The following is a 72,089-nucleotide window of genomic DNA, read 5'->3' as shown; positions in this document are numbered from 1 at the left end:
TATGGCCTATGACCTCTATGCGGCCATGTGTCACCCCCTGAGGTACATGGTCATCATGAATCCCCACCTCTGTGTTCTGCTGGTAAAATGTATTCACTATTGATAGACATCTCAAGAGTTTGTTAACAGAAGCTGCTGCAATGTGTTTGCATATTTAATTGTATTTGATTAGCTTGTGTGTATGTTTATTTACTCTCTTCCTCTTATTTTCATGGGGTCAACATATTTTCTCCTTTTTTATTTTAGATTCGGCTATATGACTCGCTTTGGCCTACAGAATGGGCAGAAGTGACTGGGTGCTGATTCTCAGCCCAGACCTTAAGAAGCCTTGTATGTTTCTGCTTGATCTCTGGAGCTTCTGCTATCAGCCTGAGAGGAATACGCCCAGCAGAGCCAAACCTCTCTAGCTAAACGCAGCCGAGATGAGACAAAAAGACCCTCAGATGCATGAGAAAACCTAGTCTCAATCAGTAGAGCTGCCCAGATGAGCTCAGCCTAGAACAACAGTCAGATGAGGGTAAATTATTGTTTCAAGTGATTGAATTTCAGAATGGTTCATTGCTGAGTACTTCACGGTAATAGCTACAACTTGCACGTCTATATGAAGGATATATTCCTAAACTAGAATTGTTGAGACAACGAATATTTCCCTAATTCAGTGCATTATAGATTTCATTCTTTATTGATGTTCTTAATAGATGTTTAATAATAAAATATAGCCTAAGTCATTAGGTATCTCCATTTATAGTTTCTATATTTGGAAATTCACCCAAGCATGACACCATCCTGAAAATGTTAATCTTAACAGTTTATTCTTACATTATTTGTTAATCCCATTTATCTGTATAAATTATAGACATAGATGTCTTATTTTTATAAGCACAAAGTTCAAGATAATATACTCTAATTCCTAGAATAATAAAGTCAAATACATAAATTCTGTATAAATAAATAAATAAATAAATACATTCTGTCTTAAAACCACTTCCTGAGGGTACTCTGGAAGGAGAATATGCTTGTTAAGGCTTCTCACTTCCCCAAGGAACTATCTATCCTCTCAGATCCTTAATGTACATAGCAGTGTACATAATAGGAAGTGTAGTTGTATCTCAGATACCAGAGAGTAAAATCTTGACCTGAGAGCTGCTCAATAGCCACAAAAATCACTTTGAAAACAACTTTATTTGCTTAAGTATAGCTGATCCACCCACTTCTCTAGACATTCTAAGTACCTGTAAAGAGCCTGAGAGAGTTGTGTGTATCTGGATCACATTGGTTTCCCAATTAATTGCCTGATATTGAATTGTTTGTTGTCATTATTTTATACTGAGAGATATTAAAATAAATTTCTCTGTGAAGGTCATTTTTGGACTTAAGTTGTTGGTATTGTTTAGTGTATAATACAGGCTTCTCTTTGAAATGTCATAGTAAACTCTTTTCCCATCCTACTGCAACACCATATATTCCTTTGCCTCAAATTTTAAACTATTTTAAATTCACTTGGTATTGTGTGCTACGTGTATTTTTGAAAGCCACTCTGACCCTTACAAGTACATAGCAAAGTACAAATGTGAATATAAATAAAAATCTGGTTGAAGTGTGATAAGGTGAGGCAAACATCAGGATGTCCTTTCTATATGACATTAAATTATGAGACAGAGATGGATTCTTCCACTAACACTTCATTCCTCTGCATAGCTATTAATTTAACTGCCTACTTGTTTTGGCATTAGGTTAACAAGAATGAATGCGTAGCACAGCTGCTCCCTGGTTCTCTGTTCCTCTTTAGAATATAAAGGAGAAAATACAGCCTGGAGAGCAGTTGCAGGGTGATATTCATAAGATCTATCAAGCAACTCCACTGATTCATGACATGTCATGGCCCTTAGGACACTAAAAATTATATAATGCACCCAGATTTTTATTGGGTAGAGAAAGAGGAAAATCTTGGACACAGCCATCACTCCAGTACAGCAGTTTAAATGATTGTCTTATTCTTTTAGACTCAAATGGTCTATACAGAGACCCCAAATCAGTATTTCCAAATCATACAGATATGTCACATATACCTCATAAGTGTTAAAAAAGGTAATGATTAAAAGTTCAGAACATTTAAAAAATACACAGATGTTTTTAATTATTGCTGTGAATTATTTTTGAGTACATATAATAATGAAAAACCTAGTATTTTTCTCTGTACAAAAATCTTCAAATGATTTGAACTATATATTTTTAAGATTTTGAGGTTATTCTTTGGCTTAACTTGCTTGAGTTAGCAATGTTTTTTTTTTTTTTTTTTTTTTTTTTTTCTGCATTGAGTCTTCGTTGCTGCGCAAGGGTTTTCTCTAGTTGCAGTGAGCAGGGTCTACTCTTCGTTGCGGTGCACAGGCATCTTATTGCGGCGCCTTCTCATGTTGCGGAGCATGGGCTCTAGGGGCACAGCCTTCAGTAGTTGTGGCTTAAGTTCCAAAAAATGAGGATATGTTAATAGAATAGTCATAATTCCCAGTGTGAAACTTGCATTTTAAAATATTGTGATAAATTGTATATTTCCAGAAAAATAAATAAAGAATTTAAAGCCATTTTTTTGAAGCAATAAAGACATTTATTTGCAGTTTATTTATATATTGGTTGATATATAGAATTATGAACTTATATATAAATAAACTTATAGAGTTCTTATTTTATGTCCAATACTGTTCTACACCCTGTACAAATATTGACTCATTTAATCCATATAACAACTTTATTAGGGAAATAGATATACCATTATCCCTATTTTATAAATGTGAAAACAGGTATTAAAGTTTAAGTAACTATAAATGAGCACTTAATTACAACAAAAGGAAGGAACATGGTTCTTTGAAATCACGTTAAAACAAATAAATAGAACCTGACCTAGACTGGGATGGTGATGAGGTTATCAACCAAGGCTGCTCTGGAGAAGTGATGCTTCTGTTGAGAGCTGTAGGCTAAGTAGAAAATAAACGGCTTCTTCTCAAAAGCTGGTTCAAAGAACCTGTTGTAATTAAGTGCTAATTTATATTTATTTTATTTGATAATGTGTTCTTTTCTAATTGTTTTATCACCAAAATCTAGCACATTGCAGGGACTCGATACATGATTTTTAACTTTATGAACGACTGAAATGATTCTTGCTGAATTCAAAGAGGTTGCTCTTTTCCATCGAATTTTTTTTTTCCTTCAAAACTGTGGGCTGAAAGGGGATACTTGAGTGCTTTTTATTTTATTTTGTCTTAAAATATATTATTACATAATTTCTTTTGTATATAGCCAATATTACATTTTAGAAAGATTCTTTCTATTGTCATTAATATGACTACTGGAATTGGGACTTATCTTCTTATCTGAGATAATTCTTATCTGCATGTCTTCTGAACCAAGGGGACAGACAGGTTTTGTCAATTATGTTTGAAATGCAGACATCTTTGGAAGCTAGAGACATGTCTTTCTCCAGATCAGAGGCAGACTTTTTTTTTCTGACCACGAATTTAAAGATAATGATTCTCTGTGGGCAAAGGTTTGGCAGTTTTAAAATTTTTTTAAAGATTAAGGGCTTCCTAATTTTGAGATTCCTTAGCTATGACAAAACCCTAACCCTTATGTATGTGGTGTTCATGTTGGCCTGCCTCTACATTACCCCACGGGACTTGGGAGGAGGGCAAAGGTAGCCAGTGTGGACATGAAGTTATTGTTGCTGTCTATGGCACAAGTAATAAACTGTTTAAACCCATTTGGGCTTGTTGTGTCCTTCCAAATCCATTCTATGGAACTGTGGCAAGCTGACCTAGCAACCGTAGTCATTGGTGTTATTTAGGGACTTGATAACTTTCTGCTGAAAGGTTTAAAATTATGAATATCTGTATATCTTTCAATCATGTTAAAAATATTGAGAAGTTTACAGGCTACCAAAGCATTAGCAAGCAAGATTTTAATGAAAGTGGGAACCCAGAATATTGTGCTAAGCAAAGGAATTATTTTTACTCCACTGGCTTTTGCCAAACTTGAAGAATTTGAGTTTAAATTTCTAGTCTATAATCAGGAAAGGAGAAAAGAGTGAGGAGGCAAAGCTGGTCTAGGTCTGCTGGAGGAAAGAATTCTTTGGTACCAAGAGTAGAGCTGGAAGAACTATAACTTCTTAGTATGTGTGAACCAGGAGGAAACCAACATCCTTTCAACACTTCCAAGTGCTACAAGAAAAGTTGCCTTTTCACTGAACAGAGTAAGGGACACAATCTTGTGAGACATTATAGCCACAAGATTGTCAATGATGACTTACAGGACAAATCACATCATCCAGGCTGCCCAAAATACCTTGAGATGTGAGTTTCATTTAAAGTGGGTGTGTTCCAAGGTGCCTTGCAGAAGCCAATGTCCATTCTGTCTGGAAGGAGGCCCACTGATTCTAGACCTCAAATAATTCCCAGAAATAATTGACCAAGGAAAAAGAATAGCTGACCATGAGCAAGAATTTAAAAACAAAATAAAACAAAACACTAGAAAGAGGAAATGAGCTGCAAAGACCTCAAATATCAGAGCCATCTGTCATGTATTATTAAATTATAATACTTAACATACTTAAAATAAGACAAGTTTGGAAATATCTTTAAGGTGCAGGAAACTACTAAAATGGACCAAACAGATTTGCGAAAACAAAAAGAATATTTAAGAAATAAAGGATAAAATAATTGTAAATAAAATTGAATAGCTAATGGATGTATTTCACATGTAATTAGATGAAACCATAGGAAAATTAGTTAACTACTAGACTGAAAAGAAAAAAAATTATCTAGAATGTAAAACAGAGGTAATAAGAGAAGGAAATCATAGAGATAAAAAGCCATGGAGTAGTAACATAAGAAAGTCCAACATAGGTCTAATTGGAGTTCTATAAGGATAGGAAATAGAAAAGCAGAAGATAAATAATATTGGAATAAATAATGTTTGGAATATTTCTGGAAATAAAAATACACTAATCCACAGATTCTAGGAGGAGCAATTAATCTGACAGCTTCTTGGTATCAGCAGTAGCAACAGTGGAAGCCAAAGAACAGTGATATATTCACTAAAAGAAAAGAAAATAAGTGCCTAGGATTCTACACTAAGTGAAAATAAATGTCTAGAATTAGGGTAAAGAAATGACATCTTAGAAAAACCAAAATCAGAAAAAATGTTCCCACCAACAGATCCTCATTAAAGGCAAATCTGAAAGTTGTATTTCAGGTAGAAGAGATTCCAGGGGAATCACTGGAGATTGTGAGAAGGAATGAATAATAAAATAAGTGGTAAATATGTAGTAAATATAAATGATCTTTAATCTTTTAAAAACAAATAATATTTTGTGAGGTTAAAAGGTATGAAATAGAATTAAACAATGTGTAAGTGAGGAAAAGTATTAGTTGAAGTCCTTGTATGATCAAAGAGGAGAATAAGTGTATTGATCAATTTTCAATATTGAGAAATTATATATGTGTGTTGCAATTTCTAGACTAAACTTAAAAGAGTAGAATAGAGGGCATACAGTCCAATAGAGTAAAGGAAAAAAAAAATAGAATGTGAGAAGAAATACTCAAATAAATTAAAAGAACAACAACCAAAAGGCAATAATGGAGAAAAGAAAAAAAAAATGAACTAAATTGAAAGTGTGAAATAAGATGGTAAATATAGATCTATATACATATATCTGTAAGTAAATTAAATGTGAATGAAAAAAATATTCCAAATGAAACTTAAAAAGAAAAAGGCTGCAAAAAAACCCCAAATTCCAATTATATACTATTTAAATGATCACATCCAAAATCTTAGAAATCAGAGAATTGAAAATAAAAAGGTGAAAAATAACAATTCCTTCTGGCATGACTATGTTAATATGACACAAAATACATTAAAAGCAAAAATCATTACCAGACACAACGAAGATAAAATATTCAGATTATTAGAAATATGTAACAATTGTTCCTTTACAGACATTATGACATCCTGAAAAAGCCCTTAACTGACAGAACCAATACCTTGTAAACTATTTAGGAGTCATGATTTCTAAATGAAAATGCATTCTTTCCATATAATATTTATTTATTAAAAATGTTTTTTCCGGGCTTCCCTGGTGGCACAGTGGTTGAGAGTCCTCCTTCCGATGCAGGGGACGCAGGTTCGTGCCCTGGTCCGGGAAGATCCCACATGCCTCTGAGCGGCTGGGTCCGTGAGCTATGGCCGCTGAACCTGTGCGTCCGGAGTCTGTGCTCTGCAACGGGAGAAGCCACAACAGTGAGAGGCCCGCGTACCGCAAAAAAAAAAAAAAAAAAAAAAAAAGTTTTTTCTTCCAGTTTTATTGAGATATAATTGGCATACTGCACTGTATATGTTTAAGGTGTACAGCATAATGATTTGACTTACAACGTCATGAAATGATTATCCCAATAAGTTAAATGAACATCCATCATCTCATAGAGATAATAAATAAAAGGAAAAGAAAAAATATTGTGATGAGAACTCTTGGGATTTCCTCTCTTAACAACTTTCTTATAGAACATACAGCAGTGCTAAATATATTTATCATGTTGTACATGACATCCGTAGTACTTATTTATCTTATAACTGTTTGTACTTTTGACTACCTTCACCCACTTCCCCCTCACCTCACCACCCTCACAAAGGCTTTCTATATAATGTTTACACTTTAAAACTTCCAAATATCTTCAGATATTTAATAATGTAAACATACAACATTAACATTTATAATGTAACATACATCATTAATCTTATTGTTAGAGAATATGATTAAAATACCTACTTAATTTTTAATTCACTGTTATTTATGGATATCAACCACAAAATTAACTGATAAGGTGTGATTAAAAAAAAGTCATGGATTGTTTTAGTTAGTATTTTGCTTTACAATTGCTGTAATGACTGGTCATGGCTTACTCTACTACTCTTATGCTGAGCTAACTCTTTTTAGACTAACTTCCCTTTCAATTTGTTATGAGTATTTTTTCCCCTTACTATGTGGTTGAATCTTAACTATTATGCTGCATTTATTTATACAAAAAATTTCAGTCAGTGGATTAAGTATCTGATAACAGATTGAGATATGGATTTGGGATTTTAAAAAAGTACTTTAGTTTTGGCAGTCTTTGAGATTTTGGGTGGGACCTCTCAGGACTATTACAGCTTGATCTGGAAAATGAAGGAACTAGAAGAGAAGATTGTTTTCATCAAGCCCAAGTTAAATAACCATAGTAATGGTGACATTGATGGTGATAATAACTATTTCTATTCTGACTTCTATGCCTGTTCCCAATACTACCATATACTGAGTTCAAATTTTTAAAAAATTATTTTTGATTTGTAAACATTTTAAACATATTCTAGATACCATATCTCTACCAGTTATATACTCTGAAACTATCTGTTTCTTCTGAGTAGACTGTCTTTTATGGGGTCATTTGTTAAATGAATAATTAATTTCAATATGATCAATTTTATTATTATTTTCTTTTAGAGTTTGTGCTTTTGTGTCTTGTTAAATGAAACTATATGAATGTTCTATCTTCCCATTTATTTACTACTTATTTTATAAAGTTTCTACTTATTTATTATTGAATACCCTCTATGACAATGACTGTGAAATCCCGTGTGCACAGAAAAGAGCAATCAACACCCATGCACTCTAGATGCTCATAGTATAATACAGAAACTAATGCAGATGTTAAAATAAAATAGGATACATGATACCTTTGAGGAGGATACATGAATTCTTATCCCAGTGACTTCTTTCTTTGGGTGTTTTAGTGATAGTGCACAGTCTAATTTCAAATACCATTTTGTTATTATGTAAAAGTTGCTGATATCAAGACAAACACGAGTCTGGACAAATGAGAAAGAGTTCGTGTAATAATAAGTTTGTATACTCTATCTAGTCTTTCCACGCCTGTTAGTTTTTCTTCCCCCCTTCTAAATTTCATATTTCACCATCCTGCTCTGGTACTTACACTAGCACGTAGTGGGACGTGCTCTACTTTGGTTCAGCCAACATACTGGTACTCACAGCTTTTTTTACCAGTAGTTTTGCAAAAATGTCTGCAGGTTATTTTGCTCAAAAGGAATAACAGATCCCTTAGGCTTTTTAGAAGAAGTTTTGTCTGCCTTTGCTTTCTAAAACGTCGCTGACAACTTGAAAATAAATAAACGGATAAAACGCTTTGGTTGAACTGATTGTAGTGATGGACAAGGTGCCTTCTCGGGGGAAGTATGGCCGCAGGCCGGCTGCGCTGAGAATGGATTTAATGTCTGGAACTTTATCTTACCTGAAGCTCTTGCTGCCTCTCGGCGTGAAGAGCGGATGATTATTTTCGTGGGAACTCTCAGCTGCTTTTCAGACCTCCTGCACATCTCACCGGTTTATACACACTCAGAGGAGGCATTCTGCCTGTGGTTGGATTAACCTCACTTTTTCTTGGATCTTTACGAGGAGGATGTCAAATTGGTCAAAGCTTCTTTGCGTGTATTTCTATTCCATCAATCTTTTGAAATGAAATTTCTTACACCTGTTTCTAGGGAGATTTCAGGAGGGAGTTTTCATTTCAAATGATTAATACATGCAGTGTCTTCCTCACTAACAACTAAGGCTAAAATTAACACATAGAAATACACCTTTAAGCTAAGTTTGCAGCAAGTTTGGGGGCAAAGTATAATGACCAAAATTTGCATATGTATCTTTGCTTATCAACTCATTTAATTTTCATATGTAAGAGAAAGTAAAAGATTTGAGGAGGAAGAACTATAACCACAATATAATAAAAAACAATTACTCAGTGCATCTATCACTACTGAAACTTAGGGCAACACATCAATTGACTAATCCAAAATATATATTTTCTTGGATATAATTATGTTAAGTGTCAAGTTTCTTACCCGGAATTAGTAAAATTAACTCTCAAAGTAAAATAGAATCCATTCCAAAGAGTGGTTCTGAGTAACAATTCCTTTAATAAATGTTTAATATTCATATAAACTTTGGATCATTAGTTTATGCTCAGTCTTGAACTTGATCTAAGACTTAAAACCTTGATCTTTTGTTTCATGAATATTTAATTGGACTGAACTCTTTTCCTTTTACAATGTGAGAGTGAAACATATTCTTTATTGCTAAAGTTACGCGTTGTGCTTGGCATTTTAATTTACTTTCTTAAACTTTTAAACCCAGGACCATTTCAATTCCAATGAGCATACTTTATCACACTTTTTCAGATGATTACATTTTCTCTTTGAAGTTTTTTTTTTTTTAATTCTTTGGAAGGCTGAGAACACTTCTCAACTATTTCTAGCTTACTAACATGACATTGAGGTCATACAGAAATCATTCTTTTATGGTATGGGGATTTTGGTTGGTAGGTGACTAACTATAGTTCAAAGAATGTTTCATCCTTCTACTAGAAATTATCAAATGTGGTCATCTTCATTTCTCTAACTGATTAATGGAATATGTGACTTATTCAGAATTAAGTGTGTTAATATATATTACTATACCTTGAAGAGAATTTAGTATAAATTACCTGCCATGGTTATGAAATTGTTTACACTTGTTTTGAGGGAGTTTTCATTTCAAATGATTAATACATGCAGTGTCTTCCTCACTAAAAATTAAGCTAAAAATAATACATACAAATACCCTTTTAAAATAAGTTTGCAGTAAGTTTGGAGCAAAGTAACTCTCCCTCACATGTGGTCTATCTTCATAAGGTGATGAGCTGGAGTGAGAAGCATTATGTTGGGCTGCTGTTTATATGTGGTGGAGAGAGGAGGAGGTGAATTTTTACAGTATACTTCTGTATATCCTGCATATACTATATATGTATATATATATATATATATATATATATATATATATGACATAAATCACAAAGAACCACACTGAAGTTACTGATTAAAAAGTAATCATTATTATTAATACCACTTAAATATGATGCTATGATTTTTTAAAGTATTTTATGACTTCCCAAGCATTTTCCTTTTCTCATTTGATTCTTATCAAAGAGTGATGAGTAAATGATGTTCCCATATATTTACTAAGTAATATAATCAGGATGAAAGAATATGTTTTCTGAAACCTAATCGACCATCTTGAAGCTATATTGCTGTTACATAAATTTCAGTGTTTTGCACATGTATTAAGAAAATCATTGCCTATATTTGGAACTTCATTTATTTAAATCAGATATTTCTATACTCACTTAAACATAGACTTTATCCAAGTATTACAGAATTTCCAAAATGGTGATCATCAGCCTGAACTGAACCTGGAAATGTCCTTTGTCTTTTTCATGCACTGTTTAATATGTTAAAATAGGGAACAAAATTATTTCCAGCTTCTCTTGAAAAGAGGGAATATTGGGCAAGAAAGATTCCAAGTCTCTGTGTGGAAATCATCAAATAGTGCTAAAGAGTTGCTGTCTCCTTAATATAAGATATTCTATTTTCAGTAACCCAATACTTTGTATCTTTCTGACACTGAGACACAATGTCACATGCAGAACTAAGAACAAAATATGTTGACACTATATTACCAGAAGTTTTTTCATGAGTCTCACTTTCCTCTTTTGTGTTATGAGTCCTGACTACTTTAGGCTATTGATTTGTGACTTTTATTGAGTCAAGTAATTCCTACTTTTGGGTTGTTTATAATGAGTTCTTACTGAAACTTCTTCACTGCTTATACATCCCTTAAATGATGCTGTTCCTATCAGGAAAAACAAATCGAATTGCATTGTAGAAGACTTTCTTTTCCCTCCACAAAATCTTCCTAAGAGACTTCTAATCTCAACTTTAGAGTGGAAAGTCTTACATCTCTATCTCTAGACCATCTTTCTCTTGATTTACTTTGATGTTTTGGTTTCTATATAACACTTCTTATTACACATTCTCATTTGAGTTTAGTGTAGATATCTCTTATTAAACTCAATTTTTCATACTATTACCAAGGTTTGATCTTCCTTCTATATTCCTCAACTCAGATTATGGCACTATCATACTCTAGCTATCAAAAAATAGAAACATTAATGTTTTTAATCTCTCATTCTTTTCAACTCCTAAGTCCTCAAAAGTAAACAGCTTATGTTCATTTGACCTCTGAAATTTACTTTTGACTTAAAATTTTGATTTAAAATACACTTACCACCAATGTATGTACTAGAAGCATACAGTATAATGGAAATAAGAAAATTTTCTTGACTTCCAAATACTCTTAATTATACCTATGAATAAAAAATTGCATTTTAATGTGACATGAAAAATGTGAAAATTATACAGAGGATGTCACAGGACTCATAAGAACGTCACCTAGATTATATGGAGTGGGCTGGTATGGGAACTGATGGTATTGCTTCAACTAAATGATGCTACAATTGAGTTCAGCAATAATAAATTTAGGGAATGGGAATTCCACGTATAGGGAATAACCTGAAGAGATAGAAGGGAAGGGTACATGTAGGAAAATTTAAAAACAGCATAGTTTGCTTGAGGATAAAGTTTAACATAGGAAGTATGGTATATAAGTTGGAGAAACAAATAGGAATTTCATTATGCAAGGCCTGGACTTTATCTTCTCAAGAGAGGATTTGAAAACACTTAGGCAAAGAAGTAATAAAGTCAGAGATGCAATTTAGTAAGAATATGGTTGAGTGATTTTACTTGGTACAAAGGCCCAAATGGAAGGAGTCCAATTAAGGAAATAATGCGACGGTTATGAAAATAACTTCTGAGGGAGTGAAATCAAGTGATTATAATAAGGACATAGAAAATTTAATCTGGTAAATATTTAGGAGTTAAAATCTGATAATCAAATCAAATGTAGGAGTGAGACAAAGAGACAAATAATAACTTTTTAGTTTTCTAGCTTTGGTGATTGAGTAGTTGGTGCTGTGGTTGACAATAGCAACAACAAATATGTATTGAACTGGAAAGGTGTTTGTGGTAACAGAAAAAGGCAGGTAGTTGTGTAATATGGGAGTAGGATTCTATTTTTTATAAAACATAAAACTCCTATAAGCATTCATAATTAATTAATATTAATAAATTCTTACAAAATTTTTAAGTGGAGAATTATAAGTAGAAATGCTGATTATTTGATATGAATATGGGTTATTCTTACTGGACCAGCTGAATGTGCTGAGTTTGAGAGCTTTATAAGAGCTCTAGAGCTATTTAGATGCTCAAGCCCTGCCATAAATATATGAGTCAATTTTCCACTGAACCAAATAAATATTTTTTATTCCTGTTGATAAAATCAGGTGTAATAATAATTATGATAAAATAATAGCCATATACTCACCATGTGCAGGTATTGTGGTAGGTTTGCTATATTCTTTATGATTCTCACAGCAACCACAAAACATTTTACAGGACCAGAAACTAAAGCTTAGAGAGGCTAAGTGTAAAATGTCAAATTTACACTGAGGTGCCTAAATTTAAAGCCAGTTCAGTCTGAACTCTTAAACACTACTTTATATATCGCACATATATGTAACATGATCGGCTACAATTAGGAATTAATCTTTCTTCACAAGGGGGAAGACACCTGAGCAATTTCACTTTCCTTTTAGTTTATTTGTAGGTGCTTAGAAAAAAAAAAAAGACTAATACAATATATAAGTACTATAATTTATTTTTGGTAGGTAACTCACATATGAGGCTTGTTTGGGCAGCTGCAAAATGAGTAGATCTCTGCAACCACTGGACAGAATATTTAGAGGTCTTAATAGGATTCAGTCACTATCCAGTCCAGATGGTCTCAAAAACACATTACTCTCTCAAGACTGTACCACTGAAATGGCTCCAAGTATGGGAACAGTGGGCCAAATGTACATTCCAAGTACAGGGGATGGGGTAAGGAAACTCTGACTGCCTGTGTCCAGTTTATGGGTCAACAAGCAGTCTTGTCCTCTCATTGACCTACTCTAAAAACACTTCATGCCTTGTGACCTGCTGTAACAATCTACATGCTCCGCCTCTTCTACAATGTGGCCTGAGTGGTCAGCAAAGTGGTTCATTAACATGCAGGTAGCTAGTTTGTTGGCTACCTGGCTGCACTGGAGGTGGGTACAATAGCAACAATATTGGCATTCGTAAGAGAAGGGCATGGAAGATTTACTGAGGGATTAGGATAATGATTTTTCTAATTACGAAAAGTAAGGTGATTTTATTTTACTTCCTACTTTATTCTTGTCTTCTGATGTTTTCCTGTGGTCCTAGAATTTCATCCTGATCTTTGTTGTTGCAATGTAAGAAAATAACCCTTCTTGGGAAAAAAGTGCCTAATACACAGGTAAGCATAATGTCTCACAAATATGAATGAGATATTTAGTAAATGTTTGCAAGTTAAATTTATATTAAGAACTGGCATATCAGACACTAGAAAATAAAATGCTTAAAATGTGATTTTATTTTCAAATATGGCTTTTAGTACAGAATCTATCTTAAGAGCATGCTAACCTCTTTCTCATGGAAGTGATAAAGTTGTCCTTTTAAAATTTAACATAAAAATTAAAAATATTATAAATATTCCCGAACTTTCTACATGCCATTATGTAGACTATATGACAAAGGTTCTATGTGGACTTGATCTAAGGAATGATTACTTATAATCATTAACATAAGTGAACAAAGAGCATGGCACAAGGATGACCCCAGCCTGGACTCCATTCAACAAAAAGGCAACAAAAATACATTTCAGTCAGTCTCATGAAGCTTCAGAATGCTCATACGATTTCACATTTGAAGTCAGTAAAGAACACAAAAGAAGAGAATAATAACAAGTAAATATTATAGCCATACTTATTTTGTCTTTTGCCTTTCACAAAACAAGCTGAAAGTGTAAATGCACCTTCAGTAATGAGATGTATTTTAACCATGAACAGAATATCCCAAATAATATGTAAGCTTCAAGGAGCCATTATATGTATATATATATATCCATATATATTAATGTGAGCATTTCTTCCAAATAATATTCCTTTAATGAATCTTTTTGTGACTCAAAATTACCTTTAAAAATATTATTAAATTACTGGTTTTCTATTTGATAATAGACAATCCAGTTTCACAATTTCTTAACAATAACACTTTTCTAAAATTAAAATTCTCCATATAATTATGAGTCATGGGCTTCCCTGGTGGCACAGTGGTTAAGAATTCTCCTGCCAATGCCCTGGTCCGGGAAGATCCAACATGCCACGGAGCAACTAAGCCTGTGAGCCACAACTACTGAGCCTGCACTCTAAAGTCTGTGAGCCATAACTACTGAGCCTGTGTGCCACAACTACTGAAGCCCACGCACCTAGAGCCCATGCTCCCAACAAGAGAAGCCACTGCAATAAGCCTATGCACCACAATGAAGAGTAGCCCCCGCTCGCTACAACCAGAGAAAAGCCCGCGTGCAGCAATGAAGACCCAATGCAGCCAAAAATAAAATAAAATAAAAAAATTTATTTTAAAAAATTATGAATCATTAGCTTGTATCAAATTAACTTTTCACCAAAAACAACTGTAGAGCGCAGATTTAAAAACAGAAAACAAACCAACCAACCGAAAAACCTTACTGATTGGAGGCATTCGAGAGTATCCAGGGCAGCCAGCAATTGTTAGGACAATATCCTAGTAAACGGAATACAGAAGATGAGCCCTGCTTTCCACAAATCTTCCCCTTGAGATATTGTTTATTGCTAAGTGGCTGAGGGCATAGAGACCAAGCAGAAAGGAAAAACTCGGAACTCTTGCCAGTCTTACAGAGCTAAGGAGACATAATAATATGAAGTACAAGTCTAACCAACCCTGTCTGAATTGGAAGGACCAAGACCCTCAAGAAACATAAAACACTGAGAAGTGTGTCTGATTTTCTAAGTTGACATTCACTGTAAAGCATTTGTCAATTTTGAACTGTTGTGGAATGAGAGACCAAGAAACCAAGACAGCTAAAACTATGAAGCTAAAAGCTTAAGCAGATATTTTGTCTGGTTTAACATGCTGGGAAAACAAAATTGGGAGTTTAGTCTGTCAAGGAGGAAGGGTCCAAGTAATTGACGCAGTACTTTATTTGAACCCCTTGAAAAGCTGCACCTGAAGAATAAGGACAAGGCAGAAATAGACCGTACCTCAAAGAGACTAAAACCCAGCTTCCTGGGGATTCCCTGGTGGTCCAGTGGTTAGGACTCAGCACTTTCAATGCTGAGGGCCAGCGTTCAATCTCTGGTTGGGGAGCTAAGATCCCACAAGCTGTGTGGTCAAAATAACCAAAGAAACAGCTTCCTATCATATTAAAAATTAAAATCCTGATTGGATCAAAATGATTTGTCCATATTCTAACTGCCAACTAGGGGGTAATTGAGGAGAGTAAAAATCTCTCTGAGAGAAGATAAAATCGCCAGAGCAGAGTTTTTCTAATATTTTATTCACAATGTCTGGAATTCAATTTAAAAAATTACCAGGCATATTAGGATCAAGGAAGAAATGACTGCAGACCAAAGAAAAAAACTGGTAATAAATACAGACCTACAACCAAATATTTTATTATCCTAGTCAGTCTAAAATATCACTCATTAATTTGTTCATGAAAACATTGATATAATACGAAATTTTATCAGAGAAATGAAATCTCTAAAAATAGTCAAATGGAAAATACAGTGACATTAAGATCTCAACATATGTTTAATTATAGATTAGACATAAGAAAAGGGATAAGTGAACTTGAAGAAAAGAAAGTAGAAAATATCTTTACTGAAACAGAAATAAGGAAGAAAAGAGGAAGAAAAATACAAAAGTTATTGTAAGAGATATATAGGTTATGGTGACAGCATTAATATACATTCAATTTGAATCACAGAAGAAGAGAGAAAGAATAGACAAAAACTGTATTTAAGTTGGTTCTAGTCAATTTTCCAAAACTGAATCAAGGCATAAAAACCACAGGTTCAAGAAGCTCTAGGAATTTAAAATGCCTAGGCATAGCTTAATGAAACTGCTAAATTTCAAAGATAAACTAAAAGTAGACAACGACAAAAGATTTATTATCATCAAATGGTTAACATTGAGACTGAGAACTGACCTTTTGAGAAGAGTAAGGCTGCAATTCAGAAAGTGATAGTATAGGGCTTCCCTGGTGGCGCAGTGGTTGAGAGTCCGCCTACCGATGCAGGGGACACGGGTCTGTGCTCCGGTCCGGGAGGATCCCACATGCCGCGGATCAGCTGGGCCTGTGAGCCATGGCCGCTGAACCTGTGCGTCCGGAGCCTGTGCTCCGCAACGGGAGAGGCCACAGCAGTGAGAGGCCCACGTACCGAAAAAAAAAAAAAAACACACACAAAACAGAAAGTAATAGTATAACTTCATTGTGCTAAAAGGAAACAAATGCCAGCATAGAATTCTATAGCCAGCAACAATTTCTTTACAAATGAAGGTGAAATAAAATATTTCAGACAAACAAAAATAAGATTTCATAGCCTGCAGATGTATACTACTTGAGAAGGAAAATGATCCCAGATGAAAACACAAGAATTGAAGAAATCAAGAGTAATGGGAAAGATAAGTAGATTGATAGATGTAAGAAACATAATAATATCATCTGTTGATTTTAAATATATGTAGAATTAAAAAAAAATGACCATAATAATGCAAAAGACAGGAGGGGAATAAAATAAAATGTTGAAGACTCTTGTGTATTCTGTTTAACTTATTTTGCTCTGATTGTTATCATCTTTTTTCTTTTCTGTTTGTGAGTTTAATTAGTTTTCTAGTTTGTGAAGGTGAGTTATGAGGTCACTGATTTGAGACGTTTCTTCTTTCTACTATATGCATTTAGTGCTGTAAATTTCTCTTTAAATTTGGGTGTATCCCAGAGATTTTATATATTGTGTTTTCATTTTCTTGTAGTTCAAAATAGATTCTAATTTCTATTTCGATTTCTTTTTTGACCCATTGGGTATTTTAAAATCCATTATTGTGTCTCCAATTATTTTTGAAACTGTGGTATTTATTAAAATCAAGCAATCATATATCCTTGTTTATGACGAAGAATAGTTAGACTTGGTTGACTTAGGTATATACATTTAACACATGATACAGAAATTAATAGATGGATAGATGAATAGATAAACAGTTGATTCTCATTATTTGCAATAGTTATGTTCTATAAAGTTGCTTCAAACAATGAATTAGTGCATTTCATTATTCCTGTGAGCACTTAAGCACAACATTTTATCTAACAATTTATATATAACATTGTTTTATGTGTGTCTCTGTTTAAAGTCATCTTATTTAATATATATTTTGATTCATTAACATTAAATTCACAGTACTATAAATCTTCCTTGAATGAACATACATATTTTCTTCAGAAGGCACATGACAGCTTTCTTGCACTTAGGAACATTAGACAACACTGCAATACTATGTTTGGGAGCATTTTAAATAGAGAAATCACCAATGAAAAAGAAAATGTGAAAAATGTGGTACTAAATCGACTGTGAAAAAGATACTTGTTTACAGTATGATAGCTGAAATAAGAGGGCAGAACATAGCCATGTTCCACTGTACCATGTCCGTAGTAACTAAAAAAGTGCTGCAAGTATTGATTTGAGGTTACAAATAAATTTTTGTGAGTAGACAAATTTGCAAATACTGAATCTCTGAATAATCAGGATCCACTGTATATGTGTTAGTGGTATCATTAAATTGAGTCTTGTGAAAGTTATATGGTTCAAACATGGAGGTGAAGAATTTAGGTCCCCTGTGAACTCTGAAACTGTCTATTGTGTCAGTAGGTACATTGACTGGAATCTTTGAGGATAGCAGACATTTTTTCTTGGATGACTTTTTGTGGTTTAACTTCCAGAATTCTGTACATCAACCCTCCCACCTTGCTCCACTCTAGGGTTTCTGGCCTACCTCTACTTTGACCATTTTGTACTCCTATAAACAAAAACAAAAATGCATTCCTCTTTTGTTCTTTCATAATATACTTTGAAATCATCAACAAAGTAAAAATGAGTTTCTTATTCCAGGAGGAAAAGAACAACTTAATCCTCCAACTCTCACAGGAAGTGAGTGATGATACTCTATCTTTCAATGCAATAAAAAAATAACCAAAAAGAAAACAGCTAGGTTTCCTTCCACATTTAAAAAGGATAAATATTTCTATCTTAAAACATATTTTTAAGGGCAAATTCTCAAAGTATATATGAGAGCAATACACACACACACACACACACACACACATATATATAAAATGTACAAAATTTTCAATTAAGAATTTTGGTAAGTGGGATATAACTTATAAATACTAGGTCAAATAGTAAAATGGTGAAATCCATAAAAGTCTGACTGAATGACTGTACTGTTTTTGTAATATATATAAAAAGTTTAGAGTCATATCTGAAAAAAGTTTGTTTCAAAAACCTTAAACATGGGTGTCATATTACAAAATCTTTAATTTGAATTGAGTTAAATTCTTCTTGTAATTCCAGATATACTTCCATTTTTGTACTGATGAGAATTTTTTTGGAAATATCATTTGATTGTTTGTAATTCCTAAATGCAAAATGATTTGACTTGCAAAACAAACTTCAAGACACACATGGTTAAATAACCATAGTTTTCTGGTTTTACAAAAGATAATAAGAACTATTTAGATTAAAATGTCAATAAATATTATATCCCCTGTTGCATAGATTTAAATGAAAAAGATGACTACAGTTTAAGAAAAATATTAACGATGTGGATAATTACTTTCCTTTGGAACTTATACTTTTTTGAAAAATCATTCAGTGCCATAGGACCACTCTACTTTATTTGGATTTGGACCATGGATGCATAATATTATAATGTGCAGGACTGGCTCAATATATATTCTTCCCCTTTTAAGGAAACTGAGTGACATTAAATTCATGATGTATGGACAAATTTCAGGCTCAACAGATATTCATTAATCTGTCAACATTTATCTTTCTTTTGGGGCATCCAAGAAATTTAAACCAGTAAAGCTTGCTGAGAGGGTGCTAAAATATATATTGGAAAAAAAGGGCCATGTCCTCCTAAAAGCAGGTTTAACATGGGCATTAGTATATTACTAAGTACAAACTGCACATCCCTGCATACCATATATTATTATCCAGGATATCTTTGGGAATTTATGACAATTAATTTTTTGCTCTCTTGACATACAAAAATGCTATAGGTATTCCCAATGTGTTTTTCCTACATATATCAAATGTTTTTGTTAATAAAGAAAATGCATGACTATGTGCACATGTACATATGAGTGAAAGGAAATCAAACATTTTGCCAAGAAGTAAAATCCTGCATTTTACATTTAAGAAACATACATTTTCCTTTATTGTTTATTATGTCATAGAGAAGAATCATTTTACTCTCACAGTTTACAAATAGCACTTAGTAGTAAGGGAGTGATTGATAAGTCAGAAAAGTTCCCAGCAATGACTTCCATTTTTTCAGCAATCAGTAGACAAGCATATAGATTTGTCAAGTGGAATGCTAAAGTACAATTTTAAATTGGGAGGTAGTGTTCTTAGCCATTATGATGAAGAGTTTTTTCTTTTTTCATTAGTTTTTAAGAGAGTTTTAGGACATTTAATTAGCTTAATTCATGCTCTCTAATGTACAAGAGAAAAATCTCTTAGATTTGCTTTTATTACTTGCATTTTATGTATTATAAAATAAATCCACATTTATTGTAGAACACTTTTGAAAATATGCATCAGAAAATGAAGCAAACTAAAGTCTTTTATAACCTCACTAACCCAAAATAATCCCTCTTAAAATTAGGAATATACAATTCCATTTTAGTTATATAAAAATACATATATTTATGGGGAGGGGAAGACAAAGAGAGAAAAAGAGTAAGGATGACACATATGTTATCTACAATTTTATTTTTTACAACTACATTGACTGACTATATTGTAGTTTATTTACATAATCCCACATTTCTTGTCAAATGGCTGTTTTCAATATTTAACTTTTGTCAACAGTGCACCATTGTATATTCCTGTAGCTAAACTTCGGTTACATCTGTAATTATTTCCCTTGGATTAATTTCTAGTAGTAAAGTGTAGATCATAAAGCAAAATATCTTTTAACTTTTTTTATAAATGTTGATACAAATTGCCAAATAGGCGAATAGATTCATTTTTCCAAATTGCTTTTACAGTAAATTGTGCACTTTTCCATACTTACCTAGTTTGATATTAGCATTGAAAATGTTTTCAAAAATATTTAAATTAGCATTGATTTAAGTAAACAAGGAGTTAAACATTTATGTTTATTTATTATATTCAATATTTTAAAATTGTGTAGTAAAATCCTTTATACATCTTTATACATTTTCTACTGGGTCTTCATTTATTTTTTTAATAAATTTATATAAAGTCTTTAATTAAAAAGACATTGGCTTGTCATCCATTATATTTCATTTATTTTTTGTCAGTTATTTCTTTTTATATTATGTCAAATATTTCATAATCTAAGAAAGAATACTTACATATACACAGGTAAAAATCATTTCTCATTTTTTTCCCTTGGTATTTTTTCTCTTTGCTGAAAATGTTCTCATCTAATTATCCTATTTTCTTTTAGATATTTGAAAATATTTCCAATTTTTTATCAAGATTGCTAATTGATCTACAATTTATTTTTGTGTTAGTAGAAGGTGAGGTTAAAATTTATATATTTTATTGAAAAACCCATACTTTTTTGTAATAGAAAATGCTGTATTTGTCAAAATTTTAATTATTCTAAGCTGTTTTTGAATTTTTAAATTTCGATTCACAGGGTTCATGTATCAAGCTACATATTTCTTTTTCATATTCTTTTTCTTGGCACTGTACATTTCTTTTATATTTAAACAGTTAAATACTAACAAGAAAGATCTCAAAGAGAGTATCTGCACTTCCATGTTCACTGTAGCATTATCCTCATAACCAGACATAGATGCGACATTAATGCCCATCGATGAAAGAAAGGATAAAGAAAATGAGGTGTATACATACAATGTAATATGATTCAGCCTCAACAAAGAAGGGAATTCTGCTGTTTGCAGAAACATGGATGAAGCTAGAGGACATTATACTAAGTGAAATAAGCCATTCCAGAAGGACAAACACTGCATATACCACTTATATGAGGAGTCTAAAATTGTCGAACTCAGTACCAGTCAGTAGAATGATAGTTGCCAGAAGATGAGGAGGAGACAGAGGAAGATATTAATCAAAACACTAAGCTTCAGTTATACAAGATGAGTAAGTCCTAGACATCCAGGTGTACAGGATAGTATCTAGAGTTAATTATACTGCATTGTATACTTAAAATTTTTCTAAGGGGGTAGATCTTATAGTAAGTGCACTTATCAAAGAAAACACTAATAATAAGTAAAGAGGACAGTAGAAAACTTTTGGTGGTGATGGATATGTTATGGCATAGATGGTGGGGTGATGGTTTCACTGGAGTATACTTATCTCCAAACTGATCAAGACATTTACCTTAAATATGTACAGCTTTGTGTACGTCAATAATACTTCAATAACGTGGTTATAAAAAAGAATGTTTCAACCTTATTTTATTACTGGATAGAGGCACAGCTGTGTCAATGAGTGCCCACATAAGAGTAAAGAAAATTTAATTAAATATTCAATTAATTAACATTAGCAAACAATAAGCTTGCAGTTAGACCAAAGGGCCCTGTGCTTCCACTAAGCCTTATATCAGAGACACATTATTTACTTTAAAACATCAAATCAGCACTACTATTATTCCTAGTGCTTTTTTTTTTAAAGCTATATTGGAGTATAATTCCTTTACAATGGTGTGTTGGTTTCTGCTGTATAACAAAGTGAATCAGCTATACATATACATATATCCCCATATCTCCTCCCTCTTGTGTCTCCCTCACAACATCCCTATCCCACCTCTCTGTGTGGTCACAAAGCACCAAACTGATCTCCCTGTGCTATGCAGGCGTTTCCCAATAGCTATCTATTTTATATTTGGTACTATATATAAGTCCATGCCACTCTCTCACTTCGTCCCAGCTTACCCTTCCCCCTCCCCGTGTCCTCAAGTACATTCTCTACTTCTGTGTCTTTATTTACATATATATGTGTTAGCATACAGTATTTGTTTTTCTCTTTCTGACTTACTTCACTCTGTATGATAGACTCTAGGTCCATCCACCTCACTACAAATAACTCACTTTCATTTCTTTTTATGGCTGAGTAATATTCCATTGTATATATGTGCCACATCTTCTTTATCCACTCATCTGTTGATGGACACTTAGGTTGCTTCCATGTCCTGGTGATTGTAAATAGAGCTGCAATGAACATTGTGGAACATGACTCTTTTTGAATTATGGTTTTCTCAGGGTATATGCCCAGTAGTAGGATTGCTGGGTCATATGGTAGTTCTAATTTTAGTTTTTTAAGGAACCTCCAGACTGTTTTCCATAGTGACTGCATGAGTTTACATTCCCACCAACAGTGCAAGAGGGTTCCCTTTTCTCCACAGCCTCTCCAGAATTTATTGTTTATAGACTTTTTGATGATGGCCATTCTGACTGGTGTGAGGTGATACCTCACTGAAGTTTTGATTTGCATTTCTCTAATGATTAGTGATGTTGAGCATTCTTTCATGTGTTTGTTGGCAATCTGTATATCTTCTTTGGAGAAATATCTATTTATGTCTTCTGCTCATTTTTAGATTGGGCTGTTTGCTTTTTTGACATTGAGCTGCATGAGCTATTTGTAAATTTTTGAGATTAATCCTTTGTCAGTTGCGTCATTTGCAAATATTATTTCCTGTTCTGAGGGTTCTTTTTTCGTCTTGTTTATGGTTTCCTTTGCTATGCAAAAGCTTTTAAGTTTCATTAGGACCCATTTGTTTATTTTTGTGTTTATTTCCATTTCTCTAGGAGGTGGGTCAAAAAGGATCTTGCTGTGATTTATACGACTGAGTGTTCTGCCTAGGTTTTCCTCTAAGAGTTTTATAGTGTCTGGCCTTACATTTAGGTCTTTAATCCATTTTCAGTTTATTTTTGTGTATGGTGTTAGGGAGTGTTCAAATTTCACTCTTTTACATGTAGGTGTCCAGCACAAATTATTGAAGAGGCTGTATTTTCTCCATTGTATATTCTTGCCTCCTTTATAAAAAAATAAGGTGGCCATATGTGCATGAGTTTATCTCTGGGCTTTCTATCCTGTTCCATTGATCTATATTTGTTTTTGTGCCAGTACCATACTGTCTTGATTACTGTAGCTTTGTAGTATAGTCTGAAGTCAGTGAGCCTGATTCCTCCAGCTCCTTATGTCCTTCTCAAGCTTGCTTTGGCTTTTCAGGGTCTTTTGTGTTTCCATACAAATTGTGAAAAATTTTGTTCTAGTTTTGTGAAAAATGCCATTGGTAGTTTGATAGGGATTGCATTGAATCTGTAGATTGCTTTGGGTAGAATAGTCATTTTCACAACGTTGATTCTTCCAATCCAAGAACATGGTATATCTCTCCTTATGTTTATATCATCTTTAATTTCTTTCACCAGTGTCTTAGAGTTTTCTGCATACAGGTCTTTTGTCTCCTTAGGTAGGTTTATTCCTAGGTATTTTATTCTTTATGTTGCAGTGGGAAATAGGAGTGTTTCCTTAATTTCTCTTTAAGATTTTTCATCATTAGTATATAGGAATGCAGGAGAATTCTGTGCATTAATTTTGTACCCTGCTACTTTAGCAAATTCATCGATTAGTTCTAGTAGTTTTCTGGTAGAGTCTTTAGGATACCCTTTGTATGGTTATCATGTCATCTGCAAAAAGTGACAGATTTACTTCTTCTCTTCTGATTTGGATTCCATTTATTTCTTTTTCTTCTCTGATAACTGTGGCTAAAACTTACAAAACTATGTTCAAATATAGTGGTGAGAGTGTGCAACCTTGCCTTGTTCCTGATCTTAGTGGAAATGGTTTCAGTTTTTCACCTTTGAGAACGATGTTGGCTGTGGGTTTGTCATATATGGCCTTTATTATGTTGAGCTAAGTTCCCTCTATGGGTGCTTTCTGGAGGGTTTTTATCATATATGGTGTTGAATTTTGTCAAAAGCTTTTTCTGCATCTACTGAGCTGATCGTATGATTTTTATCCTTTAATTTTTTAATATGGTGTATCACATTGATTGATTGACATATACTGAAGAATCCTTGAATTCCTGGGATAAATCCCCATTGATCATGGTGTGTGATCAATTTAATATGCTGCTGGATTATGTTTTCTAATATTTTGTTGAGGATTTTTGCATCTATGTTCATCAGGGATATTGGCCTGTAGTTTTCTTTCTTTGTGACATCTTTGTCTGGTTTTGGTATCAGGGTGATGGTGGCCTCGTAGAATGAGTTTGGGAGTGTTCCTCCCTCTGCTATATTTTGGAAAAGTTTGAGAAGCATAAGTGTTAGCTCTTCTCTAAATGTTTGATATAATTAACCTGTGAAGCCATCTGGACCTAGGCTTTTGTTTGTTGGAAGATTTTTAATCACAGTCTCAATTTCAGTGCTTGTGTTTGGTCTGTTTATATTTTCTATTTTTTCCTGGTTCTTTTCCTGGTTCTTTCTTGGAAAGTTGTGCTTTTCTAAGGATTTTCCCATTTCTTCTGGGTTGTCCATTTTATAAGCATATAGTTGCTTATAGTAATCTCCCAGGATCCTTTTTATTTCTGCAGTGTCAGTTGTTACTTCTCTTTTTTCATTTCTAATTCAATTGATTTGAGTTTTCTCCCTTTTTTTCTTGATGTGTCTGGCTAATGGTTTATCATGTTTGTTTATCTTCTCAGAGAACCAGCTTTTAATTTTATTGACCTTTGCTATTGTTTCCTTCATTTCTTTTTCATTTATTTCTGATCTTATTTTATGATATCTTTCCTTCTGCTAACTTTGTTTTTTTGTTGTTGTTCTTCTTCTTTCTCTAATTACTTTAGGTGTAAAGTTAGGTTGTTTATTTGAGATGTTTCTTGTTACTTGAGGTAGGATTGCGTTGCTATAAACTTCCCTCTTAGAACTGCTTTTGGTGCATCCAATAGGTTTTGGGTCATCGTGTTTTCTTTGTCATTTGTTTCTAGGTAATTTTTATTTCCTCTTTGATTTCTTCAGTGATCTCTTGGTATTTCAGAACATATTGTTTAGCCTCCATGTGTTTTGGTTTTTTACAGGTTTTATCCTGTAGTTGATATCTAGTCTCATAGCATTTTAGTCAGAATAGATACTTGATACGATTTCAATTTTCTTAAATTTATACAGGATATAATCTATCCTGGAGAATGTGCTATGAGCACTGAGAGAAGAAATTGTATTCTGTTGCTGTTGGATGGAATGTCCTTTAAATATCAATCAAGTCCATCTTGTTTAATGTATCATTTAAAACTTGTGTTTTGTTATTTATTTTCATTTTAGGTGATCTGTCCATTGGTGAAAATGGCTTGTTAAATTTCCCTTGTATGATTGTGTTACAGTCGACTTCCCCTTTTATGGCTGTTAGCATTTGCCTTATGTATTGAGGTGCTCCTATGTAGGATGCATAAATATTTACAATTGTTATATCTTCTTCTTGGATTGATCCCTTGATCATTATGTACTGTTCTTCTTTGTCTCTTGTAATACTCTTTATTTTAAAGACTATTTTCTCTGATATGAGAATTGCTACTGCAACCTTCTTTTGATTTCCATTTGCATGGAATATCTTTCTCCATCCCCTTACTTTCAGTCTGTATGTGTCCCTAGGTCTGATGTGGTCTCTTGTGGACAGCATATACATGGGTCTTGTTTTTGTATCCATTCAGGCAGTCTATGTCTTTTGGTTGGAGAATTTAGTCCATTAACATTTAAGGTAGTTATAAATATTTATGTTCCTATTACCATTTTTGTAATTATTTTGGGTTTGTTCTTGTAGGTCTTTTCCTTCTCTTGTATTTCCTGCCTAGAGAAGTTCCTTTAGCATTTGTTGAAATGCTGGTTTCGTGGTGCTGAATTCTGTTAGCTTTTGCTTGTCTGTATAGGTTTTAATTTCTCCATCAAATCTGAATGAGATCCATGCTGAGTAGAATAATCTTGGTTGTAGGTTTTTCCCTTTCATCATTTTAAATATGTCCTGCCACTCCCTTCTGGCTTGCAGACTTTCTGCTGAAAGATCAGCTGTTAACTTTATGGGGATTCCCTTGAATATTATTTTTTGTTTTTCCCTTGCTGCTTTTAATATTTTTCTTTGTATTTAATTTTTAATAGTTTGATTAATATGTGTCTTGGTGTGTTCCTCCTTGGATTTATCCTGTATGGGACTCTCTGTGCTTCCCGGATTTAGTTGACTATTTTTTTTTTCCCATATTAGGGAAATTTTCAACTATAATCTCTTCAAATATTTTCTCAGTCCCTTTCTTTTTTACTTCTTCTTCTCAGACCTCTATAATTGAATGTTGGTATGTTTAATGTCCCAGAAGTTTCTGAGACTGTCCTCAATTATTTTCCTTCTTTTTTCTTTATTCTGCTCTGCAGTAGTTATTTGTAATATTTTATCTTCCTATTCACTTATCCATTCTTTTGCCTCAGTTATTCTGCTATTGATTCCTTCTAGTGAATTTTTAATTTCATTTATTTTGTTGTTCATCATTGTTTTTTTGCTCTTTAGTTCTTCTAGGTCCTGGTTAAAGTTTTCTTGTATTTTCTCCATTCTATTTCCAAGGTTTTGGAGCATGTTTACTCTCATTACTCTGAATTCTCTTTCAGGTAGACTGCATATTTCATCTTTATTTGTTTGGTCTGGTGGGTTTTTACCTTGCTCTTTCATTTGCTTTATATTTCTCTGTCTTCTCATTTTGCTTAACTTACTGTGTTTTGGGTGACCTTTTCACAGGCTGCAAGTTTGTAGTTACTGTTGTTTTTGGTGTCTGCCCCCAGTGGGTAGGGTGGTTCAGTGGGTTGTGTAGACTTCCTGATACAGGGGACTAGTGCCTGTGTTCTGGTGGATGAGGCTGGACCTTGTCTTTCTGGTGGGCAGGTCTGTATCTGCTCATGTATTTTTTGGTGTCCATGACCTTATTATGATTTTAGGCAGTCTTTCTGCTAATGGGTGGGATGTGTTCCTGTCCTGCTAGTTGTTTGGCATAGGGTGTCCAGCACTGTGGCTTTCTGGCCATTGAGTGGAGCTGGGTCTTAGCATTGAGATGGAGATCTCTTGGAGAGTTTTCGCCATTTGATATTACGTGGTGCTGGGAGGTCTCTGGTGGACTAGTGTCCTGAACTCAGCTCTCCCACCTCAGAGCCACAGGCCTGACAACCCACTGGAGCACCAAGACCCTGTCAGCCACATGGCTCAGAAGAAAAGGGAGAAAGAAAGAAAGAAAGAAAGAAAGAAAGAAAGAAAGAAAGAAAGAAACAAAGAAAGAGAGAGAGAAAGAATAAAATAAAATAAAATATAGTTATTAAAATAAAAAATTAAAAATAATTATTAAAAATAATAAAAAAAAGTAATACAAAGAGATAAAAAGGAAAGAAAGATGAGAGCAACCAAAGCAAAAATCAAATCCACCCATGATAACAAGCACTAAAAATATACTAAAGCAAACAAACAAACAAAAAAACCCTGACAGATAGACCACCAGGACAAATGGTAACAACAAAGCTATACAGACAAAATCACACAAAGAAGCATACACCTACACAGTCACAAAAAGAGAAAAAGGAAAAAAAAATCTATCTATCTATCTATATCTATCTATCTATCTATCTATATATATATATATCGTTGCTCCCAAAGTCCACTGCCTCAATTTTGGAATGATTCATTGTCTATCCAGGAATTCCACAGATGCAGGGGACATCAAGTTGAGTGTGGAGATTTAATCCACTGCTTCTTAAGCTGCTGGGTGAGATTTCCCTTTCTCTTCTTTGTTCGCCCAGCTCCTGGGGTTTAGCTTTGGGTTTGGCCCCTCCTCTGCATGTAGGTCCCCTGAGGGTATCTGTTCTTCACTCAGGCAAGACAGCATTAAAGGAACAGCTGATTAGGGGGTTCTGGCTCACTCAGGCCGGGGGGAGAGAGGGGTATGGAATTCGGGGTTAGCCTGTGGCAGCAGAGGCCAACGTGATGGTTCCACAGCCTGAGACATGCCACGTGTTCTCCACAGGAAGTTGTCCCTGGATCACAGGACCCTGACAGTGGCAAGCTGCACAGGCTCCTGGGAGGAGAGGTGTGGATACAGGCTTGCACACAGGCTTCTTGGTTGCTGCAGCAGCAGCCTTAATGTTTCATGCCTGTCTCTGGTGTCTGCACTGGTAGCTGCAGCTCATGACCCTCTCTGGAGCTTGTTTAGGCAGTGCTCTGAATCTCTTCTCCTCGAGCACCCCAAGAGCACCCCAAGGCAAGAGCACCTTGCCTCTTCGGCAGGTCCAGACATTTCCCCACACTCTTTCCCAGCTAGCTGTGGCATAGTAGCCCCCTTCAGGCTGTTTTCATGCAACCAACCCCAGTCCTCTCCCTGGGATCTGACGTCGGAAAACCTGAGCCTCAGCTCCCAGCCCGCATCCCAGGCGGGTGAGCAGACGAGCAGCACTCTCAGGCTGGTGAGTGCCGGTCGGCACTGATCCTCTGTGTGGGAACCTCTCCACTTTGCCCTCTGCACCCCTGTTGCTGTGCTCTCCTCCATGGCTCTGAAGCTTCCTCCCTGCCACCCCCGTCCGTCTCTGCCAGTGAACGGGCTTCCTAGTGTGTGGAAACTTTCCCTCCTTCACAGCTCCCTCCCACTGGTGCAGGTCCCATCCCTATCCTTTTGTCTCTGTTTATTCTTTTTTCTTTTGCCCTACCCAGGTAGTGGGGAATTTCTTGCCTTTTGGGAGGTCTGAGGTCTTCTGCCAACGTTCAGTAGGTGTTCTGTAGGAGTTGTTCCACATGTAGATGTATTTCTGATGTATTTGTGGGGAGGAAGGTGATCTCCATGTCTTACTCTTCTGCCATCTTGAAGGTCTCCTTCTATTTTTCCTACTTTATATGTGTCACTCTGCTTCTCACTCTCTTTTTCATTGCTCTCCCAAGATTTTCTCATTTGAGGTCCCCAAAGATCAGCTCTGATAAGCTATATTGCCTTGGTGTCTTCTCTTGTCACTTTTGACACTGATTGGCCCTATCTAGCTGAGAGAAGTGGTAATACACTGCTTTAGTCTTACTCTTTTCCTTGCTTCCTTTGTGACAAAAGAAAAGATTATGAACCTCGATAGTTTGAACTCGTTTCTGTGTGGACAAAATACAAAAACTACAGAGAAATGTCTTTTCACACATTTTCAGGTGTTTTTCTCTTCCTAAAGGGTCATGTGCTTAAATGCAAGATTTTGCTCCCTGGCACATAGAAGCATGATGTTTACCATTTTTCACTGCATAACCAGAGATATTTATATATGAATTTCCAGGAAATTTCTTCTGGGTCATATGAATAAAGAAATCTAATCAAAATGGACTGCTTTTTCAGAACACTGATAAATGCAAATTATGTGCTAAATAACATAAATTTTAGTATTTTTTGTCTATTAATGACATGCTAGTTTCATGGGCAGTGTTTATCAAATGACTTTGCTTGTTGCAAAATACATAGGACAATTAAGTGCAATTTATTTGTAAATAATTTGTAAATTTGTAAATTGTCTTTAGAATTCTTTTTATGGATTAATTGCCAGAATTAAGAGAAGTCTCAAAGTAAAATAAATTTAGGGAGTTGAAGTCGGTCAAGGGGAGGAGAGGCAAATAGACAACAAGTATCAGGTTGGTTTTCCTACAGTTTGGCACTTTCCATCTTTCCTGGTCCTTCCTTTTCCAGTCTCTGACATTCTCTCAAGATTCTTTTAATCTTGGCTCCTGAATCCACTTTACTCCAACTTTAAACATACTCTAAGCAGCAGGATTATATGGATTCTTTTGCTCAGCTAATGCTCATCTTTGTTTTGCTGCTAGTCAGCCTTGGTGGGTGACTCAGTTGACCTTTCAGACTGTAGCTCCGTGGGGACTGATCGAATGCTTTCCTGAAATTCAGTTCTTTATTAACCAGCTACCTGATTTCTCAGCAACCTTCTTATGGTAAAACAATGTCAGGGTATCTTATTGGTCATCCTTGTCCTTATTGACTGAGTTACCTCGCTTTCACTGTGATTATGTTCCAAGGATTTCTAATTTCCAATTCTTCTCTGCTTCTCATGTAGACACACACACACACACACACACACACACACACAAACACACACATACTCTCTTTCTCTCCCTCTCTCTCTCTCTCTTTCTCTCAGTGGCTCCTACTTGTGTACACTAGTCTCATCCATACATAAAGATGAATATATTAGGGGCTTCCCTGGTGACGCAGTGGTTGAGAGTCCGCCTGCCGATGCAGGGGACACGGGTTCATGCCCCACTCCGGGAAGATCCCACATGCCGCAGAGCAGCTGGGTGCGTGAGCCATGGCTACTGAGCCTGCTGGTCTGGAGCCTGTGCTCCGCAACGGGAGAGGCCTGCGTACTGGAAAAAAAAAAAAAAAGATGAATATATTAAATTTCAGGAAAAAATTATCACCGTATCTAAGACCTCAGAATAATAATTGAAAAGAGAGTTATCTTTAGTTTGTCTGAAAAAAGAGGGAAAGAAATCCCCCAAACCTAAAATTATTTCTGTCATCTAAATTAAAGTCTGTATGCTAAGTTTTGAAACCTGAAAATATTAATAACGTTCAATTCTTAGCAAAATAAGAATTCCTTAATTTAATTGATGTTTTTCTTCTAGAACTTGGGTCTTCAATGATTTAAGACCCTGCCATTTACATATTAATTTCATTTGTTTCTAAGTGTCTTTGTTTTTATTATAAAGAGTATATAATTAATTGTATTAGATTAACATCATCTCATTAGTTAGACATTTTGTTTTTTCCTCTTAAATACCATATTTGCTACTTCTTAACTAAATATTTCATCTATTTCATGTGTATAATGCAGTGGCTTTTTATGAAGAATATTTTTACAATAATATTATGGAGTTCTCACTCCTATTTCATTTAAATGTGAACTACTGAGCATTTTTCAACAGAACACATGAGGTCAAGGGCATGTTAGCAGTTGCCACACTGCCAAAAATATTCTTGACATACAATGGGCAAATCTCTCTCTCTCTTTGTATAACTTACCTTGATTTCACTTTTTGTTTGCTTGTTTATTTTGTTTGTTTTGTTTTGTTTTACCTTGTACTTAAAACCTTCTAACATAGTATGTACTTACTTGTATTTATTTTTATTTACTGCTTTTTCTGCTATAATTTTCTGGGATCCAAGGCAAAATTAAAGAAATTGTTTAAACAGTTTGTCACATTTCAACTCAATTTATATGAATTTGTCATAAATAAGATGATAGAAATATTGACAACTTTGTAATGTCGGAACAATCAAGAATGAGTGAGCAGACGGGAGAGAGAACTTTATGTAAATTTATACAAAAGGCCACTCAAAATCAGCAAAACAAGTTAGGCTAGGAAAATTACATAGATGAATCATGTTAGAAAAAAAGTAATGGGAGGCAGAGAAACAGAAATTAGCTTGTTTTATAAAATACGTGTTTAAGAAAAAAATATTATGATGAGCATAATGTATTAAGCATATCCAACGTGACTGACCACAATATTCATAATCTTACTCTATTCAACATTCTTGTAAACTAACTTGGTTAAATAATGGAACTCAAAGAATGCTTTTTCAAAAAGTACCTAACTATACAGTCTCTAACTCTAGAAGTAACCATATGAAGATGAGAGAAAGATTAAAGTACTTTATTTGTATGAACAGTGTTTCATATGTCCAAGAGACATTACACTGGCCAAGTGAAACAGGCAAGGAAGACTTTATTCAAGGTTATTGCAATAAGGGAGAGAGATTGAATTGAACTCTATTGAAAGAAAAAGTGGGAGAACTTTCAAGCTCTGGGGTCATCTAATGGAAAAGTACTGGGACTTTAGGGAGGAAATTGGCTGATTGTACTGTGTTTGCTAATGTTGCCTATGGAAGTTAGGCTCCTACCCTCCCACAGAGACTGGTTGCTAGGGACTTTACCTTTCTTAAAGGTTACATTTCAAAAGGATGGCTTCCAGGGCTTTGAGAAAGACATTCCTGGGTTATAAAACTGGCAAGAGGCTAAGAAGATTTACATCTCAAAGGAGCAGTGAAAAAATCTATAATTTTAAGTGTTCTAGAGTAAGTGCTCTAAGAAAAGGGAGGTCAGGGGTCTATAGTTAGAAGGAAACTTGTCTAAAGTTTAGTCCAGCTGAGGGGCGTGTTCAGACTGTGCTCAGGTCTCCACAATGATCTCTCTCTCTTGCTCTATCTCTTAGTCTGTCTCTCTGTCTGTCTCTCTCATTCTTTTATTTTTCTACTAGTAGCAAATATTTGCAACCCAGAGAAAACTGTTTTTTGGTGTGGTCCATTACAGAGATGAGCAGGTGAATTTATGATTCCATTTTAAGACTTATATTCAAGGAACTTTTATTTTTTTCCTTGTGTTCAGAGTTGCAGCAAATGAACATGCCTGGTCTGAGTGCTCAAGATTAATAGAAGTCTTGATACAATTCTATAACACAGTATATTAACCATGTAGAAAACTACATTATTTATGGTAGAAATTTAAATTACTTAGGTGTGTACTACTTGTTAGACATCAACATTCTGTTTTCTATTTCTAAATAGCTTGTAAATGTTAAAAACTAGTCAACATAAGAACTATATACAAGGGACTTGTTTACTTAGTGGCCACAATTGGCTATTAAGAACAACTTGGGTATACCTGCTTCAAGTGGACAAAAACAAGCAAATACATTATAGAAATCTATAACCTAGTGCACTGTAAAGTAGGTAAATCTTTCTATTAAACTATATATGTATAGATCTACCTATTTGTACAGTTATACACTGCTTATTATAAAATAAGTATGTACGTATATTAGTATATATAATTTTTTTTTAGCTATATTATTTGAGGAAGATATATATATTTTAATATTACATTTTTGCTTGCTCCAAATAACTTGGGAATATATTAATATATAACAAAAATCAATAGATATCTACTATTAAAATGTTATGATTTTGATTACTATTTAAATTACTACTAAATTATGATTTTAATTAAAAATTTACCTAATATAGTGGAAACACATGCATATCATACTTCATACTTTTGCTTTTATTACCATGAAGTTCAGAGTTAGACTTCATGTTTAATCATTAGTCTTAGAGGTCGATTTATTTACTTGTTCTGTATCACTGATTCTAAACAGCCAAGGAAAGACAAGCCTCCCCTAAGAAGGTGTTTTAGAGTCTGTGTTCATGAAATTTTTCATCATATTATTGCATGATTTATAAAAAATGTGAGAACTATGTGTTTTACTATCTACAAGTTTAATAACCTTTTTATGTACATGGCTTTTATTGATTTACTTCAAATTCTTTCCAGAAGAACAATTTATATTACATATTCTTTACTCCAATAAGTATATATTTTCCCCTTGAAAAGCTTTAAGTAATTAAAATACAGCATAATTTAAAAAATAAAGCATGATTAGGTTTAGCAAACATTTATTGAACACTATAACATATGATATGTTGTAGACAGAAATATGAATGACCTGATTTTTCTCCCCTGGTAAATCTTGGTAAGGAAATGAACTTTTGAGGAGACAATTCAGTGTTGTTTACAGGAAGCAGTATCTGCGGAGAGGTTAAAGCTAATGGACTCTGGAGTCAGACTAACTGAATTTAGATTCTCAACTTTACAACTGACTAGCTGTGTGGTCTTTGGCAAGTTATTAACCTTTCTGTATTTATATTTCATTATGCATAAAAGGATAATAATATTAACTACTTCATATGCTTGTTGTCTGGATTACATAATTAATGTATGTGACATGCTTAGCCTAGAACTAAAGTTATATCAATAACCAAATATAATTTATAATTGTGACTAGTGGGGCTTAGATTAGGAAATGTTAATTTCCTAAACATTTCCAACTTCCTGAGGAAAGTTAGGGATGACTTCTTGGAAAGCTCTCTTGCAGAGATGATTCTGGCTCTTGAAGACTGAATACAAATTCTATAAATGAAGAAAAGGGTTGTAGAGAAGCCCAGGAATGGAGAGGGATGAGCAGTTGACAAAGACAAATCTTGAAATGTCATCAGTTTTATATAATTGTAAAGGGTAAGGTGGGGAGTGGAAGGAGCACTAGAGAGATAAGCAGAAGTTTGCTCATGAAAAGAATTGTATGTCCCTCAAAAGAAATTTGACTTTACCTTGTAGGTGATAGATATAAATTAAAAGTATTTTTAAAAAAGGGAGCAAATTGGTCAGATTGGATTTTGCACAGGTCTCTTAGGATGCAATAGTTTGAGAGAAATAAGATGGGAGGCAGAAAAGAGCTTAGGAAACTATTGAAAATTGCACTGGATAATAAAGATTAAGTTGTTCTATAGTCCTAAGGATTAATTTACAGGATTTTGAAATAACACTATTTATTTTCCTTACTTATTTTATATTTTGAAATTTCAGTGAGAAGAAAACGTACTAGTCACAGGGGAACAAATTCTCATGAGAATAGCATAAATGGGAGAAGAAAGTTGACATCGTTGCTGATAATATTTCCCAGAAAGAAAAAGTTGGCTTCATATTATATTACCATTAAGATGATTTCTAAATGTTTTTGTAGGAAGTTTGTAAACATCCTATACCATAATTATATAGAGGCAGAATTAATAACATGATTTCTTCCCTTTTCTAATTTAAAAAAGTTGTAGTAGTAATAGCAGTGGTAGTAGTAGTGGTCTTATAACTTATTTGGTATGGAAAATTAGATTATATTTGAATTAAGATAATAAAATTAAAAAGCATTTAAGTTCATGTCTGCTCATTTGAGTAAGCTCTTGCATCAATAATTATTTTTCTTTCTACTGTTTACATCTTCCCTTGCATGTTGATGAATATCCTTATTGTTTGAATTTTTAATATAAACATACTTTTGTTCAATAGGAAATACTGGTGTTCCTTCTCTCATGTATAATCTGTGCTCTTATTTTTTATTTTTTGTCTGTGTTGGGTCTTAGTTGCAGCACACAGGTTCTTCGTTGTGGCGTGCAGGATTCTCTCCAGTTGTGGGTGTGGGTTTTCTCTCTCTAGTTGTGGTGCGTGGGTTCCAGGACATGTGGGCTCTGTAGTTTGTGACATGTGGGCTCTCTTGTTGAGGCGTGCAAGCTCGGCAGTTGTGGTGTGCGGGCTTAGTTGCCCCACGGCATGTGGGATCTTAGTTCTCCAACCAGGGGTCGAACTAGCATCCCCTCCACTGGAAGGCAGGTTCTTTACCACTGGACCACCAGGGAAGTCCCCTATTATCTATGATCTTATTAAAGTAACTACGCAGATGTACAGTACTTCTGTAGAGTGCATGCTAAGCTCACAACACCCTGTGTGTGGTTCACCCAACCCCTTGCTGAGGTAGAAAGAGCAGTGCTCTCCTTTTTGTTAGTCTGAGGAGACTGTGACTCGGGCTGGTCAGATGACTTGCCCAAGGAGTAGCCTGATATTTATATCCAGGCTTTTTGACTTTGCATCCAATGCTTATTTTCTATTATAGCATTACTCCATGTCCTGGGAACAGTAGAAAAAGAAGTAATCTGAACTGTAGCCCAGATTCATAGATAACTAAATTTAAACCCTATTACTGAGGATGATAAAATGGTATTTGGGTCATTTGAGGATTTATTCTAAAGGAAGGGAGGTAGTGAACCTGTGAATTGAGTCAGAGAACAGCTTGCACAAACAACTACAAAAAAAGCAAAACCCATGCATTGACATATGCTTAATTTCTCAGGCATATTATTTAATCTCTCCAATTCTCCCTTAAAATAATTTATCTAGTGAATTATAATAACTATTATCTCACAAAGAAGTTAAGGTTAAATAATGAATATATACAAAAAGCCAAGTATAGTATGTGGGAATTTAAGTTCTTAATACATATTAGGTCTTTTCATTAGTTAACTTTATAGATCTCTGATTGAATTCTTGAAAGAATAGTTCCTTGAGAAATGCTTGGCCTTTGACAAGGTTGTACCCCAAAGTAAAGTATGGTTTAGGGCCAGTAGGGGGCAGCAGAGCACCAGTCCCAAATCCACAAATCTGGGAGCTACCTCCTAAACATTTTACAGTGCAGGTGAGACAAGCCCTTGAACTTTCCCAGAGATCCAGACTAGTTGGGAAAGAACCGAAGAGCTAAAGCTGTAGTAAACGTGCTTACACAACTACAAGCTAAGGTTTGGCAAAGCAGACATCCAAACAAAGACTGGAAAGCCAACTGAAATAAAAAGTAGTGTCAGCTAAGCCACATCCAGTTGCACAACAAATCATAAAAATAGTTAATAAGGGGCGAGAATGAAATTGAAATGGGTGTGATCAGATCCTCAGTTTTGGGGCAGATGCATCTTGTGGTATTGGAAGAGGTTTTGCCTGCTTCTAAAACGGGGCTCCACTTTGCCCTATCGAGGACATGGCTATTGCATTGTTCTATGTCATTCCCTCAAGGCAACCTGCTCGTACAGTGCTTCAGGCTTGGAGTGGACATCGTACTTACTAAATCATTATCAGTAGAATTATCACTAAGTGAGAAGCTAAGAAACCTTGAAGAGAAGCGTAGACTTCCAGGTCAGTTTTTAGGACTTTGCCTCCCCAATACATGAGATGTTAGAGATTTCACTACTAGACAGGATAATCTAATATTATAACAATTTTAATTTACTCTGTTTCATCCATGAGTTCCCAGGCTAAATGGTCCTTTATTCACACAATGGAAATCTTAATAGTAGTATGTGCAAAGGGGATGAATAGGGCACAGCTGAGGATGTCCAACCTAAGGATGTACAAAACATTTGGGGGACAGTGGGTAAACCAGGGGGCCCTATTAAGTTCAGGGTGGAATCAGATGCTCTGCCTCCCTTGAACCAATGTACATTATGTCTTTCAGTTCTCTTGATTTAGCAGGACAAAATAGGTCATAGAATAAAAATAAGGTAAAAATATAATAGCAGAGCTCAGCTTTTGTCATATCATGTTTATACTTTGGAGACATATCCTCTTCTGGAAATTACAGGGATCTTAGTTATTTATTTTATTAGCTCAAATGGTAGATAATTAAAGTTCTTTTTTCTTATTGTAACCACATTTACCTATTTCCAGAAGTACATAAGCTAAAAGGGCAGATAAACCTCTTTCTCTAGGGTCATAAGTGGTGTAAGAATGGGGCTGAGAATTGGAGGTAGTAATGTTATCTTCTCAAAAATTTTCTATCTACTTAAACTCTTTCCAGAATATGAAAACATTTTCTTCATTTATGGGCAAATATCTTGAATTGTTGCTTTCTTAAATATTCCTTCATGTGACTTTCTTAAATATTCCTTCATGTGACTTTCTTAAATATTCCTTCAGTGACTTGTTATTAGTGAACATCTTCAGCACTTCTGCATTAGATCTTTTAAGAAGGATGTTTAAATCTCAGGTATCAAGACATTCCACTCCCAGAGGAATGATGACTTGTCACTCACTCCTATTCAGTTTCAAATTGCTCTGGAGGTCCTTCTGCTCTTAGACAGCACTAGAGAGCTGTTATACATTGAATTGTGTCCCCCCAAAGTTCACATGTTGAAGTCCTAACTCCCAGAACCTCAGAATATGACCTTATTAGGGAATAAAGTTTTTGCTGATGTTAATTAATAAAGCTGGAGTCATTATAATAGGCCTTAATCCAATACAACTGGTGTTCTTATAAAAACGGAAACTTTGGACAAAGAGACAGACAAGCACAAAGGGAGAATTCCATTGGAGTTATGGTGCCACAGCCAATGAAGTACCAGAAGTCAGGAGACAGACCTGGAACAGATGCTTCCCTAGAGCCTTCAGAGAGATTGTAACTGTTGACACCTTGATCTCAGACTCTTAGTCTTCAGAACTCTGAGAAAATAATTTTTTGTCGTTTAAGTCACTCAGTTTGTGGTACTCTGTTGTGACAGCCCTAAAAAACTAATAGTAGAGGGAAGCAAATAGCTCTGCTGAACACTCTATTGGTAGTTAAAGTGGCTTATTCCTCAAGACAACATTCTCACCAAAGGACTGTGTCTTTTGAGAAATGGTTCATTGCCACTGAAATGGCACCAGAAATATAACCTTCCTATTATATATAATTTAATTTCCATTTTTTCCTTTTACCATGGAGACAATATTCAACTCCATCAAGATTCCCTTTAAGGTTAAATTCATAAGCTTAATACCTTTGTTTATAATAATTAAAAAAATTTAAACAAGGAAATATATTCTATCCATCAAAAGAAATGTTGTGAAGAATTGATGCCATCAACTCTGACAGATCCAATTGTGGCAAAGTGTCTTATAAGTATCCGTAGGCCACTAAGTCTGCTCAAGCATTCTAGATGAGGCCCAATGATAGTATTAAATCTACTGAAAGTCCTACGGTTGTATGTGTAATTATTTTCTGCACTTCTGTATTGATTATTTTACAACCTTCTTCCACATTTCATTTGATGACATCAGAGTTGTGGATCACCAAAGTTATGAAACAGATGGAAAATACAATCGAATCTCATTAAAGTAACTGTAAGACTTGTGAATATGGAAAATGAAGATAAATGAGAAAATAAGAAAGTCAGTAAAAACAGTTATTTTCAGTTTTAGCAGTATGTGACTATTCATAGGCTGAAATAAAATATTGAATTATAACATTTTAATACTTATGAAAGTTAACATCCTATCCAAAAAGTATGGACTGGAGTCCTCAGTTAGCAAAGTGAACTTGACAAATGGCTCAGTGTATCCTTCTTCGGTGGAGGAGAAATCACTCAAGATATGTGTAGGCCCCCCATCCCAAAGTCACTTCACTGGCTGATTGGCACCTTCAGCTTTTTGAGATGGCAACCAACACATCTGAGATGATCAGAATGTTTCCTTATTGGACATGTATCTTTCCAACATGGAAAGGTTAGAATTGAAAGCAGAAATGACATAGTAAATCAAACCTACCATAATCACACTTTGGTGTTAGGGTCAGTAGTAATATATGTAACTGGCGTTTTAAATGTCTGAGGTGTTTAAGAGAATCTGACATTAGGCTGAGATTTTATTAGATTTAAATTTACAACTTAAAGTGTACAATTGATTTTATTTTTACCAACGTTTTATTCATCTCATTTCTGAGCATAGCATCATTTTATTTATTTTTATTGGGGTATAGTTATGATTTTAGACTTATGATTTCAAGATGAAAAATGTAAATGAATCTGGCCAACATCCTAAACTGTGTTGGGATAATCAAAATAATTTGAGTAACTGTATTTTTAAGTTTGATTTCCTAGATTCTCCAAAGTTATTTTTAAGTACTTGGGGAGATTTCACTTGTTAAATCACACATTTGAAGAACATAAAAATAAAGTAGAATTATTAAAATTTTTAGTGCATTTAAATGTGAATTATAACTGGGTTGTGAATAACACTTTTCCAAAGGGCTTTAGTTTGTTTCATCTGAACTAATCAAACAAAGAAAAATTGAAGATTGTTGTCTTTCTTTATTAGATTAATAAGTGGGAATAACATTATCTGTACATTGAAATTAGGAAGAAAGTCATATTTCCACATCTGTTTCTTTAACATATTGAATATTAATTTTAAATCTAAGAAAGTGTGGATAGTATCGTCTGTGAATAAACAATCCCGAACATCATGAAATTCATTTTGACATTATGCCATAGCCTAAAATTTTGTTATGAAACAAGGACATGAAAACTGGCTATTCCCAGCTTTTAGGTCTTACCTTCCCAGCAATATCAAATGGTATAAACTCTGACAGGTGCTGTTTTCAGACTCTGTTAGTTTCTTCTGTGAAAAAGTTTTGAATATCAAAGAACACCCAGTTCCAGCACCTCATTTTCAGTAGCTTTACAAGATCGTGGTTTTATTGACTCTAAATGTGGGAACCACTGCTGTTTGAAAAGTTGTACTTTAAAGGCTTTTTTTTTTTTTTTTTTGGCGGTACGTGGGCCTCTCACTGTTGTGGCCTCTCCCGTTGTGGAGCACAGGCTCCGGACGCGCAGGCTCAGCGGCCATGGCTCACGGGTGCAGCCGCTCCGCGGCATGTGGGATTTTCCCCGACCGGAGCACAAACCCGTGTCCCCTGCATCGACAGGCGAACTCTCAACCACTGCGCCACCAGGGAAGCCCACTTTGGTGGCTTATTGACCTGTGGTAAGATTGCTGTTCTTTATGCTCTCAAAAGTGTAGTTTTGAAGGACTGTTCCACAGCTTTCTGAAGTAACATTGTCAAATTCGTATGATTATCTCTTTTTGTGGGCTAAGAGAGGAATTATTTTACTCTCTGGTATATTGTGTATCAAGTAGACATTCGACATTTAGGGAACAACAGGACGGCATCAACATAAATTAGAATTTACAGAGCAGTGAGCTTAGCCATATTTCTGTTACTTATGATTCTTAAACTTCCAGAGAAACCACTTGAGGAGTTTGGAAAATCATCTGCATTGGAATTCTGTGTTATATTTCTGCTTCTTGAATTAACAAGTGCTGGGACTGAGGGTATGCTGCTTTATCTGCAACTTCTGGTAAATCTATAAAATGCATTATTTAGGCCACTGATCAATGTGATGTTTGTGAGCACAAATCTGGCTAATTCGTGAAACTCACAGAGGTCTATGTATTTTAACTTGCTATAGATGGTTTCAAAATTTAGTAAGATGTGCATCATATATATATAATCATGGGTTGGTTTGCTCTCTGTATATTCTTTTCTTTCTTTTTTCTAACATCTTTATTGGAGTATAATTGCTTTACATTTGTGTGTAAGTTTCTGCTTTATAACAAGTGAATCAGCTTTAAATATACATATATCCCCATATCTCCTCCGTCTTGTGTCTCCCTCCCACCCTCCCTATCCCACCCCTCTGGGTGGTCACAAAGCACCAAGCTGATCTCCCTGTGCTATGTGGCTGCTTCCCACTAGGTATCTATTTTACATTTGGCAGTGTATATATGTCCATGTCACTCTCTCACTTCGTCCCAGCTTACCCTTCCCTTTCCCCATGTCCTCAAGTCCATTCTCTATGTCTGCATCTGTATTCCTGTTCTGTCCCTATGTTCTTCAGAACCATTTTTTTTTTTTTTTTAGATTCCATATATATGTGTTAGAATACAGTATTTTTCTCTTTCTAACTTACTTCACTCTGTATGACAGACTCTAGGTCCATCCACCTCACTACAAATAACTCAATTTCATTTCTTTTATGGCTGAGTAATATTCCATTGTATATATGTATCACATCTTCTTTATCCATTCATCTGTTGATGGACACTTAGGTTGCTTCCATGTCTTGGCTAGTGCAAATAGAACTGCAGTGATTATTGTGGTACATGACTCTTTTTGAATTATGGTTTTCTCAGGTTATACACCCAGTAGTGGGATTGCTGGGTCATATGGTAGTTCTATTTTTTGTTTTTTAAGGAACCTCCATACTGTTCTCCATAGTGGTTGTATCAGTTTACATTCCCAGCAACAGTGCAAGAGGGTTCCCTTTTCTCCACAACCTCTCCAGCATTTATTGTTTATAGATTTTTTGATGGTGGCCATTCTGACTGGTGTGAGGTGATACCTCATTGTAGTTTTGATTTGCATTTCTCTAATGATTAGTGATGTTTAGCATCCTTTCATGTGTATGTTGGCAATCTGTATATCTTCTTTGGAGAAGTGCTATTTAGGTCTTCTGCCCATTTCAGGATTGCGTTGTTTGTTTTTTTGATATTGAGCTGCATGAGCTGCTTGTATATTTTTGAGATTAATCCTTTGTCAGTTGCTTCATTTGCAAATATTTTCTCCCATTCTGAGGGTTGTCTTTTCATCTTGTTTATGGTTTCCTTTGCTGGGAAAAAGCATTTAAGTTTCATTAGGAACCATTTGTTTAATTTTGTGTTTATTTCCATTTCTCTAGGAGGTGGGTCAAAAAGGATCTTGCTATGATTAATGTCATAGAGTGTTCTGCCTACGTTTTCCTCTAAGAGTTTTATAGTGTCTGGCATTACATTTTGGTCTTTAATTCATTTTGAGTTTATTTTTGTGTATGGTGTTAGGGAGTCTTCTAATTTCATTCTTTTACATGTAGCTGTCCAGTTTTCCCAGCACTACTTATTGAAGATGCTGTCTTTTCTCCATTGTATACTCTTGCCCCCTTTATCAAAGATAAGATGACCATATTTGCATGGGTTTATCTCTGGGTTTTCTATCCTGTTCCATTGATATATATTTCTGCTTTTGTGCCAGTACCATGCTCTCTTGACTACTGTAGCTTTGTAGTAAAGTCTGAAGTCTGGGAGCCTGATTCCTCCAGCTCAGTTTTTCTTTCTCAAAATTGCTTTGGCTATTCGGGGTCTTTTGTGTTTCCATACAAATTGTGAATTTTTTTTATTTTAGTCCTGGGAAAAATGCTGTTGGTAATTTGATAGGGATTGCATTGAATCTGTAGATTGCTTTGGGTAGTATAGTCATTTTCACAATGTTGATTCTTCCAATCTAAGAACATGGTCTATCTCTCCATCTGTTTGTATCATTCTTAATTTCCTTCATCAGTTTCTTATAGTTTTCTTCATACAGGTCTTTTGTCTCCTTAGGTCAGTTTATTCCTAGACAATCTACTCTTTTTGTTGCTGTGGTAAATGGGAGTGTTTTGTTAATTTCTCTTTCAGATTTTTCATCATCAGTGTATAGGAATGCCAGAGATTTCTGTGCATTAATTTTGTATCCTGCTACTTTACCAAATTCATTGATTAGCTCTAGTAGTTTTCTGGGAGCATCTTTTGAATTCTCTATGTATAATATCATGTCATCTGCAAACAGTGACAGCTTTATTTCTTCTTTTCCTACTTGGCTTCCTTTTATTTCTTTTTCTTCTCTGATTGCCATGGCTAAAACTTATAAAACTATGTTGAATAATAGCGGTGAGAGTGGACAACCTTGTCTTGTTACTGATAGGGGAAATGATTTCAGTTTTTCACCAATGAGAATGATGTTGGCAGTTGATTTGTCACATATGACCTTTATTATGTTGAGGTAAGATCCCTCTATGCGTACTTTCTGGAGAGTTTTTATCATAAATCGGTGTTGAATTCTGTTGAAAGATTTTTCTGCATCTATTAAGAAGATTATATGGCTTTTGTCCTTCAATTTGTTATTATGGTGTATCACATTGATTGATTTGTGTATATTGAAGACTCCTTGTGTTCCTGGGATAAGCCCCACTTGGTCATGATGTATGACCCTTTTAATGTGCTGTTGGACTTTGTTTGCTAGTATTTTGTTGAGGAGTTTTGCATCTATGTTCATGAGGGATATTAGCCTTTAGTTTTCTTTCTTTGTGACATCTTTGTCTGGTTTTGGTCACAGGGTGATGGTGGCCTTGTAGAATGGGGTTGAGAGTGTTCCTCCCTCTGCTATATTTTGGAAGAGTTTGAGAAGAATGAGTATTAACTCTTCTCTAAATGTTTGATAGAATCCACCTCTGAAGCCATCTTGTCCTGGGCTTTTGTTTATGGAAGATTTTTAATCACAGTCTCAATTTCAGTGTTTGTGTCTGGTCTGTTTATATTTTCTATTTCTTCCTGGTTCAATCTCGGAAGGTTTTGCTTTTCTAAGAATTTGTCCATTTCTTCCAGGTTGTCTGTTTTATTGGCATACTGTTGCTTGTAATAATCTCTCATGATCCTTTGTATTTCTGCAGTGTCAGTTGTTACTTCTCCTTTTTCATTTCTAAATCTATTGATTTTAGTCTGGTCCCTTTTTTCCTTGATGATTCTGGCTAATGGCTTAATTTTTGTTTATCTCTTCAGAAAACCAGTTTTTAGTTTTATTGACCTTTGCTATTGTTTCCTTCATTTCTTTTTCATTTATTTCTGATCCGATTTTTATGATTTCTTTCCTTCTGCTAACTTTGGGGTTTTCTAGTTCTTCTTTTTCTAATTTCTTTAGGTGTAAGGTTAGGTTGTTTATTTGAGATGTTTCCTGTTTCTTTAGGTAGGATTGTATGGCTATAAACTTCCCTCTTAGCAGCGCTTTTGCTGCATTCTATCGGTATTGAGTCATCGTGTTTTCTTTGTCATTTGTTTCTAGGTATTGTTTGATATCCTCTTTGATTTCTTCAATGATATCTTTGTTATTTAGTAGTGTATTGTTTAGCCTCCATGTGTTTGTATTTTTTACAGATTTTTCTCTGTAATTGATGTCTAGTCTCACAGCATTGGGATCAGAAAAGATACTTGATATGATTTCAATTTTCTTAAATTTATGAGGGCCTGATTTGTAACCCAAGATATGATCTATCCTGGAGAATGTTCCATGAGCACTTGAGATGAAAGTGTATTCAGTTGTTTCTGCATTGAATATCCTATAAATATCAATTAAGTCCATCTTGTTTAATGTATCATTTAAAGCTTGTGTTTTCTTATTATTTTCATTTTGGATGATCTGTCCATTGTTGAAAGTGGTGTGTTAATGTCCCCTACTATGATTGTGTTACTGTTGATTTCCCCTTTTATGGCTGTTAGCATTTGCCTTATGTATTGAGGTGCTCCTATGTTGGGTGCATAAATATTTACAATTGTTACATCTTCTTCTTGGATTGATTCCTGGATCATTATGTAGTGTTCTTCTTTGTCTCATATAATAGTCTTTATTTTAAAGTCTATTTTGTCTGATATGAGAATTGCTACTCCAGCTTTCTTTCGATATCCATTTGCATGGAATATCTTTTTCCATCCCCTCACTTTCAGTCTGTATATGTCCCTAGGTCTGAAGTGGGTCTCTTGTAGACAGCATATATACGGATCTTGTTTCTGTATACATTCAGCCAGTCTATGTCTTTTGGTTGGAGCATTTAATCCATTTGCATTTAAGGTAGTTATTGATATGTATGTTCTTGTTACCATTTTCTTAATCGTTTTGGGTTTGTTCATGTAGGTCTTTTCCTTCTCTGTGTTTCCTGCCTAGAGAAGTTAATTTAGCATTTGTTGTAAAGCTGGTTTGGTGGTGCTCAATTCTCTTAGCTTTTGCTTGTCTGTACAATTTGAATTTCTCCATCAAATCTGAATGAGATCCTTGCTGGATAGAGTAATCTTGGTTGTCGGTTTTTCCCTTTCATCACTTTAAATATGTCCTGCCACTCCCTTCTGTCTTGCAGAGTTTCTCCTGAAAGATCAGCTGTTAACCTTATGGGGATTCCCTTGTATGTTATTTGTTGTTTTTCCCTTGTGCTTTTAATATTTTTTCTTTGTATTTAATTTTTGATAGTTTGATTAATACATGCATTTGCATGTTTCTCCTTGGTTTTATCCTGTAAGGACTCTCTGTGCCTCCTGGACTTGACTTTTTCCTTTCCCATTTTAGGGAAGTTTTCAACTATAATCTCTTCAAATATTTTCTCAGTCCCTTTCTTTTTCTCTTCTTCTTCTGGGACCCCTATAATTCGAATGTTGGTGAGTTTACTGTTGTCCCAGTAGTCTCTGAGACTGTCCTCAATTCTTTTCATTCTTTTTTCTTTATTCTGCTCTTCAATAGTTATTTCCACTATTTCATCTTTCAGGTCACTTATCCGTTCTTCTGCCTCAGTTATTATGCTATTGATTCCTTCTACAGAATTTTTAATTGCATTTATTCTGTTGTTCTTCATTGTTTGTTTCCTCTTTAGTTCTTCTAGGTCCTTGTTAAACACTTCTTTTATTTTTCCATTGTATTTCCTAGATTTTGAATCATCTTTACATTAGTCTGATTTCATTTTCAGGTAGACTGCCTATTTCCTCTTCATTCATTTGGTCTGGTTGGTTTTTACCTTACCCCTTCGTCTGTTCTCTGTTTCTCTGTCTTCTAAATTTGCTTAACTTATTGTGTTTGGAATCCCCTTTTCGCAGGCTGCAGGTTTGTAGCTCCCATTGTTTTTGGTGTCTACCTCCAGTGGTTAATGTTGGTTCAGTGGGTTTTGTAGGTTTCCTGTTGGAGATGGCTGGTGCCTGCGTTCTCATGGTTGAGGCTGGATCTTGCCTTTCTGGTGGGCAGGACAGAATCCGGTGGTGTGTTTTGGGGTGCCTGTGACCTTATTATGATTTTAGGCAGCCTCTCTGCTAATGGGTGGGGTTGTGTTCCTGTCTTGCTTGTTTTTTGGCATAGGGTGTGTATCAGTGTAGCTTGCTGATCATTGAGTGGAGCTGGGCCTTAGCATTGAGATGGATATGTCTGGGGGAGAGTTCACCATTTGAAATTATGTGGAGCCTTGAGGTCTCTGGTGGACCAATATCCTGAACTCGGCTCTCCCACCTCAGAGGCACAGGACTGACACCCGGCTGGAGCCCCATGCCCCTGTCAGCCACACAGCTCAGAAGAAAAAGGAGAAAAAAAGAAAGAAGGAAAGAAAAATTAAATAAAATAAAAGTTATTGAAATAAAAAATAATAAAAATTATTAGAAATTAAAAAATTAATTAGTAATAAAAAAAGAAAAAAAAAAGAATAAGAAAGAAAGAAGAGAGCAACCAAACCAGAAAACAAATCCACCAATGATAATCAGCACTAAAAACTATACTAAAAAAAAAAAAAGGACAGACAGAACTGTAGGACACATGGTAAAAGTAAAGCTATACAGATAATATCACACAAAGAAGCATACACATAAATGCTCACAAAAAGAAAAATGAAAGGAAATATATACTCATATATATATAAAAAAGGGAAGAGAGCAACCAAATCAATAAACAAATCTACCAATGATAATAAAATCTAAATGCTAAACTAAGATAAACACAAAACCAAAAACTAATTAGATGCAGAAAGGAAACCCCAAGTCTTCAGTTGCTCCCAAATTCTACTGCCTTAATTTTGGGATGATTTGTTGTCTATTCAGGTATTACAGAGATGCAGGGTACATCAAGTTGATTGTGGGGATTTAATCCACTGCTTCTGAGGCTGCTGGGAGAAATTTCCCTTTCTCTTCTTTGTTTGCACAGCTCCTGGGGTTCAGCTTTAGATTTGGCCCCATGTTGGCATGTAGTTCGCCAGAGGGTGTCTATTCTTTGCTCAGCCAGGACAGCATTAAAGGAGCAGCTGATTAGGGGGCTGTGGCTCACTCAGGCTGGAAGGGAGGGAGGGGTACAGAATGCGGGGTGAGCCTGTGGTAGCAGAGGCCGGCATGACGTTGCAACAGCCTTAGACGCACCATATGTTCTCCCGGGGAAGTTATCCCTGGATCACGGGACCCTGGCAGTGGTGGGCTGCACAGGCTGCCAGGAGGGGAGGTGTGGATAGTGACCTGTGCTTGCACACAGTCTTCTTGGTTGCTGCAGCAGCAGCCTTAATGTTTAATGCCTGTCTCTGGTGTCTGTGCTGTTAGTTGCAGCTCACAACTGTCTCTGGATCTTGTTTAGGTGGTGCTCTGAATCCCCTCTCCTTGAGGACCCTGAAACAATGGTCTCTTGCCTCTTCAGCAGGTCCAGACTTTTTCCCACACTCCCTTCCGGCTGGCTGTGGCACACTAGCCCCCTTAGGCTGTGTTCACGCAGCCAACTGCAGTCCTCTACCTGGGATCTGACCTCAGAAAGCCCGAGCCTCAGCTCCCAGCCCTCCCCGGCCCTGGTGGGTGAGCAGAGAAGCCTCTCAGGCTGGTGAGTGCTGTTCGGCACTGATCCGCTGTGCAGTAATCTCTCCACTTTGCCCTCTGCACCCCTGCTACTGTGCTCTCCTCCGTGGCTCTGAAGCTTCCCCACCCCCACCCCCCATCTCCACCCGTGAAGGGGCTTCCTAGTATGTGGAAACCTTCCCTCCTTCACGGCTCTCTCCCAGAGATGCAGGTCCCGGCCCTATTCTTTTTTCTTTTGCCCTACCCAGGTACGTGGGGGAGTTTCTTGCCATTTGGGAAGTCTGAGGTCTTCTGCCAGCGTTCAATAGGTGTTCTGTAGGAGTTGTTCCACATGTAGATCTATTTCTGATGTATTTGTGGGGAGGAAGGTGATCTCCACATCTTACTCCTCCTCCATCTTGAAGGTCTCTCCTGCTCTCTGTGTTTTCTTTTGTTTGCATTTAGTTTTCCTCTTCCTGCTAATGGAGTAAATTTTGATACCATCTCTTGGTCTGTCTCTGATGAAGAGGGAAGCCAAGGTAAGGAACTCCGATATGAGCCATGGAATGGAAAACCCTCTGGCCAAGGATTGTGCACTTGACTCTGGTTCATGAGACATGTTTTTGGTCAAATTAATTAGTTAGCCTGGACACATTTTAAAATAAAATGAAAGTTGTAATAATCACAATGTATTTATTCAGGTTGCTGAGGGAAATGTCTTTCCTTCTACAAGAGTTACGGCAATTGGGGCTTTAACAGTTAAAGTGGTTATAATTCAATATGCCAAGAAAAGCATTTTTTAGTTTTATTTTTACATTATTTCTTTCTCAGTGAATTACATGCTTCTTTATCATTGTGTCTGACTTTCTAGTACAGTGCTTGGTAGATGCCATTTTATAAACTTTGGAGGAATAAATGAGTGAGCCACCATTCTCCATTTGTTAAATATAGTTACATAATAAATGGCCCCCCCAAATAGAGATTTATTGTCTTGGACAGTTTCTGTGAACCATAAATTTGGAATTGACTTAACTGGGTAGTTCTGGCTCAAAGTCTCTTATGAGGTTACAATCAAAATGTCTGGATCTATTCTTAGAACCACATGTATGTGTTCACATCTTAGAAGCTGGCTTCCCCTAGAGCAAATGGGGGATCCTATTTGAGAACAAGGAGAACAAATCCCAAAGAGAACAAGGCATAAGCTGTAATATTTTTTATAGTTTAACCTTGGAAATCACCCACCTTCATTTCCATAACATCCTGTAGGTTAAACAGACCAGTCTTATTTAATATGGACACACACTATACAGGAGCATGAATACCAGGAGACAGGGATTACTGGGGCCAGCATGGAGGCTGGCTAGTATACATTTATAGACACTTTACATTTGACAAAAGCTTTTATGTTTACTAAGTCATTTTCTCATCTGATTTAGATCTTTTAGGTTAGAATGAGGCAAGTGTGACACAAACAATTGGTCAATTCATTATTATTCTTAAGGGTCAAGAAATATATACTTAATAAACTCTGGAAATATAGAGTGAGCAGAAGAATGATGTTAACAAATGTGTACCTATTCAACTTTTCCTAGCTATTTTCCAAACCCCTTGCTGTAAAATTCTATGCACATCCAGATGCAGTATAGAATCTGAAGCATCTTTATCAATCTCAGATTTGCCTAGTTAAAGCTTGAGCTTTCATAAGAATGAAACCACCTCAGTTAACATCAGTGAATTCCTTTAGCTTAAGTGCAAGAAGTCAATCACGGAAAAATCACAAAGCATAAAGTAACCCATAAAATAACACTGCCCGTTGGGTCTCTCAGGAAAAACAAGAAGTGAGAGGGAAAGATGCTTTCTGAAAGCATGCACAACCTCTCCTGGCAAAACAAAAGCAAAAAACAAATTACAGTGTATGTTTACGCTAGAATGGCTATTACCTTACGAAAAGTCAAAGCAATTTTCCACAAAAATAAGGTCATCACATCCCAGAGTAAGAGCTGTCACTAAACTGAGGCCAACCTTACTGACAAATACGGTGGTGGTGGTGGGGTGTTGGGGGACGGGAGGGAGAAACCAAACCCTGAACGTTTAAGAAAACCATGCAGTTAAAAACTACACTTTCTGCAATTTTGGCTTTTGTTTCTTTTATGTTTTGTTTTACCTGGATTTCTTTTTTAACTTTTTGTTTGTTTGTTTTTTAATGGAAATAACATATGTCCTCTTCTGTTTGGGAATAGTTAGCTAGGGGGTAATAGTCTCAGTAATTCATAGTAGTAAATTATTCAGAATGGAAGAAGTTATTGTTTTCCCATAAATTACCTAGTTTAGCCAGTTCTGGGTGATTTGTGTTTGAAGAAATCTTCCATCACTGATGGAGAAAAGGGAGAAAAGAGCTCCCACTGTTTTTCTCCTTCCATGTGCCAGGCATTGTAAAAACAGTCTACTTTTTAAAATTTATTTATTTATTTTATTTTTTGGCCATGCAGCATGGCTTGTAGGATCTTAGTTTCCAAGCCAGGGATCGAACCCATGCCCCCTGTGGTAGAAGCATGAAGTCCTAACCACTGGACCACAAGGGAATTCCCTCAAAACAGTCTATTTTTATTACCTCATTTAAACTCCATAACAAACTGATGAAGGATAATCTGAGATGCAAAGTGTATGAGGAAGCTGAAGATTAGAGGTAGCTATTGCTTGTGGTTAGTAGCGAAGAAGTGGCAGAGCCAGAATTTTGTCTGAGCCTCGACCTCTCTCTACTACTCCCTGCTGTCTCCCAGGGAAAATAAATGTTCCGCAAATCTTCCCTCTAACATCATTTAAGACTGAGTAAGGCTGTCAAATGATTTTACCAGAAACCATAGAATTTGGAGAGAGGTAGAGAACTAGAAAATGATGACCAAATCATATCACATTACTTTAAAGATAAACAAAACTTAAAGTTTCTAAATAATTCTCTGCTTTCAAAAAGCAATAAAGATGTCTGTTAGATAAAAGAATTGTATTTTCAATGACATACAGGTATGATGGCAGATCCTAACTCAATTGAGTGTTGTTTTATTCACTCTTCTTCTCTGAACACTGTCACACAAACACTAACACTATTTGCACTAACATTAATTGTACTAACACTATTTGACCAGAATGCCTTTCCGGCATTGCACTCAGATTTGTGCTTAATTATGTACCAATTTCTGTTCACCTGATGACCAGGCATGACTCCTATCTCTCACCAACCATCCCTTCAAATGTAGCCTGAATGGCTTTTTGAGGTATGTAGGTGATTAACTAATGTTCACCACACCAGTGTATTCCAAACACTGTAATGATAGCTGTCTTAATTTCTTGGGGGTAAGCCTATCTAAGGGGGGAAATAATATTTAAAGAACACTGTTTAAAAATACATTAGAATTCTCCTAGTCCGATACCTTACTTTCATGAAAGAATCGAACATAAACACAAACACTGATTGCTAGCCAGGCCATGCTCTAGAATTTGACAAAATCTCCTTCAATTTCTTGCTCCAATGTTTTGGTAATCCTACCATCATGAAGTTTATTTTTAGTTGCTTTAAGTTTCAAGGTACTCAAGTCCTCCTAAGCTCTTTTCAATCTTTGTTTGCTTTCTAGTGATCAATCCGCATGTATTTTAACTTCAGTCTAAGTAATTCATTGTTCAATTAACATTTCTTGGCTTCTATAAATTATTCTTCAGTTAAGTTTGGTGTAAGGTAATTGGTTTAACCTGTGGCAGCTCCTGCCCATCTGCATGACCACAGAGGCTCTCTGAGATGTTATGCTGTTCTTGATGCCATGTGCAATCTACATGCAACTTTTCTTCAAATAAAGTGCTATTGAGGTCCGAGGAAAGGTTATACACTCATTTAAGGGAAGTCTAGAGCTATTAGCACAGCATTTTCAGTCCTTCTCAAACTCATTCCTCTATGAATCTTCATGAATTTATATGACTCTGTCATACAGAATACAGATATCTTTATCATCATCATCATAGATCACTGCTGTACCTCTTGCTAATTCTTCTCGTGTCTGATAACTTTTACAGAATTTCAGAATGTCAACATTTTCATTTACTGAAATGACCAATCCAAGATTGAAGGAAGGAGGCAAAACCTGTAAGAAATCTTTTGGTGCCTCTGTAGTGTGTGCATGTGTAGACACAAGCATAACCTCCCCAAGGGAAAATGCAAACGGAATGAGGAAAATCTATTTTCCTCTTGTTTCGATTATCAAAAAGAAGTTCATCCACTTGCTAGGGAGTGGAGTGTAATGAGGAGGGGGAATCAGACAAACTTTCAGAATTTGTTACAGCCTAGTTTGGTGCTTCTCAATTTTTATTAAATGTATATAGATCAACTGGGGGTCTTGTTAAACTACAGTTTTCTCCTACAGTAGTCCTGGGGTAGGAGCTGAGATTCGGAATTTCCTATAAGTTCCTAGGTGATGCTGACTTTGGCATTTGGGTAGAAAGAACTTGGTTAACTAACTTTGAAGAAGTCCCTTGTCCTTTTTTGTTTTTGTTTATGTATTTACAAAATAAAATGCTGGACTCAATAATATGCAAGGAGCCTGAATTGCACAAGCCCTCAGTACTTCTGTTAACATATATTACTTTATATCCTTTGTGACTTTGTCATAAATTTACTTAAGAAGATAATTTGGTAACTTACTTCTTTTCATGCCCTGATGAAGCTAGAATCACAGTTAAGGAAATATTTAAGGTTGATTAAAGATTTTTTCATAATTAAATTACAAGCCATAGCTTCATGATACAGAAACATACTAAGAAAATAATTGAATGTCTATAGAACAAAAGCTGTGTATGTTCATATGGTCTTTATTTTTAAGAATATGGTACTTATCTGTGAATTCATATATATATATATTTCATGAAAAATGTAAATATATATACATACATGCACATGTAAGAGAATATGTATATGTATATTTGCTGTTGATACTTACTTTTAACATCATTTTATGGAAATCTTCACAAATATAAAAATGCAAAAGAAACCTATATACCAATCCCCCAATTTAAAAAATGTAAATATTTTTACTATTTTTGTTTTATCTATTCCCTATCCTCCCACCAACTCATTTTTTTGTGAAGGTTGGATTATTTTAAAGTAAATGCTAAATGTAATATAAGTGCGAATATTATTTTACTACAACATTTACTACAACATTAAAAATCTTTCAAAGAGAATGTTGCTCTTTCAAGGCAACACTTTATTTGCATGTGTAATTCTGAAACATTGCATGAATCCAGTGGTATACTGGTAGATGTTTAACAACTGGCTCTCTGAAAGCAACAAAACAAAATAAAAACCACTGGTTTGCTGCGTTTACAATTTCTCTGGTGTAAATATTTCCACTATGTCCAGTTTCAAGCCAGCAACTTGACATTATTGAATATGGATTTGAAAAGAGATGCTTACAACAGTTCTCCTGAGCCAAAATAAGCTGACTCCAGCACACCACTGTATAAGCCTCCTTATTCAAATACATGGTTTGGGCACATACATGTATGCTTCCCTCTGCAATTCAAATATCAGTCTTGTGTCATTTTAAGTGTAAAATGGATATCTTATCTCTATAAATAATTTATGCCAGCAATTTACCAAAGTATTTCTGTCAATTGCCTGCATGGGAGATGCGGAATATGCTAGGAATAATGATTTCTTAATTAAATTAAACAATGTCATACATCTCTATCATGGCACCTTGTACCAGTGGGCACTCAATAAAAATGAAACACTGCAATATGCAAATACAGTTATAATTATGCAAAAATACATATTCTCTTTCATATATAATCAAGGCAGAGCACTGGGTATTTTATTTAAAATAACATTCTTAAGTTATATAGGTGATTTATATTCAAAACCTAAAGTGCCTGGGGCTGTTCTGTTTCCAGGCATGTGAGTCATCTAAAATCAAGAGATGGAAATCCGGGGGGCATGATGTTAAATAATGCATGAGTGATATAATTTTATTGTGTATCTCATTAGTAAAATTTTGCAGGAGACATAATGTTAAAAAAAATCTTTTTTTTAGACACCATTTTTTCAGCATCATCACATTTAAAGAGTGAATTTTCAGACAACCTGATGGGAAATCATATGAAGTTATAATGCAGTACAGACAGTTGCTATTCTGTGTATCAAAAGGAAAATCATGAGTCTCATTTTTAATTCAAGCTTCAGTCTCTTTCTCTCTCTTTATTTCCCCTTTTTAATCTTCTGCAACAAACAATTTCAAATCTCCTCCACCTAATAAAATGTAAATTACCTCTTGGGTTCAAAGTTATCAGAGAGGTTTTATTAGCTCTTTTCCTGTACAACATTGTGGTAAGGAACCAGGTTATATAAATAATCATCTTTTCCCTTATCTCCTGACTTCCATCTATAATTAGTGGTCTACATCACCTTACCTTACAGAGAACAATTTCTTCATAAACAAATATGTGATCTGGTGCAGATGTGGCTGAGTGTCCTAAAAAAACTGTATATCAATTTGCTGCATTTTAAAGCCTACAATTTCATGCCCAGCACTTGGCATTGTAACCATGGTATCTGCAGTTAGATGCTGGATCCAGAAACATCAAATAGAAGGATCATTTCCTGGGTCTGTTGTTTACAGTCAAGAGTCTAAAAGGGACAGATTGTGAAAGCATGTGTGTATACTAAAGATATTTATTATATTTAAAAAAATACCCACTTTAGGAAATTTGTTATTTGAAGCTTTTACCAGAAAAATAATTACAAACATTTTCATTTGCTTTATGTATGATCCTTGGTTTTTACAGTTTCTCTTCAAATAAAAATATTTTAGCTGGGTTTTCTCATGTTTCTTTATCAAGAAAGAGGTACTGTGAGGAATAACTGAGCTGTATCTTTCCAATTTGTAGATTTTGATATAAAGCACACACACGCACACACACACACACACACACACACACTTAAAATATAAAGGTACAATTTTTAACAATTTTTAAAATTATGGTTACCTTATTCAGGTACCAAAGCATTTTTTAAAAAATCTCAGTGTGTTGATTAGACTCTGTGTTGGAGTCTATTTTTATTTTTATTTTTGCTGCTCATCATCTATTTCCCCTTTCTAACAACTTTCCAATCTACCTTTAGGAATGTTTTATACTCATTGGTGTTTTGTTGGGGAAATTTATCCAGGTTCTCTACCTACACTTAACAGAAACTAGAGGAGTTCCTGCAAACTTCTTCAGCCAAATATCTCCTATCAACTGTCTTCCCTTCCTCACAATTTAACTTGTATGATGGGCAGTATTATGGTCTAATCTTGAGCAATAAGACTTTCTCTCTCAGGAATTATGAATGTCACCTCATACAAGAGATTGAAACAGAGACCAAGTTTGTTGTTGTTGATGTTCATTTACTTGTTTCCTGTATTTTCCTGGTTAAGGCTTGAGTCTTAATTACTTCAATAATCAAAAGACCCATCAATGGACTTAACTAAACCAGATGCAATTTACTCAAGAAGGAATTTTTTTAAATTTATGTTATTGAAGTATAGTTGATTAACAATGTTGTGTTAATTTCTGCTGTACGGCAAAGTGATTCAGTTTACATACATATATATGTATATTTCATATTCTTTTCAATTATGGTTTATTATAGGATATTGAATACACTTCCCTGTGCTATACAGTAGGCCCTTGTTGTTTATCCATTCTATATATAATAGGTTGTATCTGCTAATCTCAAACTCAATCCATCCCTCCCCCACCCCCCTCTTCCTTGGTAACCACAAGTCTGTTCTCTATGTTTGTGAGTCTGTTTAGTAGATAAGTTCATCTGTGTCATATTTTAGATTCCACATATAATTGATATTGTGGTATTTGTCTTTCTCTTTCTGACTTCCTTCATTTAGTATGATAATCTCTAGGTCCATCCATGTTGCTGCAAAAGGCATTGTTTTATTCTTTTTTACGGCTGAGTAGCATTCTCAAGAAGGAATTTAACTACTTCCTTACCTAGCAGAAAAACCTGCCTTGCGATTTAAAATAATTCCCACCAGTACTTTTTTTTTTTCTCTCTGTTCATTTAGTATTGTAAATAGGTATTATAATAGAAAAGAAAATGTGGTATATTTATGTTCTGGATCACAAGTCTCTGGTACTGCCATCTGGTGACAATATCTGTTTGGAGGCCATTGAAGAAGTAAGACACCCTGGGACTGTTCCCGGTTGTGGTGAAACTGTATAGGGTCAGAGGCTGGGACTGTGACAGCTGTGTAAGCCAGACTTACTGCCAATAGGTGGTTAACTGACACACTCAGTGGCCATGTCCTCAGAAACCCTATATGAACCACATGATTCTGGGTGAGAAGAACACATATTCTTTAAGAGTCACAATATAATTCATTAAAGAGAAATCTTTTTGGTTTTCTTTGGTTTGGTTTTCTGAAAAATGGCTGTAAGTTCTGAATTCTAAGCTATTTTAGGTTTGGACCAAGGACAGGACATATTCTTGTTTCACCTTGGATAAGTCACTTATCCTGGACCTTATTTTTCTTTACCTATAATAAAATCCAGGCTAATTATCCATATAGCAATGTGGTTAGCCTATGAGTTAAAGCACTTTGCATTTTCTAGTTAAAATGAAATATGTAGTCTAATTAAACAATAATATAATGATGATTAATCCTTTTTCACAATTTAATTATGCTATGTGTATGATTAATCATTGTAATTTAAAGTGTATAATAAGCAAGTAGAATAATTATGTATAATGGAACATGAGGTGTAGGTTAAAAGGTATATATTTAAATTACTCATAAGTATCCTTGAAAAATTATTAAATGATATTACTGAATATGCCTTTAATGTAATTACTCTCAAGGTTTTATATGTAAAAGGCAGGCATTTCCCTCCTCTCCCTTGAACCAGAAGGAAGCTTTCTCTTATTTTCTCTATCTTTTTTCTCCAGCTGAGTGTGTATTTTTAAGTGCTCTGCATTTTTTACTCAAGTCTTCTAAAAAGGGAACAGAAGAGATCTGAGATTTTTGGAAGGACAGACAGGGTCAACTCTTCTGGTAGAATCTTTAATGCTAGTCTTAATTTGAAAAAACTATTTAAATATACACAACTTCCATCACACCAGCACCTGATCTTTAATTGCCTGATTTGGAGGCGAGTTTATCCATACAATGTCAAGGAAAGGTTAGAGTTTTTAAAAATTTACTTTAGCAAAAGGGCAGTGTTCCATGAGAGGATGTGACCCAACATTCCCTGTGGTTCTTGCTGCTTCATATCAAGAGAGGTGATTATTAACGTTTTCCCTCTCTCATAGTACATAGGAGAAGGATATCTGATATCTGCTTTTTCATTAATTTTTCATTTAGAAAATATGTGGATTGTGTCCATATTTCATATAAACATTCAGTGGATGAAATCTATAACTATAAAATGTCCACATTGCAATCCAGTGCCTTCCTTAGTAAGGAAGATAAGTTCCCAGTGTTCCAAAGTGAAACTTGTGCTAGAAATAATGGTTACATTTTTTTAACTCTATTTTATTTTTTAAATCTTTTTTTTATTGTAGTATAATTGCTTTACAATGTTGTGTTAGTTTCTGCTGTACAATCAAGTGAATCAGCTATATGTATACATATATCTCCTCTCTCTTGGACCTCCCTCCCATCCCCCCCATCCCGTCCATCTTGGTCATCATAGAGCACCGAGCTGAGCTCCCTGTGCTGTACCACAGGTTCCCACTAACTATCTGTTTTACAAATGGTAGTGTATTTATGTCAAACCTAATCTCTCAATTCATCCCACTCTCCCCTTCCCACCCTCTGCCCACACATTTGTTCTCTACATCTGTGTCTCCATTCCTGCCCTAGAATGGTTACATTTTTAATAGAGTTTACTGGAAAAAAACTCAAATTATTTATAATATACTGGGCCTAATTCGCTGAATTAAGTCTACTTTGAGATTTCTTTTAGCCTAGTTCAGGAAATTAACTGACATTTAGTAACATTTTTCAATGTGAAAGACATACTAGGTTTCAGACAAATGGCTCAGAGTTTAATATTGTAAAACGACTTAGTGTTAAGTTAGGGCCTGGCTATTCTAAGAAATACACCACAAGGATCATCATTTCTTGGCAGGGATAATAAGAAGATGTAAGTAGCATTTTCCTCCTCTAACAGCCTAGAATCCATGATACTTATATTGAGCACAGTGTTTCACTAAATGACTAAACAAAAGAAAAAAAAAAAGAAGATTCAAAAAGCAAATGTCATTTGTAATGCCTTCAGGGAATTATTCCTTAATCCCACACTGTGAATGACTCCCAGCAACATCAGCAGGAATTAAGCATGTATCTAAAAAGGCACATAAGCAATCTGAGGTGACAGGACCTTAGCTGAGTCTTGCTATTATGAATCATGCTAAATCATGGCATCAGGCAGTGCAACAGAGATGAAAAAGCTAGGTAAGAACTGCAGACAATGCATTTCTCAAGAGATATTAGTGTAGCTCCTTGGTGGGGTGGGTATATGCAGTGAGAAGGAGAGGAAAGGAAAAAGGAACTGAAAAAGGAGATGCAGTCCAAATAGATTCCATTGTACAACAAGAGGCAGTTCCACTGAACTACGGAGCATGTTTTGATTTCTCCATCTATTTCTGCTCACTTTGCCATCAGGTTGAGCTTTTAACAAAAGTAGACTAGTTTATGAAATAATTCTCTTGGCTTGACAAGTACCAATGTGGTCATAAATAGTTTTGACCTATTATGTATGTAGGGAACACAACATTGCACATGGACTTGTTAGAGTACAGCTGGGGTAAGAGTTCTAAAGATGAATAATGATAAAAGGTATAGATGGCAAATGATAAATTGGTACTGTAAACCTTACCTGAACTTCCCTGATGGTCCAGCGGTTAGGACCAATGCAGAGGACAGGGGTTCAACCCCTGGTCAGGGAACTAAAATCCCACATGCTGTGTGGCAGCTGCCAACAAATTAAAAAAAAAAAAAAAAAAAAGGAAAACATACCCTACCTGTTATGGAAGTCCAGAGTGAATTGCCATCTAAGCAAGCTTCACTCTGCAAGCAGGGCTTAAGTGGGACCTTGAAGGAAGGCTATAGTTTAGACTGCACGTTAGGAGAAGGTGTTCCAGAGCTGTGATACTGAGTAAGGATCAGGAGGCAAAGTATGTAGGCCATGCCAGAAAGATAATAAACTGATTATTTTGGTGCAAGAAGAGAAATTCCACTGGACAAGAAACTGGTATTCCTGTGTTGGGCCAGAGTTAGTCATTTTTAGCTTTTCCAGATTCCTCTCTCCTCCCAGTCTTAATGGCTTATTCTCTGTAATTATTAATAGGCTAGCGAGTAAATGGGTTTCATTCATTCATTCAATTTGGAGTATGTGATGGTCTGTTTTATGTACCAACAACCAGGCTATAGTCCACAGTTATTCAATCAAACACTGATGTTCATATTGCCATGAAGATGTTTTTTAGATGTGATTAAAATTTATATAGTTTACAGTAGGTAGGGAAGGTTGTCCTAGATAATCTGAGCAGGCCTGATTTAATTAGTTAAAAGACCCTAAGAGCAGAACTACTGCTTCCCAGAAGAAGAAGAAATTCCGCCTCTGGAGAGAAGCTTCAACTCCTGCTTGAGAGTTCCAGTCTGCCCTTCCTTATGACTGACTTCAGATTTCTAACTTACGTAGCCAGCCCCATAATCACATTAGCCAATTCCTTGCAATAAATCTCTTAATATATATTTAGTTCTGTTTCTCTGGTGGAACCTCGACTGACACAAAATGCATTAACAAATAGATTTGGAGAGATGTAATGGAAAAATGCTTTAATGCTTTAGTAGGAAAATGTTTTGTGAAAAGTGGAACTTAGAAAAGATTCAATCTAGTGGTAATGCATAGGGAATATTGCAGGGAGAATGTGTGTTGGAGGCAATCTGGCTGGAATGTGGAGATAATTTTTATAGCTCAGTGTTCTAGAGCTCAGCCAGGAGTATGGGACTCCTGTTGAAAGAAACAAGGGACCTGAGGAATCAGAGTCACAAGTGAAGTTAAAGTTTGTTGAAAAAAAGTTGATGATTAAGAATATATTGGAGATACTAAATCCAAATATATCCAAAGAAGGAGTCTTGGTGACAGGTGTTTTGGAACCAGGTAGAGATCAAGTAAAGGCTAGAGCAGATCAGAGGTCAAAAGAACCACTGATGATGTGGTTCTAGGAATATTCAAACTGGCTTAAAGAGCAAAGGATGGGAAGAGATTGGAAAACTAAGACAGGTTAAAGAACAGGTTACTAAAAACTAAGACAGGTTAAAAAGCAGGTTACTAAAACAGGTTAGGATGCCATAGCAATATATCATAAATGAAATAACATAAGGCAGTGTTGAAAATGGAAAAGAATGGAATAGAGGAAGACGACATTAAAAAAGAAAAGAATTCACATTTGCCAAAAAATTATTACACTAATAGAAAAAAAGGAAAGCAATGGCACTCCCAAGATCACAAAGTATTCAACCATGAGACCAAGTGCACCCAGAAACATACCTCTTTGTGACTCTTAACAGAGTAATGATCCACCATGACACAAATATTCTACAGTGACTCAGGTATTCTAATATCTTATGCTTCAACAAAACAGTAGACATATTAAACTATTGGGCAATGACGTTAGACTGCTTCTTTATTCCAATCTAATTTTTTCCTTATTTTCTTTTTTCTACTTTATCAGTAATCTAATTACCTGTACGACACTGATTAAGACAGTAAGTTCTCCCATAAATGGCCCTGGTTGCAGATATCATGGCCCATTTTTATTGTAAATAAAACTAGATCTTCCAAGCATTGATAGTTAATCTTTCTTTTACTTTCAGCTTTTGACAATCCAGAAGACCTCTGAAGCACCATCTCCTGTATGTGACCTCAAGGATTTGTCCGTGAAACAATTACAGATTTGATGAGCTATCTTTGAAAATGTGACCCTGAAGTTGTATTGTTCATTAGCAAATGTAAAAGGAAGGGGAACAGTGTTCATTTCGACACACTTTTCCAGAATATTTTTTCACTTGAAGTCAGGTTATGCTGCACTACAGCTACTTATAGACATATATTTGTTGGCAAGCATCTGTTTGATACACCTTAAAAATGGAGTAGGTTTAAAATTCATCAGGAACGCTTGGGATTAGATGTCAGAAAGAATATTAAAGTTGCAAAGCATTAGTCAAGGCCATTGAGAAAGAAAGAGGCGTTTAAGAAAAGGTTCTGAAATTTATTTTTCTGAGATGATTGAAATCAAATTCAGTTCAGAGACAGGGTATTTAAATGCCATCCTTTTGAAGTATTTGGCTGAATATTTATACAGTGCTTGGTACTTAGAGTCATATAGATTAGCATTCCAGTGTCAGATCCACAACACATTAGTGTGTCGACAATGACAAATTATTTAACCTCTTAAACCTCCATTATCTCATCTCAAAAATGGGGAGGTGGTGATAACAGTGTCTACCTGTTAGAATTCTTATAATAAATGCAACTAATATGTTTAGTGCCATGCTAAATGCCATGGCCTCTATTCTCTTGTAATTGGTATTGATCAACAAAATTATGTTTACCAGGCATGATTTATTTAGTAGACAGTTATTATGAACTAGAGTTTGGAAGAAAGAAACATGACTAGTATTTTTAGTTGAGTGTATTAAAATTAGATTACAGTCATTCTACCACTGGATAATGTGTATGGTTTTCATTTTAAAGCAGGTCTCACATCTTTTCAAAAGGATATTCCAGCACCAGGCAAATGATGTCCAGCGTGGCACAGGTACAAGAGTGAGTACTGCAGTATGTATCGAAACTTCTTACAGAATTACCTTTAACTCTAGTGGTCCTTGGAAGCTGCCTCGTTAAGTGTATTATTGCATGGTACTTGACCAATCTAGCTGATTTTCTGAAACCCTTAAGCTTAGCTTAATGGTAAAAGTTTCAGGCCATTTCCAGTGAATAGGAGTTACAATTTAGACCATTGGCAACCTCAGGCAACTGAGATTATTCGGAAGGAGCTATATCTAAATGAATGCATTCACTTGTTAGGGTTTCAGAACAGCTGTCACAGATGCCCTGCTTGGAAATAAATAAACTCTATAGATTTAAAATAAGAGTATAATTTGCTAGAAAGGGCTGCATAAAGGCTGTAGACAGAAAAGAAGGAAAAGAAAACATTTCTCGTGGCTTCAATAATGTTATATCAGTTAAGGTTCATATTAAAATTGAAGATTGATACAGGCCAAAGACAGATAACATTAGTGATGCTAATGACAGTGATGTAACAGCATATCTAAAATCTTTTCTCAGAAAATATCCTTGTTTTAAAAATTTGATAAGCAAAAAATATAATCGTATTTGTTATTAACATTAACAAAGCATTTTCTTTTTATTGATTTATAGTTGACTTGCAATATTATATTAGTTTCAGGTGTACAACATAGTGACATGATATTTTTATAGATTATACACCATACAAAGTTGTTATAATATTATTGACTATATTCCCTGTGCTGTACATTACATCTCTGTGACTTATTTATCTTATAACAGGTAGTTTGTACCTCTTAATCCACTTCACCAATTTCACCCATCCCCCTACCCTCCTCACCTCTGGCAACCACTAGTTTTTCTCTATGTGAGTCTGTTTTTGTTTTGCTATATTCTTCTGTCTGTTTCATTTTTTAGATTCTACATATAAGTGAAAGCATACAGTTCTTGTCTGCCTCCATCTGACTTGTTTCATTTAACATAATACCCTCCAGGTCCATCCATGTTGTTGCAAATGGCAAGATTTCATTCCCTCTCTTTTTTTTAAATTGAAGTACAGTTGATTTACAATGTTATATTAGTTTTAGGTGTACAACAGAGTGATTTGATATTTTTATAACTTATGCTCCATTTAAAATTATTATAAAATATAGGCTGTATTCCCTTTGCTGTATATTACACTCTTGTATCTCATTTATTTTATACCTAGTAGTTTGTACTCTTAATCTCCTTCTCCTATTGTGCCCATCTCCCTACCTCTCTCTCCACTGATAACCACTAGTTTTCCTCTGTATCTATGAATCTGTTTCTGTTTTGTTATACTCATTCATTTGTTTTATTTTTTAGATTCCACATATGAGTGAAAACAGACAGTATTTGTATCTCTCTGTCTGACTCATTTCACTTAGCATAATGCCCTCTAGGTTCATCTATATTGTTGCAAATGGCAAAATTTCATTCTTTTTTATTGCTGAGTAGTATTCTGTAGTATACATATACCATATCTTCTTTATCCATTCATCTGTCGATGGACACTAAAGTTTCTTCCATATCTTAACTACTGTAAATAATGCTGCTATGAACTTTGGGCGCATATATCCTTTCAAATATCCAAGGAAACAAAAAGATTTCATTCTTTTTTATGGCTGAGTAATAAAAAATGTATGATTATGTCAATTTATAATAATTAATAGAAAAACATATCATAAAGAATTACTAATCAACACTATACAGAAAAGATAAATAGATCAGTGAAACAACTAAAATTTATGAATATAAGTACTGTGGCTTATACTAGGCATTTTCTGGTATATGTTAGATATGGCATATCAAATTAGTGAAAACTGTGATTATCATATAATAGATGGCAGTGGAAAGCTGATTTTCTCAAAAACTAAATTAGATAATTTTCTCATGATTTGTAAAAATATCACATTATAATTAATTTTAATGGTCCCATAAAAATAGAAAAAGAAAGTGAATGTTCATCTGATCTTGGTTGTGGGAAAGTCTTTCAAAATATGAATAACAATGTTTTTATTTTTTTTTTTTTTTTATTTTTTATTTTATTTATTTTTTTTTTTTTAGGATGTTTTAATTATGTTTTGGGAACTTCGTGTTTTTTTTTTTTTTTTTTTTTTTTTTTTTTTTTGCGGTACGCGGGCCTCTCACTGTTGTGGCCTCTCCCGTTGTGGAGCCCAGGCTCCGGACGCGCAGGCTCAGCGGCCATGGCTCACGGGCCCAGCCGCTCCGCGGCATGTGGGATCTTCCCGGACCGGGGCACGAACCCGTGTCCCCTGCATCGGCAGGCGGACTCTCAACCACTGCGCCACCAGGGAAGCCCGAAATATGAATAACAATGTTTTTAGATATTATCTTTTTTCCCTTTTCTCTACATTTCATCCTTTCCAACAAGCATACTGACCAGACATCTGGCTCTCTATTTTGAGAAGGATTCTGGCACACCAAAATACAGAAATAGACTACATCTATTCTTGAATTTTTTTTTCTTTTGAAGGCCAAAATCCAAGATTGAACATAAACAGTTTATGGAGGAGGAGAAAGGGAAAGGGGAGCCCATCTTCCCTCAGTGCCTGTTGCCTTACCTCTGAACATAGCCCAGGAACTGGGGCACCACTCTGGATCACTGGCTAACTCTACCATGGCATAGAGTTTTCAGGCAGCTTAAGCAACTTAAACAAAGGCAGATACCACAAAAGAAAAAAATGCCATATTTCCCTGCCTAAATATGAAAAAAAATTCTTTAGGTCACTAAATATCTTCTTAGTTACTGAAATAATATTTTGTCATTTTATACACTATATTTTATTTATTTAATCATGTACCTATTTCTCAATAATTAATTAGTTTCCAATTTGTATTAAAATAAATACTACTTTAATATGTGATTTATATACTTATTTTCAAACTCACCCTGAATTGTTTACTTAGAATAAATTCCTCCATTTGGAAATCCAGAATAAAAAGGTATACATATTTTTAAGTCTCTTGATACATATGGGCATATTGATTTCTGGAAGTGGTTATCTCACAATACTGCCATCATTATTTTCTTCCCCTGGTTTTTTTTTTTTTTTTTGATCAATTTAAAGGGCACAAGCTTATAGAGTTATTTTTTACTGCCAGAGAAGATGTACATTTATTTAAAAAGTTTTTGTCAATTGTAACGGTTTTTTAAAGAAATGCCTATTTTTTCTGTTTATGTATTTTTAGTGCTTTGTAAGAAATTTACATACATTAAAAATATGGCTTGCCCATCAAATCTGTTGTCAAAATGTTCCCCATTTGCCTTTGACTTTTTAGTTTTATTTATAACTCTAAAAATGAACATTAGTTTTAAATGTTGATCTAAGCCATTTTATCTTTCATAACCTTTGTGCTTTTTAAATTAATATTATGCATTGCTTCCATTTTCATTTAGAATTAAGTTTAAAAAGTGACATATATATTTTGTTCTATTTCTTCTATGTGTTCTGTTTTTACTACTAACACTAATCAATCTGAGACTTATGTCTTTAGGTTACAGTACAAAATATTTTCTCTATTTATTTATTCACTACTTCTATACTGGTATCTATTGTTAGACAGTCATGTGCTATGTCCTGGGGATAAAATGAAGTATAAGATATAGTCCATGCCTTCAAACACTTTATTTCTTTAAGCATATCACCAAGAGGCAAAGAAAATTGGAGAATAACATAAATGCTATGATGGTGCTAAATATAGTGTGCTATGGGGAGCACAAAGTATTGTGAAATAGGGAGGTCACTTCTGGAATTCTAAGAAGTGACCTCTATGCTGAAACATATAAGATTCATAACTTATCCACATAAAAATGAAGAAAGGAGATTCCATAAAGAGGGGCAACATGCATAGAAGGAAAGCCTGAAAGAAGCCTGAAGGTACGTGAGAGAGTGTAGTCCATTCAGGAGATGGAAATAAGTCAGTGGGCTGGTGCAAGGAATATGAGAATTTCAGGATAAGAACCATAAAAAGTAACCAAAAACCAGATCACAGAGAGTTTCATGAGAGACATTAAGGAGATTGGAATTGCTTACTAAGGACAAAGAAAGTCATCGAAGAATGCTATAGCAGGCATGGAACGTCACAAGATTTTGCGTCGGCCTGAGTCCAGGAACAAGCGTGAAACTAGACAAGAGTATCACATCTCACTTGCAACCAGGAATACCTATATTGGGTTACTCTTTTTTGAGAAATAAACACTTTTTCTCTTAAACTACTGAAACATGAGGGTAGTTATTACAGCAGCAAGCAGCTGTTTGTCGACCCATAGTGAATAAAAATTATTCCCATTGTTGAAGTGCAAATCATTCACTAAGTATTCAAAATGTAAGGACCAATTTCTAAATAAAAATCCATATGTTAAGCCCTATTGTGGTTATAATAAAAAATGTTATTTGCATTTGAGATATATGGAAAGCTTTGGCAGTTATGAGTGTGGGAAATCTTTTTTTAAAGTGGAAGTTAAACTGTAATATACCTGAATACACAAAATTGTTATCAGGGGTGTCAGTTTAGGGATTTTCTCTCCTCTTAGATATTCTTTTCTTATGTTCAATACCCAATATCAGTCATAAATAAGATCACTTTAAATGATTAAATGGAAAAAAGTGGGTTTTAGAAATGTCTATCTATCTATTTAAACTTTGTGCACACCAAAGAAGAGCAAAAATAGCATACTATAGGATTGCATGCTTATATTCAAATAATGGCTATTTTTAAATTAAAGTTTTCTGTATTAGTCAGGAGTAATAGTTATTGAGATTATTGGTTTAGTTTGGTGGAAATGTGGGACTTTTAAAAATCACATGTATTCCTAGGGACTAGTGCTCTCCACACCAACCTGGGACAGCAGACCTGCCCCTGCTCACCGATTTCTGAGGACCTACTGTATAGCACAGGGAACTCTATTCAGTACTCTGTAATGACCTATACGGGAAAATAATCTAAACAAGAGTAGATATATGTGTATGTATAACTGATTCACTTTGCTGTACAGCAGAAACTAACAACATTGAAAATCAGCTATACTCCAATAAAATTTTTTTTAAAAAAAGATACATGCATTCCTATGTTCATAGCAACACTATTCATAAGAGTCAAGACATGGAAATGGCCTAAATGTCCATTGACAGGTGAATAGATAAAGAAGATGTGGTACATATATACAATGGAATACTACTCAGCAAAACAAAGAATGAAATAATGCCATTTGCAGTGACATGGATGCAACTAGAGGTTATAATACTAAGTGAAATAAGTCAGAAAGAAAAATACCATGTGATATCACTTATATGTGGAATCTAAAATATGACACAAATGAACCTATCTATGAAACAGAAAGAGAATCATGGACATAGAGAACAGACTGGTGGTTGCCAAGGGGGTGGGGGTTGGGGGAGGGATGGAATGGGAGGTTGGGGTGAGCAGATGTAAGCTTTTATATATAGAATGCATAAACAACAGGTTCTGCTGTATAGCACAGAGAACTATATTCAATATCCTATGATAAACCATAATGGAAGAGAAATTTAATATACATATATATGAATAACTGAATAACTTTGCTGTACAGCAAAAATTAACACAGCATTGTAAATCAACTATACTTCAATTAAAAACAATAAAGAATCGAAAAAAATTTTGAAACACCTTAAAAAAATCACACATATTTTTGACTAATTTCATTCTACTTTTCTCTAGGACTATTCTAAGAACTGCAATACCATAGAAGACCTCTAATATAACATTTCTATGAAATTGTACAAAAGGTCTTCATTTATTAATGATCAATAATCTAGATATCAAGTATATACATTTTAAAAGAAGTACCTTAGATCATATTAAAAAACTAAAACTTCAACTTTTCCATGAAAATTTTCCTGTGAGGTATGAATGTTCAGTCTTGTTAGTTATATCACCTAATAAATAGAGCTACAAAAACGATTTAAATGCTACAAGTCTAAGGTCTTATCTGTTATCACAATGCTTTTAATTACATGAAACGGTAATGTTTTTCTCTCAATAGATTGCATTATTTTTAGAAGGTGCTTATACTATAGATTGAAGTGTTGATTGAGTATAGTTTCTCTTTTTAGTGTCTAAAGGTAAGCAGTATAAACAGAAAAGTCAATTGAGGTTGGCAGGTAGGGAGAGTTGGGTTGGAGTTTATGCTGTTATCTGCAGAAGCAAATTGTACAGGCAAAAACAATCAACATAGATAAATTTAGCCTGTGGAATTGAGTTTCTGATAAAATTTCCCTACATTCCACAGCCATTTATACTTGCCCTAAAGGTTATTATTTACTTTTGAACATTATTACAAATTCTTAATGGAAAATAGTGTAATTCATTTGAAGTGATGCTACACTGTTGTGCATGCAGTACACTCAAATTCTTGCAATTATTCTTCTGACTTAAAGGGTAAGGAGTTGTTATTCCAGAGTTTCTTCTTGTGCTTCCAACTTTAACAGATTTATTCCTATTTTTTAACATATTATGCTTATTTATAGTCAACAGGAAAAATAGTTTTTAATTAAGTGAATTCTATGAATCATTATATGTGAATAATTTTTATGTCTTTTGTAAAATGAACTAAGCATTGTGTTTAGCTTGATATAGCACATAAAAATCCATGAACTATTTTGGGCTATTAAGTGTTGAGGGAATTTTTATCTGAATTACATTTCAGAGATTATAACACATCAGGAATCAACATTATATAATTATTTCTAGTTCATATAGTTATTACAAGAGTGATGTCATGAAGTGTGTATTGCAAGATGAATTGTGTATGCATAATATGTTATTACTGTCAATATATATCAAGTGTTAATTATCTTTTTTTTTTTAATTTAAAGAAAGTATGGAGTAAATGATAACTAGAAATTTATTGAATACCTGTGGTGGACCTTACATTAAACTAGGACCTATGTGTTATATAAGTTGAGTACAATCTATAGTTGTCTTCCAGTCTTATGTTTGGTAAAACAAAAGTAATGCATGAAAAGTAACAAGAGAAAGAAGACAACAAAGTAATAAATCCCATGGCAATTGACTCCAGAAGTTCAGAGAAAGGTGAGGTCAGTAGAGGTTTTAGAATTCAGAAGAATATTTCTTTAATAAGTTTAAACTTGATTTGGGGTGACAACATGAATATAATTTAGATAAATAAAGAAAATGACCATTCTGGACTTGTAGAATACCAGGAGCACATGCATGTACATTGGATGTAGCTTTGGGTCTTAAGGGAACCAACGGGTAAAGGAAACATATTGGTTCTTAGTGAGAAAACTATTCTACTAAATAGAGTGGGAAAGATTAGAGAAGACATTGAAAGCTATGGAACAAATACATAAAACTATCTATCTATCCAACATCTATTTATCTATCCATCATCTATTATCTATCTAACTCAGAAACTCCTGACTCCCTAGGACAAAAATGGAAATGCTTTTGTGAATTTTACTGTATTGAGGTAACCCTGACAGCCAATGAGGGTAAATTTCTATTTCAATATATTTTACCTCCTAAAACAGTTCCTCCACCCTAAACCTGCTGCTTATAATCACTTAAAATAATTTATGTAAGAACAAATGATTTTTCTTTGGACTAAAATTAACTACTGTTGATTTATGGAGAGGAAGCTACCATTAATTAACTATAATATTTTAGACCTGGGACTGGTCACAACATGTGTTTTATTGCATACTTCTTCACAGCAATGCCTGGAGATAGATGCTTTTATCATTGAACAATAGGACTTAGGGACATCAGGAATAAGTTATCAACCAAATCCCAACCTAACTCCAAAGTCTATATTTTATAACCAAGCTATCACATAAATTGTAAGTAGTCTAAGTTATTAGATATATTTATATTTACTTCACTCCCTTCTAAACTTATATTCCCCCCTCACCTATTTCTCATAACTCAGATGGGCATATTGATATCAGGGGCCCCTACACCTTAGCATACAGTTGCTGCAACCAAAGGCAGGCACCTGATATAGGTTGAGTCAAATATTTTCTCTCTCTATAGAAATTTGAACTGAGATACACAGAGATGAATTGAGCTGATATTGACAAATGGATCTATAAGTGATGAGGTAAAGCAAGAATCACCATGAAAAGCCATGGAATGCTGCAAGTGAAAGTCAAGTGGAAGCAGAAAATAAAAGCCTTGGAGAAGAAGCCCGAACCCTGAGAAGATAAAGAAACAGATGTGGAATGAGAAACAGAGGCATGCAAAGGTACATGATTTTGTGTAACTAAAAATGTCTTTGTTAGTTCCTCTTGCTTGAATAGACATAAGACTCTAGGTTTAAAATCCTATTTTCATGGCAACTTGTAGATTTTACATTATTTTACAGCATCTTGTCGTACAGAGGAAAAGCTGCATCTTAGTTCATTTTTATCTCTTTTTAAGCAATCTTTTCTTTTTAGTAGAAGCTTGTAAGTTTTGGTGTCATTTTTATTTGTTATTGTTGTGTTGTTGTTGAGGGCAACTATCTCAATGACCCACTCTGATTTAGGTATGCAGAAATGACACATTTATTTAGTTTTATTTAATGGAACTCTGCTGTAGTAATTTTCAATGTGAATAGAAATATAAGGGACTTATAAGTAAAAGAAATTGACTCTATCAGAAATAAATTAATCATTTTTTTCTTTATAAAGGAGCATTAATAGTAACATAATTTAAACCAAAGTTTTTGCTTGCCTTAAGTCACTAGAAAAGTGATTATTTACAAGACTTTTATAGACAACTACCATGTGTGAATATTGTATAAGAATATCAAGACAATGTATAAACAGTGAATCTAATTCATTTAGATAATAATTCAATAGTAATAGTATGAAACCATTACTAGTTTGGGGTGCTCTGTATGTAATAAATTATTTCTTTAGTATTAATATGAAATGTGACAGCAGTTTCTGAGAATATCTACTGGCAATAAAAGCCTAATTAGAAATGAACAGCATATCTGTATGGGGGCAATGGATTTTCATTTTATATGGCAATGTCCCAAGGCTAGAAATATTTTGTAAAATAGATATGATTTATCTATTATTTTTCATTTTTCCTTTCAAAGATATTTTATGTAAAGGTAAGATGTGTAGATAAAGATTAATGCTTAGATGTTATAGGGATTATTCTACAGATGGCTGTTGATGCCTCCGGCTCTACCTTGCCACACAGAAAGGGGATACTTTTCCTTCCCCCTTTAAGCAAAGTTAGATCATATTTCAAGCGATGAGAAAATAATAGGTGATAAGAGGAAGAAAGAACAACTGCTGAGTTTCTTTGAAGGATTCTAGTGAACTTGATTCTTTAAGCTACTACTTTTTCTTCTTTTTTCTTTTTTTTTTTTTTTCGGTATGCGTGGCTCTCACTGTTGTGGCCTCTCCCGTTGCGGAGCACAGGCTCCGGACGCGCAGGCTCAGCGGCCATGGCTCACGGGCTCAGCCGCTCTGCGGCATGTGGGATCTTCCCAGACCGGGGCACGAAACCGTGTGCCCTGCATCCGCAGGCGGACTCTCAACCACTGCGCCACCGGGGAAGCCCCAAGCTACTATTTCTTTACTTAACAAATATATGTTGGGTATGCCTGTTGTGGGCCAGGCAGTCTTCTAGGTGTTCAGAAAGATCAGTGAACCAAGCAGACAAAAATCCCTGCTCTTGCTGAGCTGAGGCTGTTTCATGTGTCCATTTTCCACACCTAATTAAAATGCATCATAAATGCTTGGCAGCTTCCACCACTAACGTGCAAAATCTGATGTGTGTTTATGCCTCTACTTTGCATCTACTTAGTCATCCAGTTTGCTTGTTCTCTCAAATGTTAAGAGCAAAAATCTTGTACATCCCTAGATTTCTTAGTACAAGCTCACTTGACAAAGACCCATGGCAGTGCTAATCCAGAGAACATATGAAACTGTCAGGAAGTGTGGACCCCGCTAAGGTACCATTTTTGAAAAATAAGTTAGTTGTAAAATCAGGCAATTTATAGACATTTGTTTACAAATCTAGTTTGGGAGACTGAAAAGATCATGAGTGTACTTGGAATTCCATTTGCACATAGTACTTCATCAGGAAGATGAGAAATAGGCAGAGAATTCAAGGAAAGATAAATGTGGGGATATGGCCGAATCCATGTAATATCTCAATCTCAAAATCACCACGAAGTCCTTGTTGGCTCTACAAAGACCTGGGAAGGCACACACTTAAAGGGATAGGAAATCTCACCATGAGCTAAAATAATATTATTGAGCCAGGATCGAAGTTTCCACAAGGCAAAACGAAACTGAGAAAGTAAGTAAGAATATATAACTTTGTATCATTATGCGAAGTGTTTCCTGGGTACACTCATAGG

Source organism: Stenella coeruleoalba, assembly GCF_951394435.1.
Source record: "Stenella coeruleoalba genome assembly, chromosome: 17".
Classification (NCBI taxonomy): Eukaryota; Metazoa; Chordata; class Mammalia; order Artiodactyla; family Delphinidae; genus Stenella; species Stenella coeruleoalba.
This window is presented reverse-complemented; position numbering follows the sequence as displayed.